Genomic DNA, 72,089 nt, shown 5'->3' on the forward strand with positions numbered 1-72,089 from the left:
TGTCGGATCCGTGCTGCCACTAGTGCACACGTGTCCCTGGACTACCGCTCCGGCCCCATTGACTATAATGGGAGTGGGCCGGAGTTCCGTCGGCAGCACGGCAAACATGCCGAGAGGCAGCCGGAATAAAACTATGACATGTCATAGTTTTATTCTGGCTGCCTCTCGGCTTTTCACCTGTCATGGTCTTACCTTCTTGCTGTTCTCCTTCGTTTGACATGTGCTGGCGGCCATCTTGGTTTCTGGGTTTCTTGTAGCCTTCCACCCTGCGGCTCCTCCTTCCCACTGGGAGGAGCTGGATGCCTAGCTCATATATATAGGAGGTCTGTGGCTTCAGTTCCTTGCTTGGTCCTCCTGTGTTCACATGCTTCTAAGACTGCTGCTGCTTCTGGTTCCTGATCCTGGCTTCGTCTGACTACCCTGCTGGTTCCTGATCCTGGCTTCGTCTGACTACCCTGCTGGTTCCTGATCCTGGCTTCGTCTGACTACCCTTCTGGTTCCTGACCCCTGGCCTCTCAAAGACTCTGCTTCGGTTTCACCATCCGCTTGGACTTTTGCTTTACAGCTTTATTTTCAATAAAGCCTTCTTATTTTCACTTATCTCTTGTTGTACGTCTGGTTCATGGTTCCATGACATTAGGACCAAGCCATGAATTCTGACGGTACAGGGCCATCCTCGCTACCCATGCTGGTTGCCAGACTTGATCAGCAGGATCACCTGTTGGGTCGGTTCGCTGTGGCGTTGCTAACCCTGCTTGAACGCACGGCTCATTTCGCTCCCGTTGCCGATGGGTCGGTTGTCGCTCCTACTGCCGCTCCGGTTGTTGCGCCAGAGTCTACCCCGACACCTGTTGTTGCGCCTGCGGTGTTTCGGGGTATGACCGGTTCTGCCCCTCTTCCACAGCGCTTTGGGGGAGAGCCAACTCAGTGCCGAGGTTTCCTTAACCAGGTGGGCATTTATTTCGAGTTGCTGCCACATGCCTTTCCTACTGAGAGATCAAAGGTGGGCTTCTTGATCTCGCTGCTCTCGGACAAGGCCTTGGCCTGGGCCAGCCCTTTATGGGAGAACAACAATCCGGTGGTTGCCGAGTTTTCCGGTTTTGTTGCTTCTCTTCGGAAGGTATTCGATGTGCCGGCTCGTGCTGCCTCTGCTGCGAAGCTCCTTATGTCCATCAGACAGGGTTCACGATCCGTAGCTGAATACGCCATTGAGTTTCGTACCCTGGCAGCAGAGGTGGGCTGGAATAATGAGGCTCTGGTCGCTGCTTTCTCTCATGGTCTCTCGGATGCCTTGAAGGATGAGGTTGCAGCTAAGGACCTACCAGTGGAGCTCGAGTCTCTTATTTCTTTCCTGATTTTGATTGACACCAGACTCAGGGAGAGACCTTCCTTTAAGGAGAGCCTGCGGAGGTCTTCTAACAGATTGGCGCCTACGTTTGCTGTCCCACCCGTGCCTCCCTCTCCTCCCACGCCTCCTGGGGATGACTTGTCTGGGGGTGAACCCATGCAGCTGGGGTTCGCTCGCCTGTCCGAGGGGGAGAGGGTTATTCCGGAGACGCGAGGGCCGATGCATGTACTGTGGTCTCGGTGGGCATTTTCGGTTGGCATGTCCGAACCGTCCGGGAGAACGTTCGCACCTGAGATCCTGTCGGGGGCAGATCTTGGGTGGAGTCTCCTCGTCCCCGGTTTCCCGTGTTGACAAACCACTGATCACTGTTGTCCTCTCCTGGGTCGGGGGCTCGGTGACGACCCAGGCGTTGGTGGACTCTGGTGCTGGTGGTTTGTTCATTGATAGTGTGTTCGCTGCCGCCAATTCCATTCCTCTGCAGGCTTGAGGTTCTCCACTGGCTCTTGAGGCGATAGACGGCAGACCCCTTCTGCCGCCACACGTGACTCATGAGACCCTTCCAGTAGGGATAGCCATTGGTGCCGTTCACAGAGAGTCGGTCTGCCTCCAGGTTATTTCGTCTCCACACTACTCGGTGGTCTTGGGGTACCCCTGGCTCCAGAAGCATAATCCGACTTTCGATTGGAGATCGGCCGAGATCCTCTCGTGGTCACCGCAGTGTGGGGATAGTTGCATCCATGGGTCTGTCAAGTTGCTGTGTACTTCCTCGGACTCTCTGTTGCCTCCTGAATACGAGGAGTACCGGGATGTATTCGATAAGGTGCGCGCGGTTGCCCTACCTCCGCACCGCCCATACGATTGTGCCATAGAGTTACAACCTGGTGCCGTTCCTCCTCGTGGCAAAGTCTATCCACTGTCGGTAGCGGAGAATGAGGCCATGGAGGAGTACGTGAGGGAGGCGCTTTCACGCGGACACATTCGCAAATCCTCGTCCCCGGCAGGGGCTGGATTTTTCTTTGTGAAAAAGAAGGGCGGTGAGTTGAGGCCTTGCATCGATTACAGGGGTCTCAATCGCATCACGATCAAAAACGCTTACCCGATACCCTTGATTTCCGAGCTGTTCGATCGCCTTAAAGGGGCCACGGTCTTTACCAAACTCGACCTGAGGGCGGCATATAACCTGGTAAGGATCAAGGCGGGCGATGAGTGAAAGACCGCGTTTAACACCAGGACCGGTCATTATGAATCCTTGGTTATGCCCTTTGGGTTGTGCAATGCGCCCGCAGTCTTTCAGGAATTCATCAACGATGTTTTCCGTGACCTGTTGCAGCAGTGTGTGGTGGTCTATTTGGATGACATCTTGGTATATTCTGAATCCATGGAGGCCCACATTCTGGATGTCAGACGAGTGTTGCAACGGTTACGAGAGAACAAGCTGTTCGGTAAGCTTGAGAAATGCGAATTTCACCGATCCCAGGTAACCTTCTTAGGTTACATCATTTCCGCTGAGGGGTTCTCCATGGATCCTGAGAAGGTTTCGGCTGTCTTACAGTGGCCCCAGCCCAGTGGTCTTCGTTCCCTGCAGCGCTTTTTGGGCTTCGCCAATTATTATCGGAAGTTCATCAGGGACTTTTCCATGCTGGCCAAGCCTCTCACGAATCTGACCAGGAAGGGCAGTAATTCCCAGGTCTGGCCGCTCGAGGCCATCCGAGCTTTTGAGGCCCTAAAGTCCGCTTTTGTGTCGGCTCCGATTCTGTCGCATCCCAACCCTGGGTTGCCCTTTGTCCTCAAGGTGGACGCGTCTGAGACGGGAGTAGGCGCCCTTCTGTCTCAGCGTAGAACACCAGAGGGTCCTCTGCTTCCTTGTGGGTTTTACTCCCGGAAACTGTCTTCCGCGGAGTGCAACTATCAGATTGGTGACAGGGAGTTATTGGCCATCGTGCAGGCCCTTAAAGAATGGAGGCACTTGCTCGAGGGTTCGGTGGTTCCGGTTCTCATCCTGACGGACCATAAGAATCTGACCTACCTTTCTGAGGCCAAGAGATTGACACCACGTCAGGCCAGATGGGCTCTGTTCTTGTCACGTTTTAATTACGTGGTCTCCTACCTACCTGGTTCCAAGAACATCAGGGCGGATGCCCTATCACGGCAGTACTCCGAGCTGTCCAGGGAGGAGTCGATTCTGACTTCGGTCATACCTCCGAATCAGATCCTGGCCGCCATTCGCACCAGCCTGACCTCTCCCCTGGGTGAGCAGATTTTGGCGGCTCAATCTGGTGCTCCCTCTGGGAGACCCAACGGCAGATGTTTTGTGCCTGAGGAGTTGCGCACTCGGTTGTTGCGAACCTACCATAACTCCAAGACCGCGGGGCATCCTGGAAAGAATCAGCTGTCCTGGGCTGTTTCACGTCTGTTCTGGTGGCCTTCCCTACGTTCCGACATCGCCGCATATGTAGCGGCATGCTCCGTTTGTGCCCAGAGTAAGTCCCCTCGGCACCTTCCGTTGGGCCTTCTGCAACCCATAGCCACCGGGGAGCGCCCATGGTCACACCTAGGGATGGATTTCATTGTGGACCTCCCTGCATCCCGAGGCCATACGGTCATTCTCATGATTGTGGATCGGTTTTCCAAAATGTGCCACTGTGTTCCTCTCAAGAAGTTACCCTCTGCACAAGAGTTGGCCACGATTTTTGCCAGGGAGGTCTTCCGGTTGCACGGTTTGCCCAAGGAGATTGTGTCGGATCGGGGGAGTCAGTTTGTGTCCAGGTTCTGGCGCGCCTTTTGCTCCCAGTTGGGGATTCATCTCTCCTTCTCCTCGGCCTACCACCCTCAGTCCAATGGGGCCGCAGAACGATCCAATCAGGCCTTGGAGCAATTCCTTCGTTGCTATGTCTCCGATCACCAAGACAATTGGGTTGACCTCCTGCCTTGGGCTGAGTTTGCCAGGAACACGGCGGTGAACTCTTCCTCTGGGACGTCTCCCTTCATGGCCAATTATGGGTTCCAACCTGCCGTGTTACCGGAGGTATTCTCTCCCCAGGATATTCCGGCTGTGGAGGATCACCTTTCCCTCCTACGTGCTTCTTGGGTACAGATCCAGAAGTCCCTTGAGGCCTCTGCGCAGCGCCAGAGACTCCAGGCTGATCGCAGACGAGCGCCTGCTCCTTTCTACCAGGCCGGAGACCGTGTATGGTTGTCCACCCGCAACCTCAACCTTCGAGTGCCCACTCCCAAGCTGGCGCCTCGCTTTGTTGGTCCCTTCCGAGTGCTTCGCAGGGTAAACCCGGTAGCCTATGCCCTTGCGCTTCCTCCTGGCATGCGGATCTCTAACGTGTTTCATGTCTCCCTGTTGAAGCCACTGGTGTGTAATCGTTTCACTTCCTCGGTTCCTCGGCCTCGTCCGGTCCGAGTGGGCAATCGTGAGGAGTATGAGGTGAGCAATATCCTGGACTCACGCCTGGTCCGCGGTCGGGTGCAGTTTTTGGTCCATTGGCGTGGTTATGGTCCAGAGGAGCGTTCCTGGGTTCCCTCCGCAGATGTCCATGCTCCTGCCTTGCTCCGAGCCTTCCACGCACGCTTCCCTCAGAAACCGTTTTTTGCTCCGCGGAGGAGGGGCCCTTGAGGGGGAGGTACTGTCATGGTCTTACCTTCTTGCTGTTCTCCTTCGTTTGACATGTGCTGGCGGCCATCTTGGTTTCTGGGTTTCTTGTAGCCTTCCACCCTGCGGCTCCTCCTTCCCACTGGGAGGAGCTGGATGCCTAGCTCATATATATAGGAGGTCTGTGGCTTCAGTTCCTTGCTTGGTCCTCCTGTGTTCACATGCTTCTAAGACTGCTGCTGCTTCTGGTTCCTGATCCTGGCTTCGTCTGACTACCCTGCTGGTTCCTGATCCTGGCTTCGTCTGACTACCCTGCTGGTTCCTGATCCTGGCTTCGTCTGACTACCCTTCTGGTTCCTGACCCCTGGCCTCTCAAAGACTCTGCTTCGGTTTCACCATCCGCTTGGACTTTTGCTTTACAGCTTTATTTTCAATAAAGCCTTCTTATTTTCACTTATCTCTTGTTGTACGTCTGGTTCATGGTTCCGTGACATCACCTCCGGAACAGCCTGCCGGAGATCCTTGCCGCTAGTGTGAAAGTAGCCTTAGATAGTTCTCAAGAGAATTATATGTGAAGGGAAGCTTCAAAAAAGTTATTTTCATAATGATGGACATGAGTGTGGTAACTCCTAAAATGGGATTCTCTACCCTCTCGCTCTATCTGTACACATAGTTTTTACTGTGTTTGTGTGATCTCTCTTCCTTGCAGATTCTATTCTCTCTCTACACTGATGCTGTCTGTGTGTGCTCATTACTCCTCTCCCTGCAAATGCTGTAGGTTCTATCTTCTTTTTATACACCGAATGGTTGGGGGAGGAGGCTCTGGAGACACTGTAGGCATTTATGGGTGAGTTACGCAGAGTCATAGAGAGTTATCCTGCCAGAGAGTTCCTGCCTATTATAACAATCTGACTCTACCAGTTAATCCTGCTGTGTTCAGTGCCTGACTTTCTACGCCCCACTATGCATGCTCATAAGCCTGTAACTATCCATGCACTGTGCCTGTGATCATCAACTCCCACCCGTACTGTTAAAGATGTGTGAATTTTATTCTATATGTTTTGTATATCTAGGATTGTAATGAGTTAACTTTTTCTTCTCTAAGTGCCTCCCACCCCTCTCTTTGTTTCAAGACTGGAGAAGAGAGGGGGGGCAAAGAGCTGTGCTGTGGGCAATGTCCGGTTTCTCATCTTTCGACAGGTGTCCCAAGGGAGGCATATATAGAGTGTGGAGGAATGCGTAAGCCAATCATATGGCTTGATGATATATACATATTATTCACTGCCTATAGAGAAGCACCTCTTTGAAGTGTCACATATGACGTATGCAGTATTATTGTTAGACTGTCCGCCATTATAAGATGGCGGACACTTAGATGTTTACATTAGTTCACATTCCAAAGTGGTACACACTGCGCAGATGTTAGTATGTTATCTCTGTTTCTCTTATCTCTTTTTCCTTTTTGACCAATGAAACAATGTTTTATGCCTCAGTGAGGACTGCCCTCTTCTGAAGATGTATATACGCTTACCCCATGTAATAACAGTTAGAGATTGCTTTGACCAGCTTCTGTGTCAGTGTCTAGTCTCTCAACCACGCGTGGATATTAACCCCTTGGGGGTACATTGATTTGGAGCACCAGAGTGTATCTCAAATGCTCTAATTTAGGGCTACTTTATCAAAATGGCACCCCAGATGGGACTCTGAGCGAAAGTAGCATCCAACAGCTGACAAGACGGGCCCTGAGCTTGACGAACGGCAGAGGGGAGAGGACTGCAGCCTCTAAGAAAGGTGAGAAAACTTTTTATCTTATCTGCCTTTCTGCTATTTACTTCGTCATGCTCAGATAGCTCAGTCTGCTGTGAGGTGGTACCGATGTAAGTATAGTAGTCGGCTGTAATGCTGAAAGCTTGGAGTCTATAAAACCAATAGTCTGAAATTATAGATCACTCTGGTGTGTATATGTTTTGTGTGTGTCTGTGATTTATGTGAGGAGTGAGTTGATCACAGACGGTAAAACCACAGACAAAGGGAGGGGACAGTAACCTCCTGGTTTGGAAGGGGGCGCTGTAGCACCGAGGTGTGGGACAAAGTAAACTCTGGCTGACCTGGCCAGGGAGACGGTGGAGCCTCATGACCCTTTGATAGGGAAGACTGCGGAGATATTCTCCACCTGACCTGACCCCAGGAAGACGCGGCGGAGCCCGTCTGACCCTCTAGGGGGAAGACGTGCGGTGGAGTCCCAGCTGACTAGTCAGACGTGATAGTCAGATTTGAGCAAACTAGTGGGGAGGGTGAATCCTTTGTCTCCGGAGGAAAAGGTTAAAGGTGCTGATCACTCCTTTGTTTTGTGTGTGTGTCAGTCTGAAATACTGTTGTTGAGATGGGTCAGTCCCACTCACATGAAGAAGGAGAATATACTGCTCCTCAGCTTGTAGCGAGAGAAGAAGGAAGTCAACATGTAAAAAATTTTAAGAAGTTAATGAAGATTGCAGGATGTGATATTAATGGAGAATTGAATGTTGAAATATTGAAACGACTGGTACAGCGATGTCGGGGAAAGCTGAGTGATGAAGGATTATTAGGTGCAGCACAGGCATGGCACCGAGCGGCAAGACGATTTATGGCAACTGGAGGGACAGAAAGATGGGATGAAAAAAAAACAAAGATGTATATGTATACTGTGGGACCAGATGAGCCACCACCCTATCATGGTGCTCACAAACAAAAGCACTCGCAGCCCCTGTTGAAAAGTGCCCTCCCCCAACAGAGACCTGAGGGGTGGGTTTGTAATGTCTGCAGGCAGAAAAACCCAGATGCACATAACACTTGCCTGGCATGTGGAGCCCCCAGGCTTTGTAGCACCTCCTCTCTGATAGCAGTAGCTGCAAACCCCTCAGCTCCCCCCCCTTGTGGCTGCAGATAATAATGTACCGCCTCTCATCTCCTTTGGGGAAACACAGGAGCCAACTCAGCCCATGCCCCCCCTGCCAGCGCCCATATATCCAGTCATAAATGCTGACGGCACCTACTACATACCAGAAAAGGGAATGTCACAAAGAGTGAAACCAGTGGTGCCAATCATGATGGGGGCAGGAGAGGGGGGAGTGAGGAGGACAGGACCTGCAAAATCTAACAGAACGGAAGACCAGAGAACAGACGATGAATACAGGGAGAGTACAGGTGTACCAGAAGGTGCAGCAGATGAGGAACCACCTGAGTTGGATGATATGTCCAGAGTAGAGAAAGAGAAGGAACTGGATCTGATGGTAGCCAAACTGTCTGGACAAATAGACATCCTAACACGACAAGCCCAGACCTCAACAGCCAGGTCCAGTGAGGAGTATAAAACAGGAGGAAGATATGTTACGTTTAGCCCCACCCAAGCCACAAATTTAGTGAACTCACTCCCGGATCCAGAACTGCACCCTATGCCTTTCTACAGAGCAATAGAGCAGATAAGGAAGACGCATTCAGCTGCATGGAGGGACTTGTCTGGGCTGGTACAAATCAAAGCAGGGGACTCCTGGCCCACCATGCAGCGAGAATTGAATCTCCCACCGTATGCATCAGAAGAACACTTAAAGACATATGAGTCAGGGGAGGAGTTTAGTCAGAAGTTGGTGGAATGGGCAAGGGGGAGATTGGCTGATCAAGCTACTCAGATACAAGATATGAAGCAGGACAAAAGTGAATCCATAGAAAAATTTGCTAACAGGATGGAACAGATGTTCCGGGATCTAGGATTCAATCATAATGATACAGTGCAAGTAAGAATGTTATCCAGTGCCTTCGTGGATGGGCTAAAAATACCTATCCAAAAAGCCTTAAAAATTGCCCGCCCTGAGTATCGGACGGTTGACCTGGAAACACTTGTAGTAATAGCAAAAAGCATTGAGGCAGCCCCTTTAACTCATCCTGTCATGGTTAGCAGGGAAGGGCCCAGGGGAGCAGAAGACAGATTTCAGGATCCGGCCTGGAGAGCCAGTATCACCTGCTATGGATGTGGACAACAGGGACATTTCAAACGGAAATGCCCACATCGGCCAAGGGAGGGGCAGAGGAGACCTTACCAATTTCCTTGGGCACCGGCCCAAACTGCCCAGGCAGTTCTACAAATGGGGGCAGCCCCAAATCAACCGTAGGATGGGGGCAAGCCAGATCCACAAGTCGGAGAGGCCATTAATACTATGGCTTTGTGTCCTCCCCAGTGTGGCCCTACACCAACTGTGCAGCTGCAGGTGGGGGGGGGGGGGGGGGGGAATCCACACACCTTTCTTGTGGATACTGGTGCAGCCAGAAGTGTGCTCTGACTTGAAGAGATCTATGACCCGTCCTTTCTTGACAATATTACTGTACAATGTATTGCCATTGATGGAGAGGCAAGAACATCTGTGCTGACTAAACCATTGCCTGTGTCCTCAGGTTTAGTCCTTTCTCCCACGGTCCTGTCACAATTTGTAGTGTCTACTACCTGCCCCATCAACCTCTTGGGGGCAGACCTACTCCAAAAAATGCAAGCAAACATCCAGTTCCATGAAGACGGAACAATTACACTTTCTTCCCTCCTACAACCAGAAGAGACAGTTATGCTTGCTGCCCTACAAATAATACAGGATGAGATATCTGGAACAGCTATCCCATCAGATGTAATGAAGCTGATACCTCCCTATTTATGGTCCTCAGGGCCACAAGATATTGGAAGACTAAAGGTCCAGCCGTTAGTAGTCACGCTCAAGCCAGGTGCCATCCTACCACGCAAACCCCAATGTCCATTGTCAGTGGCACAAATAGATGCGGTGACTAAGCAAATCCTGGCATTCCAAGAAAAGGGAGCAATAATTAAAACAACCTCTCCGTGTAACACGCCCCTTTTCCCAGTTAAAAAGAAGGGGAAAAAAGGACAGCCAGACACTTATCGTATGGTACAAGATCTACAGGCTGTCAATGAAGTTACAATCCTGGAAACGCCAGTGGTATCAAACCCGTTTCACTGTAATTGATTTGGTAAATGCCTTCTTCTCAGTGCCACTTCATCCAGACAGTCAATATCTGTTTGCTTTCACACATGCTGGATGCCAATATACCTGGACGTCATGCCCCAAGGAGCACAGAACAGTCCTTCTCAGTTCAGTAAAGCCATGTCTTCCATACTGGATGAATGGAGAATGGAGCATGATACAGTGACACTCCTGCAATATGTGGATGATTTTCTCTTGTGTGCTGACACTGCACAAACATGCAGAGAAGCTTCTGTTGCACTACTACTCTTCTTGGCTCAACAAGGATGCAAGGTCAGTCTTGCAAAAATCCAGTGGTGTCAGGATAAGGTGGTCTTCCTGGGCCATTGTCTCAGCCCTGGGGCTAAACACCTGACTGAAGATAGAAAGACAGCGGTTATGAAGATGACTGAGCCTACAACACCAAAGCAACTTCAAGCCTTTCTAGGACTCATCTCATACAGTCAACCGTGGATTCTGGATGCTTCAATCCTCATGCAGCCCTTGTATGATTGTGTTCCTACTCAGCCTTTCTACCTCACCTCTGAGGCCAAACAATGCTTTGAACTATTAAAAAAAGCATATCCTCTCCAGCCTTGGGCCTCCCGAACTACAACTGAACCATTCAGACTCTACGTCATGGAACGTCAAGGATATGCCACAGGTGTGCTAACCCAGCTACATGGAGGCCGCAGTCGCCCTCTGGGCGACTACTCGGCCAGACTTGACCCAGTGGCCAGAGGAAGTCCATCATGTATCCGAGCTATTCATGCATGTCACTTGCTATTGGACAAAACGGCTGATGTTGTCCTGGGTCATTCACTTCAAATCCTGGCCCCTCATGACATATCAGCCATCCTTCAGCAGACTCAGCCAAAACACTTGTCTGCAGCTAGACATCTCAGAATGCAGTGTTCTCTCTTACTTCCAGATACGGTCACTATCGGCAGATGCCATGTCCTCAATCCAGCTTCACTCCTTCCTTTCCCTCAAAGGGGGTCTCAAGAAGGGAAGGACGACAACATCGATGCCACATACTCAGATGATGAGTTTTATAACGGGGAAGCCCATGACTGCCTGCAATTAATTGAACAGGAAACTGAGCCCTTATGGAACATCAAAGAAACTCCTATTCTGGACCTGGACTTGACACTGTTTGTGGATGGATCTAGATACGCAGATGAAACAGGAAAATTCCACACAGGATATGCAGTTACCTCAATGGAAACAGTATTACAGCAACAACCCCTTCCACCTGATAAATCAGCACAGGAGGCTGAATTAATAGCTCTGACTGAAGCTTGCAAGATGGCAGGAGGGAAAACTGCAAACATCTATACTGATTCACGTTATGCTTTTGGAGTAGCCCATGACTTTGGACCAATATGGAAAAGCAGGAGGTTTCTGACAGCAGGAGGCACACCAGTGAAGAATGCGGAAGCTGTGCAGGCCCTGATGGAAGCTCTGAGCCTCTCCATACAAGCAGCAATTTTGAAGATCAAAGCCCATTCAAAAGCAGAAACTCCAGAGGCCCAGGGGAATTCTCTAGCAGACAAGGCAGCTAAAGAAGCGGCAGTGAGGGAAATGAAGGATCTCAGCACCATAATGGCTTTCGCTCCGGGTAAAGTGGCCAGGAAAGAAGGTGGAATTCCAAAGGGATTCTTCCTCACTAAGGAGATCTTGGCAGACAGACAACGTGAGGCTACAGATGATGAGTATGAGGTGTGGGCTCGGAAAGATGCTGGCCCAGATGAAGATCGAATATGGAGATTGGGCCACCTCCTGTGCCTACCGAGAAGTTTATATCCAAATGTAGTCTGTTGGGCCCATGGACCCACACATCTAGGGAAGACAGCCATGAACAATCTCATATCCTCCATATGGTTTGCACCCGCCATCTCCACTTACACCTCTCGATATGTGAACAGCTGCATGGTCTGTGCCAAGTGCAATCCAGGGAAGCTGGAGAAGGTTCCCACAAAGTGCCTAGCAAAACCCTTGTACCCTTTACAAAGGATCCAAATCGACCACATCCAAATGCCCCCTGCACAGGGGTTCCATTATGCTTTGGTGGTTGTAGACATGTTCTCTGGATGGCCAGAAGCCTACCCCGTGAAGAACCAGACAGCGAAAACTACTGTGAAGAAGTTGTTGAACGAAGTGGTTTGCCGGTTTGGGGTACCTGAAGTGATCGAGAGTGATCAAGGGACTGCTTTCACTGCGGACATTGCCGAGGAAATATGGACAGCTCTGGGAACGCACTTGGCCTTTCATACACCATACCGACCACAAAGCAGCGGAAAAGTAGAGAGAATGAACGGCACTCTGAAACTAAAGATGCTGAAGATGGCCCAAGAGACTGGCAAACCATGGCCAGAAACCCTTCCAATTGCCCTGGCCAGTGTTCGCCATACTCCCAGGGGAAAAGAGAAACTATCCCCCTTTGAGATCCTATTTGGTAGTGCCCCTAAGCTAGGACAGTATTTTCCAGAACAGCTTGCATTACAGTATGACTGTCTAGCTGATTATGTGATTGCTCTATGTAAACATTTGACTGATCTACATTTTCAAGTTTTTTCTTCAATTCCAGATCCTGAACAGATTCCTGGAAGTCACAAGTTGCAGCCCGGAGACTGGGTCCTGGTAAAGAAACACGTCAGAAAGACACTGGAACCCAGATTTGAGGGGCCTTACCAAGTACTGCTCACCACAGCTACCTCAGTGAAACTAGAGGGAAAAAAGACTTGGATACACGCATCCCACTGTAAAAGAATCACAAATCCTGACCCACCTCCTGAACAATGATGATATCCTTTTTCATTCTATTCATCATATGGGGAGGGGAAGGGGGGGGGTTATGTAAGCTCAGTCAAATGTTTCTACAAAGATGTGTGTCCAAAACCTCAGCTGAAATGTCATTATTGGGAACCACATTCAGACAGAAGTCCTTTGGTCTTTTGGGTCAACTTAACCAAAGAACTTCAAGTATATGACTTTGATTACTGTGATGTTGCTGATTGCAGATGTTATGATTTGATGACAATACAGGAGTATAAACTGTTCCAATACTATATCTGTGTTACTGAAGCAGCCTGGTCTAATGTCATCACTAACACAGGGGAAGATTGGGGATATAGGCCCCAAAAGGCTTTAAAAAGTAAGGTTAACAGGGAAAGAACCTGATACATAGAATGCGTTTATTTGACAGAAATGTGGGGAAAGCTCGGCCCAGTGGTTGTCAGCTATATCCAAATACTATAACTTGCAAGGGTCCCCAAAAATGTTACCCCCTGACCCTAACATTGCAGAACCCACAAAGGACAGATCTGGGCATGTACGTACTCAGAAGATACCCGTCAAATTAAAGAAACTATGCACCTTGGGGGCAGTTCTACCTAAAGGATTTGGCAAGTAGGTTCATCGGCCCCACTCCAACCCCTGGAAACCCCTTACTGCCCCTTGCTCACAGTCCGGAGGGAAGGAAACCCTACACAATGAAAGAAACCTTAGTCACAGAAACTGGCTTTGCAGATCGTAATGTGTGGCTTGATTGGGTGAGATATACTACAGCCCAGGCCAATAGGAGTGCGTGCATAGCTTGTGCTGCAGCCCGGCCCCACCTAGGTACCGTTCCTCTGCATCTCCCTCGAGATCATTTCACCTGTTTCCTTGGCCTATACACCAACTCCACATCTAAAGAGATAGCCTGTGAGCGATGGAAAAACCAGTACCCTCTTCTTAACCACCTCCGGACCGCCTAACGCAGATTCGCGTTCCGGAGGTGGCAGCGCTGCGCAGAGTCACGCATCTACGCGTCATCTCGCGAGACGCGAGATTTCCTCTGAACGCGCGCACACAGGCGCGCGCGCTCACAGGAACGGAAGGTAAGAGAGTGGATCTCCAGCCTGCCAGCGGCGATCGTTCGCTGGCAGGCTGGAGATGTGATTTTTTTAACCCCTAACAGGTATATTAGACGCTGTTTTGATAACAGCGTCTAATATACCTGCTACCTGGTCCTCTGGTGGTCCCCTTTGTTTGGATCGACCACCAGAGGACACAGGTAGCTCAGTAATATGTTGCACCAAGCACCACTACACTACACCCCCCCCTGTCACTTATTAACCCCTTATTCACCCTTGATCACCCTTGATCACCCCATATAGACTCCCTGATCACCCCCCTGTCATTGATTACCCCCCTGTCATTGATCACCCCCCTGTAAAGCTCCATTCAGACGTCCGCATGATTTTTACAGATCCACTGATAGATGGATCGGATCCGCAAAACGCATACGGACGTCTGAATGGAGCCTTACAGGGGCGTGATCAATGACGGTGGTGATCACCCCATCTAGACTCCCTGATCACCCCCCTGTCATTGATCACCCCCCTGTAAGGCTGCATTCAGATGTCCGTATGATTTTTACGGATCCACTGATACATGGATCGGATCCGCAAAACACATACGGACATCTGAATGGAGCCTTACAGGGGAGTGATCAATGACGGAGGTGATCACCCCATATAGACTCCCTGATCACCCCCCTGTCATTGATCACCCCCCTGTAAGGCTGCATTCAGATGTCCGTATGATTTTTACGGATCCACTGATACATGGATCGGATCCGCAAAACACGTACGGACATCTGAATGGAGCCTTACAGGGGAGTGATCAATGACGGAGGTGATCACCTAATATAGACTCCCTGATCACCCCCCTATCATTGATCACCCCCTGTCATTGATCACCCCCCTGTAAGGCTGCATTCAGATGTCCGTATGATTTTTACGGATCCACTGATGCATGGATCGGATCCGCAAAACACATACGGACATCTGAATGGAACCTTATAGGGGGGTGATCAATGACAGGGGGGTGATCACCCCATATAGACTCCCTGATCACCCCCCTGTCATTGATCACCCCCTGTCATTGATCACCCCCCTGTAAGGCTCCATTCAGACATTTTTTTGGCCCAAGTTAGCGGAAATTATAATTTTTTTTCTTACAAAGTCTCATATTCCACTAAATAAAATCTCACATGAAGTCACCATACCCTTCACGGAATCCAAATGCGTAAAAATTTTTGGACATTTATATTCCAGACTTCTTCTCACGCTTTAGGGCCCCTAGAATGCCAGGGCAGTATAAATACCCCACATGTGACCCCATTTCGGAAAGAAGACACCCCAAGGTATTCCGTGAGGGGCATATTGAGTCCATGAAAGATTGAAATTTTTGTCCCAAGTTAGCGGAAAGGGAGACTTTGTAAGAAAAAAAAAATATATAAATTTCCGCTAACTTGTGCCAAAAAAAAAATATTTCTATGAACTCGCCATGCCCCTCATTGAATACCTTGGGGTGTCTTCTTTCCAAAATGGGGTCACATGTGGGGTATTTATACTGCCCTGGCATTCTAGGGGCCCTAAAGCGTGAGAAGAAGTCTGGGATCCAAATGTCTAAAAATGCCCTCATAAAATGAATGTGGGCCCCTTTGCGCATCTAGGCTGCAAAAAAGTGTCACACATGTGGTATCGCCGTACTCAGGAGAAGTTGGGCAATGTGTTTTGGGGTGTCATTTTACATATACCCATGCTGGGTGAGATAAATATCTTGGTCAAATGCCAACTTTGTATAAAAAATGGGAAAAGTTGTCTTTTGACGAGATATTTCTCTCACCCAGCATGAGTATATGTAAAAAGACACCCCAAAACACATTGCCCAACTTCTCCTGAATACGGCGATACCACATGTGTGACACTTTTTTGCAGCCTAGGTGGGCAAAGGGGCCCACATTCCAAAGAGCACCTTTAGGATTTCACAGGTCATTTACCTACTTACCACACATTAGGGCCCCTGGAAAATGCCAGGGCAGTATAACTAACCCACAAGTGACCCCATTTTGGAAAGAAGACACCCTAAGGTATTCCGTGAGGGGCATGGCGAGTTCCTAGAATTTTATATTTTTTGTCACAAGTTAGCGGAAAATGATGATTTTTTATTTATTTTTTTCCCTTACAAAGTCTCATATTCCACTAACTTGTGACAAAAAATAAAAACTTCCATGAACTCACTATGCCCATCACGAAATACCTTGGGGTGTCTTCTTTCCAAAATGGGGTCACTTGTGGGGTAGTTATACTGCCCTGGCATTTTAGGGGCCGAATGCGTGAGAAGTGGTTTGAAATCAAAATCTGTAAAAAATGGCCGGTGAAATCCGAAAGGTGCTCTTTGGAATGTGGGCCCCTTTGCCCACCTAGGCTGCAAAAAAGTGTCACACATCTGGCATCGCTGTACTCAGGAGAAGTTGGGCAATGTGTTTTGGGGTGTCATTTTACATATACCCATGCTGGGTAAGAGAAATATCTTGGCAAAAGACAACTTTTCCCATTTTTTTATACAAAGTTGGCGTTTGACCAAGATATTTATCTCACCCAGCATGGGTATATGTAAAATGACACCCCAAAACACATTGGGCAACTTCTCCTGAGTACGGAGATACCACATGTGTGACACTTTTTTGCAGCCTAGGTGGGCAAAGGGGCCCACATTCCAAAGAGCACCTTTCGGATTTCACCGGTCATTTTTTACACATTTTGATTTCAAACTCCTTACCACACATTTGGGCCCCTAGAATGCCAGGGCAGTATAATTACCCCACAAGTGACCCCATTTTGGAAAGAAGACACCCCAAGGTATTCGCTGATGGGCATAGTGAGCTCATAGAAGTTTTTATTTTTTGTCACAAGTTAGTGGAAAATGAGACTTTGTAAGAAAAAATAAATAAATAAAAAAATCATCATTTTCCACTAACTTATGACAAAAAATAAAAAGTTCTATGAACTCACTATGCCCATCAACGAATACCTTAGGGTGTCTACTTTCCGAAATGGGGTCATTTGTGGGGTGTTTGTACTGTCTGGGCATTGTAGGACCTCAGGAAACATGACAGGTGCTCAGAAAGTCAGAGCTGCTTCAAAAAGCGGAAATTCACATTTTTGTACCATAGTTTGTAAACGCTATAACTTTTACCCAAACCATTTTTTTTTTACCCAAACATTTTTTTTTTATCAAAGACATGTAGAACAATAAATTTAGAGAAAAATTTATATATGGATGTCGTTTTTTTGCAAAATTTTACAACTGAAAGTGAAAAATGTCATTTTTTTGCAAAAAAATCGTTAAATTTCGATTAATAACAAAAAAGTTAAAATGTCAGCAGCAATGAAATACCACCAAATGAAAGCTCTATTAGTGAGAAGAAAAGTATGTAAAATTAATTTGGGTGGTAAGTTGCATGACCGAGCAATAAACGGTGAAAGTAGGGTAGGTCAGAAGTGTAAAAAGTGGCCTGGTCTTTAAGGGTGTTTAAGCTATAGGGGCTGAGGTGGTTAATGAAGGCCCTAAGATAAGTGGTATTACTATATACAAGGGCAACTACACTTGTTTTGAGATAGAGGGTAAGGAAGGAAAGGAGATGGGAAAATTCCCAGAAGGATATTGTGGTGAGATAGTAAATACCACTGGACAGGAGTATAAAATCCATTTGGTGAACCAAACCCAGGCTCTAGGAGATATAATATGGATATGTGCAGACATGAAATTGAGAACAAATATCGAGGTACAATGGCATGGTCAGTGTGCATTAGCCATGGTATTGATGCCCTTCCATATTTTCGATATCCCTGATTGGAAGAAGGTTGTAAGTCATATACAGCAGTCTCCAAGATCCCAGGAGCACATAGGGATGAGGGAAAAATGGGAGACTATTCCAGGTGGTAGTTTGGACATCCATGTATATATACACTGCTCAAAAAAATAAAGGGAACACTTAAACAACACAATGTAACTCCAAGTCAATCACACTTCTGTGAAATCAAACTGTCCACTTAGGAAGCAACACTGAGTGACAATCAATTCCACATGCTGTTGTGCAAATGGGATAGACAACAGGTGGAAATTATAGGCAATGTGCATGTGTCTGCTCAAACGGTCATAAACAGACTCCATGAGGGTGATATGAGGGCCTGACGTCCACAGGTGGGGGTTGTGCTTACAGCCCAACACCGTGCAGGACGTTTGGCATTTGCCAGAGAACACCAAGATTGGCAAATTCGCCACTGGCGCCCTGTGCTCTTCACAGATGAAAGCAGGGTCACACTGAGCACATGTGACAGACGTGACAGAGTCTGGAGACGCCGTGGAGAACGTTCTGCTGCCTGCAACATCCTCCAGCATGACCGGTTTGGCATTGGGTCAGTAATGGTGTGGGGTGGCATTTCTTTGGAGGGCCGCACAGCCCTCCATGTGCTCGCCAGAGGTAGCCTGACTGCCATTAGGTACCGAGATGAGATCCTCAGACCCCTTGTGAGACCATATGCTGGTGCGGTTGGCCCTGGGTTCCTCCTAATGCAAGACAATGCTAGACCTCATGTGGCTGGAGTGTGTCAGCAGTTCCTGCAAGACGAAGGCATTGATGCTATGGACTGGCCCGCCCGTTCCCCAGACCTGAATCCAATTGAGCACATCTGGGACATCATGTCTCGCTCTATCCACCAACGTCACGTTGCACCACAGACTGTCCAGGAGTTGGCAGATGCTTTAGTCCAGGTCTGGGAGGAGATCCCTCAGGAGACCGTCCGCCACCTCATCAGGAGCATGCACAGGCGTTGTAGGGAGGTCATACAGGCACGTGGAGGCCACACACACTACTGAGCCTCATTTTGACTTGTTTTAAGGACATTACATCAAAGTTGGATCAGCCTGTAGTGTGTTTTTCCACTTTAATTTTGAGTGTGACTCCAAATACAGACCTCCATGGGTTGAAAAATTTGATTTCCATTTTTAATTTTCGTGTGATTTTGTTGTCAGCACATTCAACTATGTAAAGAACAAAGTATTTCAGAAGAATATTTAATTAACTCAGATCTAGGATGTGTTATTTTTGTGTTCCCTTTATTTTTTTGAGCAGTGTAGATGCTATTGGAGTCCCGAGGGGGGTCCCTGATGAATTTAAAGCACAGAATTAAGTTGCAGCAGGATTTGAATCTATATTCACAATAATTGTGGTAAACAAAAATGTGGATTGGATAAATTATATCTACTATAACCAGCAACGCTTTGTGAATTACACTCGGGATGCCCTAAAAGGTATAATAGAACAATTGGGTCCCACTAGTACTATGGCATTCCAGAACAGAATGGCTTCGGACATGTTGCTGGCAGAGAAAGGAGGAGTTTGCAAAATGATAGGAGAATCCTGCTGTACTGTCATACCCGATAATATAGGGCCCAATGGGCAGGTCATGAGTGCTTTAAAGGGATTGACCTCCCTATCTGAAGAATTAAAAAGGAATTCGGGAATAGACAATTCATGGGCAGAAGAGCTAGAGAACTGGTTCAAAAATTGGAAGCAGATGTTGTTGCAAATTGGTATCATCATCATCGTTGTTTTGATTTTGCTTGTTCTAATTATCTGCTGTATTATTCCCTGTGTAAAGAAATTGTTCAACAAGGCAGTTGATGAGGCCACACCAGAGATGATGATGGGAGAATTGTATGAAAACTTCGATCCAGAAAATCAGGAGCACTGATGACCTCCAGTCCCCCCATATAATGTCAACGCCGGTTAGGGAAAGATCATCTGACTTCCCCGTGCTCAAATCCAGTGTCACGGGAGGCTGTTCGCTAGGAATGGCTTGTCGTGGAAGCTGGTGAAGAGGAGACGGAGCATTGAGACAGATGTTTAGGTTTAGGGAGAGAATGAAATTCAAGGGGGGACTGTTAAAGATGTGTGAATTTTATTCTATATTTTTTGTATATCTAGGATTGTAATGAGTTAACTTTTTTTTCTCTAAGTGCCTCCCACCCCTCTCTTTGTTTCAAGACTGGAGAAGAGAGGGGGGCAAAGAGCTGTGCTGTGGGCAATGTCCGGTTTCTCATCTTTCTACAGGTGTCCCAAGGGAGGCATAAATAGAGTGTGGAGGAATGCGTAAGCCAATCATATGGCTTGATGATATATACATATTATTCACTGCCTATAGAGAAGCACCTCTTTGAAGTGTCACATATGACGTATGCAGTATTATTGTTAGACTGTCCGCCATTATAAGATGGCGGACACTTAGATGTTTACATTAGTTCACATTCCAAAGTGGTACACACTGTGCAGATGTTAGTATGTTATCTCTGTTTCTCTTATCTCTTTTTCCTTTTTGACCAATGAAACAATGTTTTATGCCTCAGTGAGGACTGCCCTCTTCTGAAGATGTATATACACTTACCCCATGTAATAAAAGTTAGAGATTGCTTTGACCAGCTTCTGTGTTAGTGTCTAGTCTCTCAACCACGCGTGGATATTAACCCCTTGGGGGTACATTGATTCGGAGCACCAGAGTCTATCTCAAATGCTCTAATTTAGGGCTACTTTATCAGTATTTTCCCCTGTAGTTCCATTGAGCATGGGTACTTTAGATTATGGATGACATTTGCCCCTATTTCTACAACGCAAAGCCATCAACTCACTACTTTAGTGCACTTGGAAGGGTTAACTTTAACTATGATTTCTGCTGTTGTTTACACTTATACTGCTTTATATTGTTGAACTGTATTTTATTTGTTAATTGTAATATATCCTGTTCATTTGCACTGTTAGTGCACCACATCTGCACTGCGGAAATGGTTAATGTACATCCAGCTAGATAATATTAGCTAATAATATTTGTGTTCCAACTTCCCTATTTGCCATATGCTGTGTACAACAGGGTATGTCAGTATTACTGTCAATACTCTGACTGTCACTGCTTAGTATACCACACTTGACCCCTCCATGTGAGCCAGCTGCTGTTAAATTTGCCACTTGGCCCCTGCCAAAATGGTGGCAGCAGCAATCAACACTATAGAGAAAATTAGAAAAAAAAAACTCTCCTAGCCTGTGGTGCTCTCTGTCTCCTGCTGCTTCTGCTGCTGTCAGGATTTCGACTACCATCACACACAAACAGGTATAGTGCAACCCTAAACCTGCCCAGACCCACAATCCCTATCTACTTGCATGGTCACCCTAGGCAGTGACCCCACAACTGGATGACAGTCACTATACTGCAATACGTGAAGGGCGACACACAAACAGGGACAAACAAACACCAATAGTCGTCATACGGAAAAAGGGTCAAATACCAGTTGGACAATACAGGACAAATAACGCCAGAGGCAATGTGAAAATAAAAAACATACCCAAGAATCAGAACCAGGAGATCACTATGATACCAAAACACCAGAAGCCAAAACCGTAGTCACAATACCAAATTCAGAGATCCAAAGGCAGGGTACTCTTCAATAATGCAAGGAACCAGTAGGGGGAGCCAGAGGACAATAATATTCACCGGCACCTGCAGATGCAGGTGCCAGCCTTTTATAGCAGAGAAAAGCAGCTCACGCAGGTGTGCCAGTACGCTGGGTGGAGCAGCCGCTTACTCGCCCTGACGTTCAGGAGCCCTGATACACCTCCTCATCGGCCCAAGGCTCCAATGTCAGCGAGGGCTGCCCTGCACGGAGGTGACAGCGGCAGCCAGGGGAACCATAACAGCTACTTTCCTTCATTAAAGACATAAAGGCCCATTATATTTCTGTGTGTATACAGAGGGGTCCAAAAATGTATACACACTTTAACATGAGAAATATCTGTAGAAGCCTACTTTCACACTAGCGTTAAAATCTTTCAGAAGACAGTTCCTGCAGAGAAACAGCCTGCTGTAGTTTATTGAATGCGGCATAGCCAGAAAGGAGCTGAGCACCGCCAGGCCCCACTGATTATAAGTAGACCCAGCGGGGATCCAGCCTGTTTCTGGCATTAGTGTCGGGACTTTGCCAGACAAAAAATGATGCTTGCACTATTGAAGTGTGTATACATACTGTATTTATGTATATTTGACTGCATATAGTGATCGTGTGTAGTTTGCATGTGTGCCTGTGAGTAATAATTAAGTGTACACATACTTGTTGGTAGTTGGTGTTTTGATTACTACTTTAATATGTCCAGCATCCAGCATGAAGTTATTCTGTGGTAATATAAAGCTGAGTATACAGTTTTATTATTCATCAAGAGCATGGGCATATTATTCAGACAGTGGTGAGATTTAATTCACTTGGCCCATGTACAATAAAACTTACAACGTTTCAACCCATCAAGTAGGTCTTTCGCAGATCCACGGTTTACATTTATTAATTGTTTCTCCAATAAATAATAAATACTTTTATGGCAACATGATTGATGAAGATTAAAGGTAAAGAATTCCGGAGCATCTGTACTTAAACTTTATTGTAGTGTTCCCCCATTATTCCTCGTAGATGACAAACTTCCAGAAAATGTGGTTGGGAAATCTACAGTAAGTGAATTTACACTTGCCTGGGATAAACACATGTCTATCCTAAGATTATAAATAAAAAATATATGAGAAGACTAGATGGACCTTGTGATCTTTTTCTGCTGTCAATCTTCTATGTTTCTATAAGAGTATGAATAAGGAGTGACCAACATGGAGACTTTTTGAGATGAAAGTAATTTTAACTTTACAATATTGTAGACATGCACTCTCCACTTGGGATCACTCAGAGAACAATGATTTCAAGTACATACATATTTATTAAAAATATAAAAATATAAAATAATATATACACAAAGCCCAAAATCCAAAGAAAAACCCAGAAAAAAAACAGAAAAGTTGAGGCCGTATTATATGGTAAAGGTACAATGTCTGTCAGTCATAACTATGAACATACCGGAGTATGTTCTGAGGACAGAGTGACGTGATGACGTAGACACAGTACGTCGCGCTCACCGCCCTCCCCAGGGCTCGGCTATTCCGCTATCCGCTATCCCGATCCTCCTGGCGTCTCTGCGGTGGTTCTCGCCCCTATGCTCCTTATGGTCGCGGGGTATGTGCTGCTGTCCTAGCCGCTGACTCCACTGCTTCTGACTGCTGAGTGTGTTCCTACCTTCTGCTGATCCACCTCCTCTCCTCCCCTGTACCGCTGTGACTAACCCTCCTGTGATCGCCTCAACTGACGGGCTGCTGGACGGGCTGTTGGATTTTACTTGGGAGCTCTGCCTAGTCTCCTCCATGTGGATCGGCGGCTCCGCTTTCGTCCGCTGCGTGGGTGGCGAACGTTTGATTCTCAGCTCACCTGGGAGCTCTGTCTCACCTCCTCCGCATACCTGACCTCCTCCTCATGTCTCTAGTTTCTGCCGATCCTCCTCCCCTCTTCGCTTGTGCCGCTGCAACTAACTTTGCCGTGATTGTGAGCTCTGCCTGACCCCCTCCCCATATCTGACCTCCTCCTCGTGTCTCCAGCCTTTCTGATCCTTCTCTTCTCCTCCCCTGTACCGCGGTGACCAACTTTGCTGTGATTGCTTCGACTGACGGCTGTTGGACGGGCTGCTGGATTCCACCTGGGAAATCTGCTTGGCTTCCGCTTCGTGGATCGGCGGCTCCGCTCTCGTCCGCTTCCTGGGTGGCGGGCGAGGTACGGTCTCCGTTATGTTTGGGACCATGATCTCCTATTTTTGATTGCCAGCGCATCTCCCGGTTCTCAAGCCCTGGTCGGCGATACTGCTCTTCACGTGGACTGTCGGGGTGTGTTAAAGCTGGTGAGACTGTTCCTTTTTTTCCCTTTTTGCCTCCTGTCTCTCCCCTATGTCCTCTCCCTTCGATACTAATTACTAACCAAAACTGCTCCAGCATTTCAGAACGTATTCAATCTATATTTTGTAAAGCTTATTGTTACTTACCCTCGCTGTTGAAAGAGAAAAGTGAGGTGGCCATAAAAGCAAAATAAAAGTAAATTATAAATACAAATATAAAAGGAACAAGCTACAAAAGCATAAAGTGAAAAAAGAGAAGAAGGAAGAGAAGGAAAAAAAAAACAAAAAAAAAAACAAGGAGGAGAAGAAGGGGGAGAGGAACATAAAGTAAGGGGGAGAAAAATAGAAAAAAATAAAATAAAATATAAAGAAAAAGAAAAAAAAGGGGCGAAGGAAAAAAGAAAAGAAGGGGGAGAAGGAGAAAAAAAAAAAAAGAAGAAAAAAAGGGAAAAAAGGGAAAAAAAAAAAAAAAAAAAGGAAAAAGGAGAAGACGAAAAAGGAAGGGGAGGAAGGGGAAAAAATAAAAAGGAAAAAAAAAATTAAAAAAAAATAAAAATAAAAAAGGAGAGAAAGGAAGGAGAAGAAAGAAGGGGAAAAAAAAAAAAAAAACAGGATCAGGGCATGGCGCCAAAAGCCAGTAGGCGTTCGGTTGACCTTTCTAGTCAGAAACCGGGCACAAAAACTTTTGAAACAACAAAAATAGACCAGTTCCTGAGGTCTCCAAGGGTTAATACGAGGGGCGGACAAAAGGACTTTGCCTCTAAAAAAAATAGCGACCCTGAGGTGACTGAGATAGAACTACAAAAAGCCTCTAGACAACCTGAAGAAGAAGAGGGTATAATGGGAGAAGTTATGCCCAATGACAATTCCTCTCCGCTAGAAGAAATACTGCTAGCAGTTAAACAAAATGGGGATTTAATACAGGCTGTTACAACCCAACTTGGGTTCATCCAAGTTGATGTGGGACTAATAAGAGACGATTTGTCAAAAATCCGAGACAGAGTTAACAATCTTGAGAGCTCTACGGCCTTGATACAGAACGAATTCCAAAAAACAAACTCTGAAGTCTCCACACTGAAATTAGAGTGTAACCTTCTGAAGAAAAAGATGGCGGACTTTGAGGATAGATCGCGAAGATACAACGTGAGAATAATAGGGATCCCAGAGGGTGCTGAAGAGAAGAATCCCACTCAATTTATACAGAAGTTAATCTTTGAGAATTTTGGGAAGCACTCGTTCTCCTCACTGTTTATGATAGAAAGAGCCCATCGGGTCCCAGGGGGTAAACCAATCCCAGGGAGACAACCTCGGACATTTCTTGTTAAGTTATTGGTCACAGGGGATAAAGATATGTTATTGAGAAGGGCGAGGGAATGCTCACCGGTTGTATATAATGGTAATAAATTGGCTTTTTTTCCGGATTTTTCAAAAGACATACAAGAAAAGAGACGCACATTTATGACGCTAAAAAAGAAGCTAAGAGAAAGGGATATCAAATACTCTCTTATGTTCCCAGCAAAATTGCGGATTATTTTTAATGATAAAATTCTATTTTTTGATACTCCGGATAAAGCCGCGGACTGGCTTGAACGAAATGATCTGTGACTTAATTGCTTCAGGATTTGGTGGGAACAATAACTGCTATAGGGGGTTTATACCCCCAATTGCCCTTTTCTCCGTTTCTTAATAGGGAGGGCCGAGTGTGGGGAGTGTGGGAGGGATGGTCATATGAGAGAAATCTACTACAATACGTGGTGGATTACCTGTACGGGGGGGGGGGGGGGGGGGGTCTGGGGTGGGAGATATGCTGTGGTGCGTCTAAAATATTATCTTTTTATTTTTTTTTATTTATTTTTTCCTTTGTTTGTTGTTTTGTGCCCACCTAACCGCTTTTAATAATGTCGATTAGAATTCTTGCCTGGAATATACGCGGTTTGGGGGATAGAGGAAAAAGACAAGCGGTTTTTGATTTGACACAGGTCAACCTACCAGCAATAGTATGTTTGTTAGAAACCCATCTTACTGAAGAGACCTCCAGGGTGGTCGGCAGGGGATGGGCTGCGCATACGTATCATTCTACTTTTTCCAGCCACTCCAGAGGTGTTACTGTCTTGATACATAGACAGATTGATTTAGTCTGTGAGGCATCCTCTGTCGACCATCAGGGGAGATTTATCTTCCTATATTGTAGGTTAAGAGGGAAGATATGTATTTTGGCTTTTGTCTATATTCCACCGCCATTTTCCTTTTCGGTTCTTAATTCTTTGTTATTATTTATGGATAAATGGCCAGAGTGCCCAACAATGATTATTGGTGATTTCAACTGTGTCATTGATCCTCTACGTGATAGGGTCTCTACGAGTGCCAAGGGAGATAGTCCGGTTCAGGGGTCTCCCCTGGCACGGTTTTGCTCTGAGGCTGGTTTTGAAGATGTGTGGGGACATCTAGGACAGGGGGAAAGGGGTTTTTCATGCTTTAGTAAAGCAGGTAAATCTATGTCTAGAATAGATCTTGCATTGATAAGTAGTAAATATGTGAAACTCGTAAAACGAATGAAATATGAAACAAGGTCAATTTCGGACCATTCACCGTTACGCCTCGAACTCTGCTTAACCCAGGAAAGACACATACAAAAACCCCCTTTTAGATTAAACCCCTATTGGTTATCAGTAATAAAGACACATGAAACAATCCAGAATGAAATTGGCCGATTTTGGAATAACAACTATGGCTCAGCAAAAATTCAAGTGGTATGGGACACCTTTAAGGCGTATATGAGGGGAATGATGGTCAGTAATATTGCGAACCTCAGAAAGGAGTATGGGAAAAAACAGAAAAATCTAGAAGAACTTGCATCACTGGCGACACAATCCTTTTATACGAATAAGATGGAGGAGAATAGAGAAAGTATGCAAATGGCCACACAAGTATACTCTAACTTTTTATTGGACAAAGCCCAACAGAGCCTTTTTTTTAAAGGGCGAAAGTACTTTACGGAGTCAGGGTGACCTGGTAAACTTTTGTCCAGAGTGATCTCAAGTCAACAATCCAAAAAATATATTGATAATGTTAGACTGGTTAATGGTAGGATGGTTAGTGGACAGGGTCCTGTAGAGAAGGCCTTTGTGGACTATTTCTTGGATTTGTATAAAGCTGAATCGAAGATCACAGATGATAAGATGGATGCCTATCTTGATGGCATTGCTTTTCCAACTATTACTGAGGCGCAAAAGAAAGCACTTGAATTGGATGTTTCAATCCAGGAACTTGAGGGAGCTATTAAATTATGTTCGGCCAATTCCACCCCTGGTTCAGATGGACTCCCATACGAATTCTATAGTAAATATGGGGACTTTATTCTCCCCAGACTGCTGGAGGTCTTTTCTGAATCAGTGGAGGACGGGAAGTTACCAGATTCAATGATGGAAGCCGTAATAACATTAATTCCAAAAAAAGGCAAAGATCCCGTAGATCTAGAATCATATAGACCAATCTCACTGCTTAATGCAGATGTAAAGCTTCTTGCGAGGATTTTGGCCACAAGGCTTTCTAGGGTTATTTCCTCCATTGTCCATCCGGATCAGAATGGTTTTATTCAAAACAAGGGCACGCATCATAATCTCCATCGGCTTTTTGCCAATATACAGGCCCCTGGGGGGACCACTCGCTCCATCCTGTCACTGGATGCCTCAAAGGCCTTTGACAGGGTGGAGTGGCGATTCCTCTGGAAGGTTCTGGTAAGGATGGGCTTCGGGGAAAGATTTATAGGCATTCTCAAGTTATTGTATAGATCCCCCAAGGCAAAACTGAGTCTCAATGGGATCCTGACAACTAGTTTTGATTTAAATAGAGGGACGCGTCAGGGCTGCCCACTATCGCCATTGTTATTTGATATTTATATTGAACCTCTTGCGATGGCCATTAGGCAGGATGATCAAGTTAAAGGATTTGGTACGCTTGGAGTGCAAGACCGTATTTCCCTATACGCGGATGATGTTCTTTTTTTTATAGACCATACGGAAACAACTCTCCCCAGAATTATTCAAATGGTCAAATCATTTGGTGAGGTGTCCGGTCTTCTTATAAACTGGTCTAAGACCAGTTTGATGCCAATATACCCCCTACCACAGAAAGAGGTTCTTGTGACACAGTTGGACATCGTTGACTCTTTTCATTATTTGGGTTTGATTATATCACCCCGGGTTGAAAATTTTGTACAACTTAATTTGATCCCCATAATGACAAAGATTAGAGCTAAAATAGGGATCTGGTTGAGACTTCCCCTATCATTGTGGATGACGGACACTGTTATGGGGGGGATCTGTGGATGACGGACACTGTTATGGGGGGGATCTGTGGATGACGGACACTGTTATGGGGGGGATCTGTGGATGACGGACACTGTTATGGGGGGGATCTGTGGATGATGGACACTGTTATGGGGGGAATCTGTGGATGACGGACACTGTTATGGGGGGGATCTGTGGATGACGGACACTGTTATGGGGGGGATCTGTGGATGATGGACACTGTTATGGGGGGATCTGTGGATGACGGACACTGTTATGGGGGGGATCTGTGGATGACGGACACTGTTATGGGGGGATCTGTGGATGACGGACACTGTTATGGGGGGGATCTGTGGATGACGGACACTGTTATGGGGGGATCTGTGGATGACGGACACTGTTATGGGGGGATCTGTGGATGACAGACACTGTTACAGGGGGATCTGTGGCTGGCACTGTTACAGGGGGGGGGGGTGATCTGTGGCTGGCACTGTTACAGGAGGGGATCTGCGGATGGCACTGTTATGGGCTGGGGGGATCTGTGGGTGGCACTGTTATATATGTGCCATCCACAGACCCCCCCAGCCCATAACAGTGCCATCCACAGACCCCCCCCAGCCCATAACAGTGACATCCACAGACCCCCCCAGCCCATAACAGTGACATCCACAGACCCCCCCAGCCCATAACTGTGCCATCCACAGATCGCCCCCCCCCCCCCCCCCCCCCCCCCCGCTGCCGCCAGTATACAAATATAAGATGTTATATTCATTTATTGGTTATTAAACATGCCCCCTCATTCATATTACTACCTTACATCCTAATCGCTTCTGTAGAATTCAGGCAGCCCAAGCCGGGCGGCCGGCGCGTCTCTCACTGACGTCACTTGCCTGCGCCGCCTGCTTCATTCAGGCACATGACAAGAGTTACGCTGCCGCCCGCCTGGCCTGCCTGAATTCTACAGATGCGATTAGGATGTAAGGTAGTAATAGGACTGAGGGGGCAAGTTTAATAACCAATAAATGAATATGACATCTTATATTAGTATACCGGAGCGGCGGGGCGGGGCTATACTACACTGACTGCACCGCCCCGCCGCTATTGCCAGCCCCCAGATCCTCCTCCCAGTCCCTCCCCGAGTCCCCGCTCGCTCCTACATCGCAGCTTGCGATGTAAAATGGCAAGCATTCACCCCATAAGACGCAGGGGCATTTCTCCCCCATTTTGGGGGAAGAAAAAGTGCGTGTTATGGGGCGAAAAATACGGTAAGTCATTTATAGAGATAACACACAATATAGAAAACTTTTCATGGTTTAGATACTTTCAATTGCATTCAGCATTATCTAGTCTGGACGATAAACTGGTGTTGGATATAGATAGCTCATCCTTCTTGAATGACTGGGTAGGGGGGACACCGTCTAGAATGAAGATTTCAAATATATATAAGTTAGTACTTAAGGCACGGTTTAGTGATATACAGTCACCAGGACAAAGAGCGTGGGAGATGGATTGTCCGAACATACAAGTAGAAGGGTGGGAGAATATTTTTGGGAATCTAGGTTTACTATCCCAGAACTTTAGCCATGTTCTAGTACATTTTAATATTTGTCACAGATTATATGTCACCCCTTTATGGATGAATAAATGTGGGCTAAGAGATACCTCTAACTGCCCTAAATGCGACACCTCTGGTGCGGACTATCTTCATATGATCTGGACCTGCCCAGAACTTATAAAATACTGGAATAGCATTAATAACTTTATCACCTACAAATTAAAAATACGAATTCCTTTCGAACCACAAGTGTTTTTGCTTAATGATTTTTCCAAAATAAATAACCATAAGTATCAAAAGATCTTCCTAGGTAGAATACTGATGTTGGCCAGAGTTTTGGTCAGTCGGACCTGGTTTGCTCGATATACTCCAGAGATAAATACATGGATAAACCTAATTAACAAGGTAAAAAATTATGAGAAAATTATGTATAAACAGAGGGAAGCTGAGGAGAAGTGGACTAAGATATCTGGCGGTTGGAGGATTTGATTAGTTTGGATAATTGTTTCTTCTTCCCGTTTTTTTTTTTTACGCATCACAGGTATGGGGAGGGGGGTGGGTATAGGGAATGAGGATAAGGGGAAAGGAAAATGAAAAATTCTTTTTGTACTGTAATTTGTTTTTATATATCAATTAATAAAGATAATTAATTTTAAAAAAAAAGGTAAAGAATTCCGGAGCATCTGTACTTAAACTTTATTGTAGTGTTCCCCCATTATTCCTCGTAGATGACAAACTTCCAGAAAATGTAGTTGGGAAATCTACAGTAAGTGAATTTACACTTGCCTGGGATAAACACATGTCTATCCTAAGATTATAAATAAAAAATATATGAGAAGACTAGATGGACCTTGTGATCTTTTTCTGCTGTCAATCTTCTATGTTTCTATAAGAGTATGAATAAGGAGTGACCAACATGGAGACTTTTTGAGATGAAAGTAATTTTAACTTTACAATATTGTAGACATGCACTCTCCACTTGGGATCACTCAGAGAACAATGATTTCAAGTACATACATATTTATTAAAAATATAAAAATATAAAATAATATATACACAAAGCCCAAAATCCAAAGAAAAACCCAGAAAAAAAACAGAAAAGTTGAGGCCGTATTATATGGTAAAGGTACAATGTCTGTCAGTCATACAGCCACCCCATAACACTGATAAATGTATGGGATATATCCTGATATAGCTTCACAATACTGATATAAATATATATAAGATATATCTTGATATTTTCAATATGATACCTCGATATACTGTATGTCTGACAGGCAAACAGTGCAATTAGTCAATCAAATGGCTATTTATATACAGTACTAGTAATAATTCACTTTAACCACAATGAGAAATGTTACATATATAACCACAATATGAAGCATTGTATATATAACATAACAGTATATATATATATATATATATATATATATATATATATATATATTGTGGGGACTAGCTCTGGTAGACAGGATTAGCGGACACAGTATAGAGGCAACAACAAGTTCTTTGGATACAACAGTTCAGTGCTTTATTCACATTTAAGGGAAGTGACAAAACAAGCAGTCATATTCAAACAAAAATTCACCTTGCGGTGTTGGTAGTAATTCACATCATACGGCAATTCTGCCTCAAAGAGTCCTTGCTGATAGCAGCACCAACCTGTTTTCACGCCAAACAGGTAGCAAGCCTTCATCCAGACACAAGGCTCCCAGATCCCAACACAGAGACATGGCTTCTGAGCCCAGCTGCCTACTTAAGGACAGCCAGGTGCTGCCAAAACCCGGACCTGCATTTAAAATCCGGCCCGGTATTTGACCTCACCTGGCTGTAAATCAGCCCAGCAGCACATGCTGGGAGGAAAATACCTGTTTTCCCAGACCAAACCTCTCACTGTGTCACAATATATATCTATCTCAGTATGTTCCAACAATATATAAAAAGAGTTATATCCAATGTTATTATATATACAGCATTAGTGATTGTCGGTCAATGGATGCTGATCCAATCTGGCTATGATATGGAAAAACGCTTTTTAATCACCATATGTTAGAATCACGTTTGTATTTCAAAGTTCTCCTCAAAATAATCTATATTGGTCCATATAATCAAATCACCGTTGGTAGTAAAGTATAAACCAGTTCAGTATCTTGCATATTGTGGATCTAGTGATGATTCATATAGTATATTTCACATTGGTGGTATGGTGTAGATCAGGCATGCTCAACCTGCGGCCCTCCAGCTGTTGCAAAACTACAACTCCCAGCACGCCCGGACAGCCTACAGCTATCAGCCTACAGCAGGGCATGGTGGGAGTTGTAGATTTACAAAAGCTGGAGGGCCGCAGGTTGAGCATCCCTGGTATGGATAAATCTTCTATAACCAGCGGTAGCAATATATGGCAGACGTTTAATAAAATGATAGATCGTTAAGAAAAATCCATATAGTTTTACTCACAGTTGGTGGTATAGTGCAGTGGTGACCAACCATTTTTAGTCTGAGGGCCGCACTAGACATGGTATAAATTTCACGGGCCAGAACCAGGTAGCTTTGTCAGAAAGAAATGCAAACACTGTGATTGGGCACGTGTGAGCATTACTAAAATACATAATACGTAGGCCTTCAAATCTGTGTTGGAGGCTGCGTTTGGAGCCTCTGTTGCAGATTCTGTCGAAAGACCAGACAAAAAAAAGCCTTGTATGCAGCACTTTTGTATCCTGTAAAAAGACAGGATCCTGAATGGAAACTGAACGGATCCCATCATAGTCGGTGGAGTCTGTTCAGCTTCTTCCGTGTGGGGTGACAGGAGGAGGGGGGAGCAGGGTCACTAGTGGGGTGACAGGAGGAGGGGGGAGCAGGGTCACTAGTGGGGTGACAGGAGGAGGGGGGAGCAGGGTCACTAGTGAGGTAACAGGAGGAGGGGGGAGCAGGGTCACTAGTGTGGTGACAGGAGGAGGGGGGAGCAGGGTCACTAGTGGGGTGACAGGAGGAGGGGGAAGCAGGATCACTAGTGAGGTGACAGGAGGAGGGGGAGCAGGATCACTAGTGGGGTGACAGGAGGAGGGGGGAGCAGGGTCACTAGTGGGGTGACAGGAGGAGGGGGAAGCAGGGTCACTAGTGAGGTAACAGGAGGAGGGGGGAGCAGGGTCACTAGTGGGGTGACAGGAGGAGGGGGAAGCAGGGTCACTAGTGGGGTGACAGGAGGAGGGGGAAGCAGGATCACTAGTGAGGTGACAGGAGGAGGGGGAGCAGGATCACTAGTGGGGTGACAGGAGGAGGGGGAGCAGGGTCACTAGTGAGGTGACAGGAGGAGGGGGGGCAGGGTCACTAGTGGGGTGGTAGGAGGAAGGGGGAGCAGGGTCACTAGTGGGGTGACAGGATGAGGGGGAAGCAGGGTCACTAGTGGAGTGACAGGAAAAGGGGGGATCAGGATCACTAATGGGGTGACAGGAGGAGGGGAAGCAGGGTCACTAGGAGGGTGATAGGAGGAGGGGAAAGCAGGGTCACTAGTGAGGTGACAGGAGGAGGAGGGAGCAGGGTCACTAGTGGGGTGACAGGAGGAGGGGGAAGCAGGGTCACTAGTGAGGTGACAGGAGGAGGGGGGAGCAGGGTCACTAGTGGGGTGACAGGAAGAGGGGAGAGCAGGGTCACTAGTGGGGTGATAGGAGGAGGGGGAAGCAGGGTCACTGGGGACCAGTCACGTGAGTCCACGGCTCCTTACCTCTCCAGCGGCCCTGTCATGTTTCCCAAGGTCCTCGGTCAGTGCGTCCCGCTCTCCTTACAACAGCCACCTCTGGAGCCAGCTACGCCTCCTTCCAGCTCCCACCGGCTTCTCCTGCTGCAGGACCTGTATTGCCCCGGCGTGCACCTATACCAACCAATAACAAAGATCCATGCTGTAAGGAGCTTTGCTATTGGTTATTTCAAGCACAGGCAGCATCGCTGCGCTGCCTGTGCCGTTTACAGCGCTCACTGCGCTGATAAATGTGGGGGAAGAGTCTAAGGCGTATTTGTACGCCTTAGACTTTTTCCAGGGAGTCGCACGGGGCTGCATGACACAGTGGGATTTTCGGGACACTGAGGAGCAGTGATGGTCAGTTCGCAGTGTTCGCCAGCGAACACATGTGGGCTGCCATCTTTAGTAAGGTAGACTCACCCGTCTGGGATGCAGAAGTAAGCCCTTACCTGTGCCTGTGCCGGGAGCTGCTCTGAAATCAAATGCAGTCACCGGGAGCAGGCAGTTCTGAGAACAGCCGCCAGGCCTTCATCGGGTTGTTCTCGGAACTGCCTGCTCCCGGTGACTGCATTTGATTTTAGAACGGCTCCCGGCACAGGCACAGGTAAAGCCTTACTGCAGATGGCATCCCGCATGTGTTCGATGGCGAACGCTGCGAACTGACCATCACTGCTGAGGAGAACTTGGACATCAATCAACTGTACATGGGCGTGGCAAAGGGTGAGAAAAGGGAGCCTCTAGGTGCTGCAGCAACGCCCCACTAGCACCTAGAGTCTCATTAGCATATTATAAAAGTCTTTATTTTGAGGGAATGGCAGCAGGAAATCATACTGTTATGTACTGCTGACATTAGCACATCGTTAACGCCAGTCAGCTACATAACGATTTTTCTCATGACAGAAACCCTTTAAATATGAAATAAAAGAATTTCTGACATGTAATTCAACCAATGTCATATATATAATTGAGTGTCCTTGTAAAAACAACATAGGTAGAACAAAAAGTTCACTTAAAAAGAGAATAGCTGAACATATAGGAAATATAAGAAATGGTTATGAAAAACATTCTGTATCTAAACACTTTAAACAGTTTCACACTAAGGCCCCAATAGGTCTGATTTTTGCTGCTTTTGAAAAGGTGGAAATACATTGGAGAGGAGGAAACGACATCACAAGGATGTAACGATTAGAATCAAGAAGAAATTTTTATTTTGATACACTTACACCTGGGGGACTTAATGCTGAGCTGGAACTTTTTGGGTTCCTGTAGATTTTGAGATGGGTGCCCTTCGCTGACGGGAGATCGGTGTCAGGCTGATCTCTCCTTGGTGATGTGCCCCCATCTACATTTCAGCAATGTATAGATCTCCTGCTGAAGATATGAACTTTATATTTCAGAAATAATTATAACAGAATCACACAGATGGGTTACTTGTTGATACTGTCCATTTCCATTATCATTTTTTCATATTTTTGAATCTGATAATTTTATATATGTAACTTAACTCTATTCTCACAATATCATGAAAATGAAGACAAAGGCATATTGTTGGAAGGATTCTGCAATTATATACAGGGAGTGCAGAATTATTAGGCAAGTTGTATTTTTGAGGATTAATTTTATTATTGAACAACAACCATGTTCTCAATGAACCCAAAAAACTCATTAATATCAAAGCTGAATATTTTTGGAAGTAGTTTTTAGTTTGTTTTTAGTTTTAGCTATTTTAGGGGGATATCTGTGTGTGCAGGTGACTATTACTGTGCATAATTATTAGGCAACTTAACAAAAAACAAATATATACCCATTTCAATTATTTATTTTTACCAGTGAAACCAATAGAACATCTCAACATTCACAAATATACATTTCTGACATTCAAAAACAAAACAAAAACAAATCAGTGACCAATATAGCCACCTTTCTTTGCAAGGACACTCAAAAGCCTGCCATCCATGGATTCTGTCAGTGTTTTGATCTGTTCACCATCAACATTGCGTGCAGCAGCAACCACAGCCTCCCAGACACTGTTCAGAGAGGTGTACTGTTTTCCCTCCTTGTAAATCTCACATTTGATGATGGACCACAGGTTCTCAATGGGGTTCAGATCAGGTGTACAAGGAGGCCATGTCATTAGATTTTCTTCTTTTATACCCTTTCTTGCCAGCCACGCTGTGGAGTACTTGGACGCGTGTGATAGAGCATTGTCCTGCATGAAAATCATGTTTTTCTTGAAGGATGCAGACTTCTTCCTGTACCACTGCTTGAAGAAGGTGTCTTCCAGAAACTGGCAGTAGGACTGGGAGTTGAGCTTGACTCCATCCTCAACCCGAAAAGGCCCCACAAGCTCATCTTTGATGATACCAGCCCAAACCAGTACTCCACCTCCACCTTGCTGGCATCTGAGTCGGACTGGAGCTCTCTGCCCTTTATTAATCCAGCCACGGGCCCATCCATCTGGCCCATCAAGACTCACTCTCATTTCATCAGTCCATAAAACCTTAGAAAAATCAGTCTTGAGATATTTCTTGGCCCAGTCTTGACGTTTCAGCTTGTGTGTCTTGTTCAGTGGTGGTCGTCTTTCAGCCTTTCTTACCTTGGCCATGTCTCTGAGTATTGCACACCTTGTGCTTTTGGGCACTCGAGTGATGTTGCAGCTCTGAAATATGGCCAAACTGGTGGCAAGTGGCATCTTGGCAGCTGCACGCTTGACTTTTCTCAGTTCATGGGCAGTTATTTTGCGCCTTGGTTTTTCCACACGCTTCTTGCGACCCTGTTGACTATTTTGAATGAAACGCTTGATTGTTCGATGATCACGCTTCAGAAGCTTTGCAATTTTAAGAGTGCTGCATCCCTCTGCAAGATATGTCACTATTTTTGACTTTTCTGAGCCTGTCAAGTCCTTCTTTTGACCCATTTTGCCAAAGGAAAGGAAGTTGCCTAATAATTATGCACACCTAATATAGGGTGTTGATGTCATTAGACCACACCCCTTCTCATTACAGAGATGCACATCACCAAATATGCTTAATTGGTAGTAGGCTTTCGAGCCTATACAGCTTGGAGTAAGACAACATGCATAAAGAGGATGATGTGGTCAAAATACTCATTTGCCTAATAATTCTGCACGCAGTGTACAAAAAAACGCATATGTAGAAAAAAAACGCATGGAAAACGCAATAAAATCGCATGCGTGTTTTTAGAGGTATGAGAATATTTATACAAATAAATGAGGAAGAAGATTCCAATTATTGGATATATGAAGAGAATAGAGACAATATATTCCAATATTGAATATATTAAGAAAATAGAAACAATATAATCTCATAGCATCTATTGAGGTTAGAGGATAATCCATTTTGGGTCTTGAGGAAAACCAAAGAAGGGTATAAAAATGGGTTGGATATTGATTAAATATGGCCACTGAAGAAGGAGTGAGGTACACTCCGAAACGCGTCTGGTAAATCAAGATCCAAGACCCATGGAACATTTATCATCCTCTACCAGAATACTACTTGTCTTTTAAAAGAGTTGGAGTGCCATTCACTGCTATGGGGAGCCGGCTTGGTGGTGGCCGGACCAGAGTCCTCCAGCCACCACCTTGCGGGGCTCTGTTCTCGATATAGGTGCGGGTCCCAGCATTGTCTATGATAAGACAACCCCTTTAACGATCTATCATTTTATTAAACGTCTGCCATATATTGCAACCGCTGGTTATAGAAGATTCATCTACACCATACCACCAATGTGAAATATACTATATGAATCATCACTAGATCCACAATATGCAAGATACTGAACTGGTTTATGCTTTACTACCAACGGTGATTTGATTATATGGGCCAATATAGATTCTTTTGAGGAGAACTTTGAAATACAAACGTGATTCTAACATATGGTGATTAAAAAGCTTTTTTCCATATCATAGCCAGATTGGCTCAGCATCCATTGACCCACAATCACTAATGCTGTATATATAATAGCATTGGATATAACTCTTTATATACATTGTCTCGGTGGAACATACTGACATATATATATATATATACACTCACCTAAAGAATTATTAGGAACACCATACTAATATGGTGTTGGACCCCCTTTTGCCTTCAGAACTGCCTTAATTCTACGTGGCATTGATTCAACAAGGTGCTGATAGCATTCTTTAGAAATGTTGGCCCATATTGATAGGATAGCATCTTGCAGTTGATGGAGATTTGAGGGATGCACATCCAGGGCACGAAGCTCCCGTTCCACCACATCCCAAAGATGCTCTATTGGGTTGAAATCTGGTGACTGTGGGGGCCATTTTAGTACAGTGAACTCATTGTCATGTTCAAGAAACCAATTTGAAATTATTCAAGCTTTGTGACATGGTGCATTATCCTGCTGGAAGTAGCCATCAGAGGATGGATACATGTTCTCATTCTGCTTACGCCAAATTCGGACTCTACCATTTGAATGTCTCAACAGAAATCGAGACTCATCAGACCAGGCAACATGTTTCCAGTCTTCAACAGTCCAATTTTGGTGAGATCGTGCAAATTATAGCCCCTTTTTCTATTTGTAGTGGAGATGAGTGGTACCCGGTGAGGTCTTCTGCTGTTGTAGCCCATTCGCCTCAAGGTTGTGCGTGTTGTGGCTTCACAAATGCTTTGCTGCATACCTCGGTTGTAACGAGTGGTTATTTCAGTCAACGTTGCTCTTCTATCAGCTTGAATCAATCGGCCCATTCTCCTCTGACCTCTATCATCCACAAGGCATTTTTGCCCACAGGACTGCCGCATACTGGATGTTTTTCCCTTTTCACACCATTCTTTGTAAACCCTAGAAATGGTTGTGCGTGAAAATCCCAGTAACTGAGCAGATTGTGAAATACTCAGACCGGCCCGTCTGGCACCAACAACCATGCCACGCTCAAAATTGCTTAAATCACCTTTCTTTCCCATTCTGACATTCAGTTTGGAGTTCAGGAGATTGTCTTGACCAGGACCACACCTCTAAATGCATTGAAGCAACTGCCATGTGATTGGTTGACTAGATAATTGCATTAATGAGAAATAGAACAGGTGTTCCTAATAATTCTTTAGGTGAGTGTATATATATATATATATATATATATACAGTGGATATAAAAAGCCTACACACCGCTGTTAAAATGTCAGGTTTCTGTGCTGTAAAACTTTTTCCACTGTTAATGTGACCTATAAACTGTACCACTCAATTGAAAAACAAACTGAAATCTTTTAGGTGGAGGGAAGAAAACAAAAAGAACTAAAATAATGTGGTTGCATAAGTGTGCGCACCTTATAACTGGGGATGTAGCTATTTTCAGCATACACCTGCCATCATTTAAAGTGCCTCTGATTAACCCCAAATAAAGTTCAGCTGCTCTAGTTGATCTTTCCAGAAATTCTCTTAGTCGCATCCCACAGAAAAAGCCATGGTCCACTGAGAGCTTCCAAAGCATCAGAGGGATCTCATTATTAAAAGGTATCCGTCAGGAGAAGGGTACAAAAGAATTTCCAAGGCATTAGATATACCATGGAACACGGTGAAGACAGTCATCATCAAGTGGAGAAAATATGGCACAACAGTGACATTACCAAGAACTGGACGTCCCTCCAAAATTGATAAAAAGACGAGAAGAAAACTGGTCTGGGAGGCTACCAAGAGGCCCACAGCAACATAAAAGGAGCTGCAGGAATATCTGGCAAGTACTGGCTGTGTGGTACATGCGACAACAATCTCCCGTATTCTTAATATGTCTGGGCTATGGGGTAGAGTGGCAAGACGAAAGCCTTTTCTTACGAAAAAAAACATCCAAGCCAGGCTACATTTTGCAAAAACACATCTGAAGTCTCCCAAAAGCATGTGGAAAAAGGTGTTATGTTCTGATGAAACCAAGGTTGAACTCTTTGGCCATAATTCCAAAAGATATGTTTGGCGCAAAAACAACACTGCACATCACCAAAAGAACACCATACCCACAGTGAAGCATGGTGGTGGCAGCATCATGCTTTGGGGCTGTTTTTCTTCAGCTGGAACTGGGGCCTTAGTTAAAGGGATTCTGTCACCAGGTTTCACCCCTGTCAGCTAAACATATGCTGATGTTCAGGGCCTCATCAGGATTCTTAATGTGGGCTTCTAAATGTGATCCGTAGCCTTATTTTGCTAAAAAACAGGTTTTACTAACCTGTCACTCAAAGAAATAAGGTGCCCAAGGGGATGTCAAGGGATGCAAGGTGACGGCCGCACCCACCGCCGTTCGTGCCCAGCGCCGCCTTTCCAGACTTCTGCACCGCCTCCTAATCCTCTGTGCCGCCTCTCACTCTCCCGTTAAACTGCCCAAACCCCTGAGGACGCCAACAGCTTTGGCGAAACATGTCGGGGGCAGCGTGTGATCTATGTGTATTTTAACCAGCTACTGTCGGCATGATAGTCACTATAGAACAGTACTGAGCGATTAGGTGCAAGCAGGGGACTCCTACCCGAGCCTGCTCAGCAGGAGCGCACTGTGAGATTAACAGTGCGGCTACAATACGGCACGAGCGGAGTGCATGATTAATAAAGAGCATACAAGACAAGAATAAGTGGGAGCCCTGCCAATAGCACCATAGCTGGAAATAGCGATATACAATAGTATTGCAGACGGAGCTGATAATTTTAGAGTGTCAGTTATAGGTAGAAAGTTTTTAGAGACAAGTAATAAACGTTACATTTTATACTAAAGATATCAGTAACATATGTAAACCCAGGGACAATTTTGGTCCTAGTGACCTATTGTAAATAATTGTAGTATTGTGTCCCAACATACAGTACAGACCAAAAGTTTGGACACACCTTCTCATTCAAAGAGTTGTCTTTATTTTCATGACTATGAAGGCATCAAAACTATGAATTAACACATGTGGAATTATATACATAACAAACAAGTGTGAAACAACTGAAAATATGTCATATTCTAGGTTCTTCAAAGTAGCCACCTTTTGCTTTGATTACTGCTTTGCACACTCTTGGCATTCTCTTGATGAGCTTCAAGAGGTAGTCCCCTGAAATGGTTTTCACTTCACAGGTGTGCCCTGTCAGGTTTAATAAGTGGGATTACTTGCCTTATAAATGGGGTTGGGACCATCAGTTGCGTTGAGGAGAAGTCAGGTGGATACACAGCTGATAGTCCTACTGAATAGACTTGTATTATGGCAAGAAAAAAGCAGCTAAGTAAAGAAAAACGAGTGGCCATCATTACTTTAAGAAATGAAGGTCAGTCAGTCAGCCGAAAAATTGGGAAAACTTTGAAAGTAAGGGCTATTTGACCATGAAGGAGAGTGATGGGGTGCTGCGCCAGATGACCTGGCCTCCACAGTCACCGGACCTGAACCCAATCGAGATGGTTTGGGGTGAGCTGGACCGCAGAGTGAAGGCAAAAGGGCCTACAAGTGCTAAACATCTCTGGGAACTCCTTCAAGACTGTTGGAAGACCATTTCAGGGGACTACCTCTTGAAGCTCATCAAGAGAATGCCAAGAGTGTGCAAAGCAGTAATCAAAGCAAAAGGTGGCTACTTTGAAGAACATAGAATATGACATATTTTCAGTTGTTTCACACTTGTTTGTTATGTATATAATTCCACATGTGTTAATTCATAGTTTTGATGCCTTCATAGTCATGAAAATAAAGAAAACTCTTTGAATGAGAAGGTGTGTCCAAACTTTTGGTCTGTACTGTATGTTATTGGGTCCGTTGAAAAAAGACAAAGTACGGTTTATAGGTCACATTAAAGGTGGAAAAAGTTATGAAAAGATTTATCTTTGTCTCATTTTTTTACATCACAGAAAGCTGACATTTTAACAGGGGTGTGTAGACTTTTTATATCCACTGTATATATACCCTGTATACTGTTATATATACAATGCTTCATATTGTGGTTATATATAACATTTCCCATTGTGGTTAAAGTGAATTATTACTAGTACTGTATATAAATAGCCATTTGATTGACTAATTGCACTGTTTGCCTGTCAGACATACAGTATATCGAGGTATCATACTGAAAATATCAAGATATATCTTATATATATTTATATTAGTATTGTGAAGCTATATCAGGATATATCCCATACATTTATCAGTGTTATGGGGTGGCTGTATGACTGACAGACATTGTACCTTTACCATATAATACGGCCTCAAATTTTTTCAGTTTTTTTTTCTGGGTTTTTCATTGGGTTTTGGGCTTTGTGTATACAGTATATTATTTTATATTTTTATATTTTTAATAAATATGTATGTACTTGAAATCATTTTTCTCTGAGTGATCCCAAGTGAAGAGTGCATGTCTACAATATTGTATGTCTAACAAAGTGATAGGGTGAATCATATAGACAGAGCACCTCTTTTCAGATTGAACGAGGTGGTGAGCAAACTTATATAAACATACATTTTAACTATGGAGCTACAGCTGAAGTACACAGGCCTACATTGATTTGTGTAATCCTGTGGACTGTAACTGTCACCTGCTATGATCACAGTTAAAATAAATCAGAAGTTCTACAAGTCTCCATGTAGCCCAGGCCTAATTGACAATTGAGTGTTACCACTCCCTTTTTCAGTAAGCTGTTTCACTACATAGTGTGTTATATTGTCAGTGATGGGACACTGTCAGTATGTAGGGGTACAAGAAAATGGTAACAGCCAGTGGCGTACCTACCATATAGGCAGACCACGCAGCTGCTATGGGGCCCGTGGGAAAGAGGGGCCCGAAGTGGAGGAGAGGCCCCGCCCCCTAATTGCTCCTGTTTATCTTTCTAAAGCTAAAGGACCTTTGATGATGTCATCAGAGGTCCTGTAAGGGAACTGCACAGTGTAAAGTGTAGTTCCCAGGTTAGAACAGTGCATCTGCCAGGACCTGTGATGACATCATCTTCAACATCACAGGTCCTGCAGAATCTAGCAAAGGAACTACACCAAAAATGGTGTAGTTCCTAGGTTTCAAAGGTATATCTGCCAGGACCTGTGATGACATCATCACAGGTCCTTCAACCCCTAACAGCAAGTATTAGTTCACAAGCAGCTCTGCATTGATCCATACAGACTGGAAAGGAGTGGTAAGAGGAGGTCCTCCACTTTTCATCATTTATGCCCTGTTTTTACTCATTGCTCACTCATGTATAATACTTCAGACAGTTACAGTGACCACTACCTCATGTACCTCATACACACAGTGACCATAATGTATAACTGACCACATATGTCTGTAAACACTGCATCCACAGTATTATACCTTCTATGTCTCACATCAATACACTGCTCTGTGTGTATATATACACACACACATACATACACACACAGCATATATTACACAGTATTATACATGCAATATGTACAGATATATAGTATATACCGTAGTGCACTGATATGTGAGGTACAAGGTATAATAGATGCAGTCTGTACAGATATATAGTATATACAGCAGTGTACTAATATGTGAGGTATGAGGTATAATAGATGCAGTGTGTACAGATATATAGTATATACAGCGGTGTACTGATATGTGAGGTACGAGGTGTCAATACACTGCTGTATTTACTATATACCTGTACACACTGCATCTATTATACCTCGTACCTCACATATTACACTACTGTACACACTGCATATATTATACCCCGTACCTCACATATCAGTACACTGCTGTATATACTATATACCTGTACACACTGCATATATTATACCCTGTACCTCACATATCAGAACACTAGGGAATATACTATATACCTGTACACACTGCATCTATTATACCTCTTTTGTGTGCCAGGGCTGTTTTGTAATCCCAATCTGGCCCTGATGGCATAAATTATAAAACGCAGCAGCAAGAATAGTTCATGGAACAAAAGGAGGGGCTATAAAAGGGGAATGGGGGCCCAATTTAGATTCCTGCTATGGGGCCCAGTGATTTTTATGTACGCCCCTGGTAACAGCCAGTATTTTTCGTCCTATAAAATGCACTTTTTTTCCTGCCAAAGTGTGGAGAAAATGTAAATGCGTCTTATGGGGCAAATACTAATGAGCTAATATCAAAAGACCCGAGGAGGCCCTAGATAATTCAAAATAGAAGGGGTTACTAGCCAGAGGCTATATAAGTCCTGTTTGTGGCCTAGTGATTAAAAGTTAATCTTTATTAATATGGTTATATTTGCTCTTAGAATGTGGTTAAAATGGACAGGCACTCTTACTTAGGAATAAGGTGGTGAGAGTATTTAGTATACCATTGTGCAGATTGTGCAAATTGGAGCCTTTGGTTTTGTTCCTCTTTGTTCTGTGTTGAATATTATTTTCTTGTAGGAAGCTATTGTTATGGATGTTATGTTGGTGCACCACTTCCTGTTTCCCGTTTGTGGCAGTTGCTCCTGTCTTTATGTTATGTTACCAACATGGCTCCTGTGCAGTAATCCCGTGTGCTGTGTTTATTTACATCACATGAAACATGGTGTCAGAAGTACAGTCCTGATCAAAAGTTTAAGACCACTTGAAAAATGGCAAAAAATCATATTTTACAATGTTGGATCTTAACAGGGTTCCAAGTAGATAAGAATAAAGAGTTCTATGTGTAAAATCACAGACTAAGCAGCAGTCCTGAGAATAGGAGTCGGTCCTTCCTCCTTATAACATGCAATCAACAAAATAAAAGTCCAGGTCCGTGCTTCTAAGGAGATAGAGTTGGAAACGCCTTGTAGAAGGAAAGCACAGTTAGTTCATATCCCATGCTGAAACTTCCCCACAAGAACACGCCACACTGCCGACCGAAACTTCACAGGGCAAAGGTAACCTTTCAAAAGATCAGCAACATAGTGCAGTACCCGTGAATATGTTAAAGAATAAAGGCTTTATTATACTCACAAAAAGCACTGCTAGTAATCAGCATTTAAAAACCATTTGAAATGTCGCTGCCCGACCCGGGTTTCGCCCAAAGGCTTTGTCAGGGGCTCTACGTAACTATGTGCCGGTGTCTATTTATACATCCAGGTGAATGCTTCCATGTCAGGTATTAACCCTAACACATCCGGCAAGCCTTCTTATCAGTCCTCAATATCGGCAGTGATCCCATATTTTTAAAAAATCTTTTACATAAAGAGCAATCAATTATAAATACATATATATAAAAGAAACATATACAGTACAGACCAAAAGTTTGGACACACCTTCTCATTCAAAGAGTTTTCTTTATTTTCATGACTATGAAAACTGTAGATTCACACTGAAGGCATCAAAACTATGAATTAACACATGTGGAATTATATACATAACAAACAAGTGTGAAACAACTGAAAATATGTCATATTCTAGGTTCTTCAAAGTAGCCACCTTTTGCTTTGATTACTGCTTTGCACACTCTTGGCATTCTCTTGATGAGCTTCAAGAGGTAGTCCCCTGAAATGGTTTTCACTTCACAGGTGTGCCCTGTCAGGTTTAATAAGTGGGATTTCTTGCCTTATAAATGGGGTTGGGACCATCAGTTGCGTTGAGGAGAAGTCAGGTGGATACACAGCTGATAGTCCTACTGAATAGACTGCTAGAATTTGTATTATGGCAAGAAAAAAGCAGCTAAGTAAAGAAAAACGAGTGGCCATCATTACTTTAAGAAATGAAGGTCAGTCAGTCAGCTGAAAAATTGGGAAAACTTTGAAAGCAAGGGCTATTTGACCATGAAGGAGAGTGATGGGGTGCTGCGCCAGATGACCTGGCCTCCACAGTCACCTGACCTGAACCCAATCGAGATGGTTTGGGGTGAGCTGGACCGCAGAGTGAAGGCAAAAGAGCCAACAAGTGCTAAGCATCTCTGGGAACTCCTTCAAGACTGTTGGAAGACCATTTCAGGGGACTACCTCTTGAAGCTCATCAAGAGAATGCCAAGAGTGTGCAAAGCATTAATCAAAGCAAAAGGTGGCTACTTTGAAGAACCTAGAATATTACATATTTTCAGTTGTTTCACACTTGTTTGTTATGTATATAATTCCACATGTGTTAATTCATAGTTTTGATGCCTTCATAGTCATGAAAATAAAGAAAACTCTTTGAATGAGAAGGTGTGTCCAAACTTTTGGTCTGTATTGTATATAAAAACTATATGTAAAATTTCATAAATTACATTCATAATAATGCATCATTTCTATAAATAACACAAAAATATAAAATCACATGTCCATAATGGAAATAGAGTATCCTAATAAAGCAGAAAACAAAAGACAGATCTTCTAATCAATATTCACAAGCATAGGAGAAAATACCAGGATATCTTGTATATAGATAAAATTACCTCATATATTCTAATAGAACCGCAGGAAAATAACCTAATATATTCTAATAAAATGCAGAACCAAAGAGAAAAAAACTACATCGCTGCCCTAATATTCCATTCTATATTAAGCCCCTTAGGTTGGAGACAATCAATATCAAAAATCCATTGGGCCTCTTTTTTATTTATGTTTTCTGCTTTATTAGGATACTCTATTTGCATTATGGACATGTGATTTTATATTTTTGTGTTATTTATAGAAATGATGCATTATTATGAATGTAATTTATGAAATTTTACATATAGTTTTTATATATATGTTTCTTTTATATATATGTATCAGTGCCTTCTGATTCTCAGGAAGCTCCCAATAAAGCACAGCGCTGACCTTCTCAGGGTCCATGCGAAAACCAGAAGCGGAGAGAAGAAAACCAAGAAATTGAATCTCCGGAACTGCAAACACACATTTTTCCAGTTTAGCGTACAATTTATTATCCCGCAGAATCAGCAAGACGTGACGTAGGTGGTCTCGATGAGTCTTGAAATCAGGAGAAAAAATCTAAATGTCATCTAGATACTCCAGTACAAATTTCCCCATTAAATGATAAAAAATACTGTTTACAAAATGTTTGAAGACGGCGGGAGCATTCATCAAACCAAAGGGCTTAACCAAATTCTCGAAATGACCCTCAGGGGTATTGAAGGCCGTCTTCCATTCGTCCCCTTCCCTGACCCTGACTAGGTTGTATGCCCCTTTTAAATCCAACTTAGAAAAAACCTTAGCCCCAACAATCTGGTTAAACAGGTCCGGGATCAGAGGAAGCGGATATGGGTCACGAATCGTGATACGGTTCAGCTCCCTGAAATCCAGACAAGGTCTTAACCCCTTAAGGACACAGCCTTTTTACACCTTAGGACCAGGCCATTTTTTGAAAATCTGACCAGAGTCCCTTTAAGTGCTGATAACTTTAAAACGCTTTGACTTATCCAGGCCGTTCTGAGATTGTTTTTTTCGTCACATATTGTACTTCATGACACTGGTAAAATGGAGTCAAAAAAATAATTTTTTTTGCACCAAAAAATACCTAATTTAACAAAAATTTGGAAAAATTTGCAAATTTCAAAGTTTCAGTTTCTCTACTTCTGTAATACATAGTAATACCCCCAAAAATTGTGATGACTTTACATTCCCCATATGTCTACTTCATGTTTGAATTGTTTTGGGAATGATATTTTATTTTTTGGGGATGTTATAAGGCTTAGAAGTTTAGAAGCAAATCTTGAAATTTTTCATAAATTTACAAAAACTCAATTTTTAGGGACCAGTTCAGGTCTCAAGTCACTTTGCGAGGCTTACATTATAGAAACCACCCAAAAATGACGCCATCTAAGAAACTACACCCCTCAAGGTATTTAAAACTGATTTTGCATACGTTGTTAACCCTTTAGGTGTTGCACAAGAGTTATTGGCAAATGGGGAGGAAATTTGAGAATTTCATTTTTTTGTCAAATTTTTCATTTTAACCCATTTTTTCCACTAACAAACCAAGGGTTAACAGCCAAACAAGACTGTATCTTTATTGCCCTGACTCTGCCGTTTACAGAAACACCCAATATGTGGCCGTAAACTACTGTACGGCCACACAGCGGGGCGTAGAGGGAAAGGTGCGCCGTATGGTTTTTGGAAGGCTGATTTTTATGGACTGGTTTATATACACCATGTCCCATTTGAAGCCCCCTGATGCACCCCTAGAGGATAAACTCCCTAAAAGTGACCCCATCTAAGAAACTACACCCCTCAAGGTATTCAAAACTGATTTTACATACGTCGTTAACCCTTTAGGTGCTGCACAAGAGTTATTGGCAAATGGCGATGAAATTTGAGAATTTCATTTTTTTGCCTAATTTTCCATTTTAACCCATTTTTTCCACTAACAAAGCAAGGGTTAACAGCCAAACAAGACTGTATCTTTATTGCCCTGACTCTGCTGTTTACAGAAACACCCCATATGTGGCCGTAAACTACTGTACGGCCACACAGCAGGGCGTAGAGTGAAAGGTGCGCCGTTTGGTTTTTGGAGGGCTGATTTTGCTGGACTGTTTTTTTGGCACCATGTCCCATTTGAAGCCCCCTGATGCACCCCTAGATTATAAACTCCATAAAAGTGACCCCATCTAAGAAACTACACCCCTCAAGGTATTCAAAACTGATTTTACAAACTTTGTTAACCCTTTAGGTGTTGCACAAGATTTAATGGAAAATAGAGATACAATTTCAAAATTTCACTTTTTTGGCAGATTTTCCATTTTAATATTTTTTTTCCAGTTACAAAGCAAGGGTTAACAGCCAAACAAAACTCATTATTTATGGCCCTAATTCTGTAGTTTACAGAAACACCCTATATGTGGCCGTAAACTACTGTACGGGCACACGGCAGGGCGCAGAAGGAAAGGAATGCCATACGGGTTTTGGAAGGCAGGTTTTGCTGGACTGTTTTTTTTGACACCATGTCCCATTTGAAGCCCCCCTGATGCACCCCTAGAGTAGAAACTCCAAAAAAGTGACCCCATTTTAGAAACTACGGGATAGGGTGGCAGTTTTGTTGGTACTAGTTTAGGGTACATATGATTTTTGGTTGCTCTATATTACACTTTTTGTGCGGCAAGGTAACAATAAATAGCTTTTTTGGCACCGTTTTTTTTTTTGTTATTTACAACATTCATCTGACAGGTTAGATCATGTGGTAATTTTATAGAGCAGGTTGTCACGGACGCGGCGATACCTAATATGTATACGATTTTTTTTATTTATGTAAGTTTTACACAATGATTTCATTTTTAAAACCAAAAAAATGTTTTAGTTTCTCCATAGTTTTTTCAGTTTTTGGGCGATTATCTTGATTAGGGTCTCATTTTTTGCGGGATGAGATGACGGTTTGATTGGCATCTATTTTGGGGTGCATATGACTTTTTGATTGCTTGCTATTACACTTTTTGTGACGTAAGATGACAAAAAATGGCTTTTTTTACACAGTTTTTATTTTTATTTTTTTACGGTGGTCATCTGAGGGGTTAGATCATGTGATATTTTTATAGAGCCGGGCAATACGGACGTGGCGATACCTAATATGTATACTTTTTTTTTATTTATGTAAGTTTTACACAATGATTTCATTTTTGAAACAAAAAAAATCATGTTTTAGTGTCTCCATAGTCTAAGAGCCATAGTTTTTTCAGTTTTTGGGCGATTATGTTGGGTAGGGTATGATTTTTGCGGGATGAGATGACGGTTTGATTGTTACAATTTTGGCGTACATGCGACTTTTTTGATCACTTTTATTACCTTTTTTGGGAAGTAAGGTGGGCAAAATTTCAATTTCATCATAGTTTTTTATTTTTTATTTTTATGGTGTTCACCGTTCGGGTAAAGTAACATGACCGTTTTATAGATCAGGTTGTTACGGACGCGGCGATACCAAACATGTGTAGGGAATTTTATTTTTTTCATTTTTTATCAGTGATAAATGTGTTTTTTGATTTTTACTTTTTTTTCACTTTTATTCACTTTTTTTTGACCCAGACCCACTTGGTTCTTGAAGATCCAGTGGGTCTGATGTCTGTATAATACAGTACAGAACAATATATATTGTACTGCACTGTATTTTACTTACACTGAACAGATCTATGCCTTTCAGCACAGATCTGTTCAGCACCATGGACAGCAGGATGCCTGAGAGGCGTCCTGTTGCCATGGGAACCTTCCCTGTCTGCTCAGAACTTCGCAGACGGGGAAGGGTAAGGAGGGGATCTCTCGGGGGGCTGTCTGGGGGCTCTCTCCCTCTCCATCGGGGGGCTGCAAAGGCACAGCAGCCCCCCGATGGGAGAGGGAGGGAGCTCCCTGCGCTGTTAACCTTTTCCATACAGCGGTCCGTACGGACCGCTGTATGGAAAGGGTTAACGGCTGACATCGCATCGCAGATGTCAGCCGTTTATACCAGGGTGCCAGCAATGTGCTGGCACCCTGGTATACCCACTGAACACCAATGAATTTTCAAGGGGAGGCGGGCGGGGGATCGCGATCCCGCCTGCCGCACCGCCCGCCTCCCGCACCGCCCGCAACCCTCCCCCTGCACCTCCCGCCACCATAAAAATCATTCGGGGGTGCAGGGGGGGGGGGGTGAATAAAACTTTTGTTAGGCATATAAAGTTTCTGATCCCCGCGGTCAGGGACCGCGGGGACCAGAAACTGCAGAAATCGCAGCAAACCGCAGGTCTGAATTGACCTGCGGTTTGCCGCGATCGCCGACATGGGGGGGTCACGGGACCCCCCCGCGCATTTAGCCTAGGTGCCTGCTCAATGATTTGAGCAGGCACCGGGTTCCGATCACTGCCAGCCGCACGGCAGTGATCGAAAATACACAGGGCGTACATGTACGCCCTGTGTCCTTAAGTACCAGGGCACAAGGGCGTACCTGTACGCCCTATGTCCTTAAGAGGTTAAAGAACCATCTTTTTTCTTAACAAAAAAAAAAACAGCGGCAACAGGTGACTTCGAAGGTCGGATGTGTCCCTTTCTCAGGCTCTCAGAGATATAAGTACGCATAGCGACTCTTTCAGGTTGGGAGAGATTGTATAAACGTGATTTTGGCAGTTTGGCGCCTGGGATGAGATTAATAGGGCAGTCGTACTCCCGGTGCGGGGGCAACTCCTGGACACTACTCTCGGAAAACACATCCGAAAATTCAGAGAGAATAGATGGCAGTCTTGGTAGAAACCTCTGAAAGAGACGCCGTGAGGCTATTCTCTCTGCAAACCTCACTCCAACCATTTATCTGCCTTGCTTGCCAATCAATGGTGGGGTTATGTTTAGTGAGCCAGGGTAGCCCAAACACTAGAGGAGTAGGTAATCCGCTTAAGACGAAACATGACATATCCTCAACATGAGCGTCACCCACAGTCAAACGGATATTGTGAACTATGCCCTTTAACGATCTTTGAGAAAGTGGAGCGGAATCGATAGCAAAAACAGGTATATCCTTTTCCAAAGTGCATACCTGGAAACCATGCGTTATTGCAAATTGATTATCAATGAGATTGACAGCTGCTCCACTATCTACAAAAATCTCACAAACAATGTTCTTGCTTTCTAGCGCCACCCTGGCAGGTAGGAGAAAACGGGAACTACAAGTAAACGGCAAACCTTCAATTTCCGCATCAACCTTGCCAATAGTAGCAAATGGAAAGTTTTTAGAGGGTTTTTTTCTTTTTGTTTTTCTTTTATTACCCTCAGAAAACTTCATGAATCTCCTAGAGGGGCAAACATTAGCCAAATGATTTATACCCCCACAACAGAAACAAACCCTCCTTTGAGAGCTGAATCCTCTACTATCAGAGGCAAGCAAACCCAGCTGCATGGCCTCCTCCTCAGAGGGGATTGAGAGAGACTGAGACCCCTGCGCACTGAATGAGACAGCCCCACTGTCCTTGGACTGAGTATGACAGGAAGGAGTAGTCTCCTCTCTCTCTCTAAGATGCCTGTCAATTCGAACAGCTAGAGACATGGCAGATTCTAACGAGGCTGGTCTCTCATGAAAAGCAAATGCATCTTTCAATCTTTCTGAGAGACCATGGCAAAATTGACTTCGGAGTGCAGCATCATTCCAACCGGTATCAGCTGCCCATCTCCGAAATTTTGGACAATATATCTCTGCGGACTGTTTACCCTGGCATAAAAGACGCAGTTTAGATTCAGCCAGAGCAATACGATCTGGGTCATCATATATCTGCCCCAGGGCTCCAAAAAATTCATCCACCCACCGGCAGCGAAAAGGCCCAAGACTGAGCGTTATTCCTGAGCAGCAAGATGATGATCCCCACCCTCTGCTCCTCATCACCAGAGGAATGGGGAAGTAGGTGAAAATGGAGTTTGCAAGCCTCTCTAAAGCGAACAAAATTCTCACTACCCCCGGAGAACATATCCGGAAGCGAGATCTTAGGCTCGGAACAAACTCCATGTACGCCAGCAGAAACAGTCACCTGAAACTGAGACACAGTTTTACGGAGATCTGCTACCTCCAGCGAAAGACCTTGCATGCGGTCAATCAAGGCTGAAACCGGATCCATGCTAAACCCTTTCATGACCAAAGGTCATTGATGCCCCAGTGTCCAGGTCAAAATTTACAAATCTGACATGCGTCACTTTAAGTGGTAATAGCTTTGGAACACTTTTACTTATCCACGCCATTCTGAGATTGTTTTCTCGTGACACATTGTACTTCATGACAGTCATAAATTTGAGTCAATATATTTCACCTTTATTTATGAAAAAATCCCAAATTTACCAAAAATAAATAAAAATTAGCAATTTTCTAAATTTCAATTTCTCTGCTTCTAAAACAGAAAGTGATACCTCATAAAATATTTATTACATAACATTCCCCATATGTCTACTTTATGTTGGCATCATTTTGGAAATGTTATTTTATTTTTTTAGGACGTTACAAGGCTTAGAAGTTTAGAAGCAATTCTTAAAATTTTTAAGAAAATTTCCAAAACCCACTTTTTAAGGACTAGTTCAGGTCTGAAGTCACTTTGTGGGGCCTATATAGTAGATACCCCCATAAATGACCCCATTGTAGAAACTAGACCCCTCAAGTTACTTAAAACCAATTTTACAAACGTTATTAACCCTTTAGGTGTTCCACAAGAATTAAAGGAAAATGGAGAGGAAATTTCTAAATTTCACTTTTTTAGCAGATTTTCTATTTTATTACATTTTTTTCTTTAACACATTAAGAATTAACAGCCAAACAAAACTCAATATTTATTACTCTAATTCTGCGGTTTACAGAAACACCCAACATGTGGTCGTAAACTGATGTAAGGGCGCACGGCAGGGCGCAGAAGGAAAGGAACACCGTATGGTTTTTGGAAGGCAGATTTTGCTGGATTGGTTTTCTGAACGCCATATGTTTTTTATTTTTCTACCGATCGTCTTGTGCAGGGGCTCATTTTTTGAAGAAAGAGTTGAGGTTTTTATTGGTACCATTTTTGGGTACATAGGATTTTTTGATCATTCATTATTACACTTTATGGGACAAGGTGGCCAAAAAATTGGCTGTTTTGGAACCTTTTTTTTTTTTTTTTTTTTTTACAGCGTTCATCTGAGGGGTTAGGTCATGTGACAGTTTTATAGAGCAGATCGTTACGGACGTGGCAATACCTAATATGTATACTTTTTCTTATTTATTTAAGTTTTACACAATAATAGCATTTCTGAAACCAAAAAAATGATGTTTTAGTGTCTCTATAGTCTGAGAGCCATAGCTTTTTTATTTTTTGGGCGATTGTCTTAAATATGGGCTTTTTTTGCGGGATGAGGTAACGGTTTGATTGGTACTATTTTGGGGTATATACGCCTTTTTTGATCGCTTGCTGTTGCACTTTTTGTGATGTAAGGTGACAAAAATGGCTTATTTTTTTACACCGTTTTTATTTTTTATGGTGTTTATTGGACGGGGTTGATGATGTGATATATTTATAGAGATGGTCGCTACGGACGCGGTGACACCTAATATGTGTGGTTTTTGTTAGTTTTTTTATAGGAAAAGGATTTTTTTTTTACATTTTTATTTATTTATTTTTACTTTTATTATTTTCAATTTTTTTTTTATCAGTTCCCTCTTGGATCTTGAAGATCCAGTGGGGCTGATGGTTGTACTATACTTTGCAATGCTTTTGCATTGCAAAGTATAATACAATTAGATGCCTGTAGGTGGCAGCACCGGACGCCTATGCCATGGCAACCGGACGCCTTTGCAAAGCGTCCGGTTGCCATGGCAACCATCGGGCGCTGCGATCGCAGCAGCCCTGATGGTTGAGAGAGAGGGAGCCCCCTCCCTCTATTAACCCCATGGATGCCGCTACTGCGGCATCTATGCGGTTACAGCAGTGTCAGCATAGAGCTGACACACGCTGCTGATGGCGGCGGCTCAGGAATGGAGACGCCGCCATCACTCACAGAAGGGGGACCGCATCGGGGGCAGCATTTTACTTATAACAGATCGGGGCAGGAGGGGGCGGACGCATCGGGGGCAGGGGGCAGCATTTTACTTATTACAGATGGCGGCAGGAGGGGGCGGACGCATCGGGGGCAGGGCGCAGCATTTTATTTATTACAGATCGGGGCAGGAGGGGGCGGACCGCATCGGGGGCAGGGTAAGAAGAAGGACAAGAAGGGGGCACAGATCGGGGGCTTCAGGACACATTACCGATTTCAGGCTGTGATCTGCAGAGCGCAGATCAGAGCCTGAAACCGGCATTTTAACACTGCCGCGATCCGATTGGTTAGTCTGCACAGACTAACCAATCGGATCGATTGCCGGCAAGGGGCCACTCTGATTGGCCCCTTGCTGGCATTACTAGACTGTATGCTGTCCGTGACAGCAGCAGGGCTCGGGCAGAAGCTTTAATCCAAGCGCTTTGCAGCGCTTGGATTAAAGAGCTGGCTTGACGTCTATACACGTGATAGCTGCACGGGGTATGTGCAGCTATCACGTATATATACAGATTGCGGTCGTGAAGAGGATAAGACGGTTATGGCGGTTTATAATGTCACGGATGGTGTTGCAGAAAGCTGGAACTTATAAATAAACATCCGACTGGCTTGATCACAAACTAAGGAGCATATGGGTGAGCCCTATAAAACCCCTAGAGCTCTCCCTGACTGCTATGCCCATGCAAAGGTCTTTATGGTAGACGATTGCATGCCCACGTACCTTATACTGTGTGACACCTAAAAACCCTATAATAGTGAGGGGACACGACCACCGGCTCCCTGCACTTAATACGTACGGAGTCAGGGTCACCTAGAATCAAGCCAGCAAGGAAACACAAATAAAGGAAAAGGACTTATCTGAGGAATCAGCAGTAGCAGCCTCCAGCAGTGAACAACTCATCCAGGAAGAAGTATAAACCGCAAAGTGAGGCAGTATGGGAGGGAATATAAAGGGAGACAATTTGTGTAAATAGGTGACAGCTGGGAGAAGGAAAGGAGATGACAAAGTGAAACCAAAACAAAGAACCTCATGCAAGAGGTAGAGAAGAACGTCTAACAGACCTTCTCACAGAACTTGCGGTGACAAGTAGTCCCTCCGACTCCGGCCTCGTGACCCTTGCGCCCAGGCATCACAGCGTTCCCCAATGCTCCGGCTAGCACCTAGCCCCGTGGTCCCTCAGCCAGCCCAGCTGAGACCACTAATACAGAGCCTCCAGAAGGACCCTGTTGCACAATGAATCTCTTTCCCCTAGACTGACACCCTGGGAGGTGCTTTATGCCAGCCCGAGCACCTCCAGCTGGTCTCACCTGTGGTGGAATAGGGGTGTGGACCGCACTATCCACCCCTTCCTTGCCTCTCACCTCTGTGAGATCTGTCACTATCTGACACAGATGTTAAACTTACCGGCCTATATTTTACGAGCTCTGTTTTTGGACCCTTTTTGAATATTGGCACAACATTTGTTATTCGCCAATCTTGTGGAACACTCCCTGTCAGTATAGAGCCCTTAAATATCAGAAATAAGGGTCTGGCTATGACATTACTTAATTCTCTTTGGATATGGGGGTGTATGCCATCTGGTCCTGGCGATTTGTCAATTTTAATCTTTTAAGACGCCGCTGTACTTCTTCCTGGGTCAGACAGCACTTTTAATGGGGAATTAACTTTTACATTCTGCATTTCATCTGACAGTTTATTTTCTTCAGTGAATACAGTGGAGAAACAAATATTTAATAGCTTTGCTTTCTCCTCATCGCTCTCTGCCACTCCCCCCTCATTACTCTGTAGAGGGCCGACACCTTCAGATTTATACTTTTTATCATTTATATAATTAAAAAACATTTTAGGGTTAGTTTTGCTCTCTTTGGCAATTAATCTCTCGGTCTCTAGTTTGGCTGCTTTTATTTGTTTTTTACATATTCTATTTTTTTCCTTATAGTTTTTCAGTGCTTCCTCGCTACACTCCTGTTTTAGTGATTTAAATGCTTTCTTTTTGTCATTTATTGCTTTCTTTACAGTTCTATTTATCCACATGGCCCTTTAGTAAATTATAGATAAGGGTTATTAGATGGGCACAAAGTGAAAGTAAAAAGTAGGATTCACACAGTTAGATAAAGAGTTAACACTACTTTGTAACAAAACGGCTTAAAGGGAACCTGTTATCAACTTTATGCTGCCCATACTAACGGCAGAATAAAGTAGAGACAGGTGAGATGATTTCAGCGGTCTGTCATTTATAAGTTAAAAATAAGTAGTTGCCGAGAACCAACATCACAATCATTGCAGACTGGGCCTGGAAAAGAGTCACGGCCACCTGAGAAGAGTCATGGTTATTCATGAATTCTTGCTCTCCCTGTCCACCTGCTGATGATTGACAGTCATCTACCTAGTTTTATTTATTTTGTTTATTTATTTATTTAATGCACTTATATAGCGCTACTATATTCCGCTCCCTAATGGCTTCCCTGATCCAGCGACTAATGAAAACCTTAGACGCTTTACGGCCTTTAGATTTACCGGCAAACAGGATGAAGAGATTCTCATCAAGCCTAAACTCCCTGGACCTATCCACATAGGTCTGGAGGCATCTCGAAATGTCCAGAGGATGTCTGACAGGAACATCGGAGGAGGCGGAAGAAAATAAGACTGGTAAAGAAATTACCTGATTGATATTCTGAAAGGATAACACCTTAGGTCTGAAGTAGGGTAAGAATTTTAGGAGAACCCGGTCCTGCAAAAAGGTTATATATGGATGCAGAGCCGAAAACGCTTGTAACTCCGAAACCCTCTTAGCTGAAGTCACAGCTAGCAGAAAGACTGTCTTTAAGGTGACAAATTTGAACCCGACCTCCTCCAATGGCTCAAAGGGGGGAGATGCTAACCCATTGAGCACTACTGAAAGATCCCACTGAGGAATGGGTCTCAGTATTGTAGGCCTCAATCTCTCAGCTCCTTTAAGGAAGCGTTTGATGAGCGGGTCCCGAGAATATGGCCTGTTTAAACAGGCCGAGATGGCAAAAACTTGTACCTTCAAAGTGGCCGGAGGAAGGCCCTTGTCTAGTCCATCCTGAAGGAACTGTAATATGGCGGAAAGGGGCGGATCTGCAGACGCCACCTGGTTAGAATCACCTGGTTAGAATAAGGTGAAGATTCTCATCACTCTGGAGTAGGCCTTCTTAGTGGATTCCGCTCTTGAATGTGATAACGTTCTCAGGACCGCCTCAGAGAGCCCTTCTACTCTGGGAAGGGACTGATCAACCTCCAGGCTGTCAGGTTGAATCTGTGCAGATCTGGGCAGAGATGTGTGTCCCACGACACCAGGGTCTGCTCCGGGGGGAGTCTCCAGTATTGTCCCCGACTCATCTGAATGAGCTGGGTGTAAACCAGGATCTCTTGGGCCAGAACGGAATGATGGCTATTACCGAGGCCTGATCCTGACGAATCTTCATCAATACCCTCGGTATCATGGAAAAGGGAGGGAAGATGTAAGCCAGCCTGAACCTCCACGGTATCGACAGAGCATCTATCGCCAGGGGGTTGTCCTCCCTGTATAGAGAGCAGAACCTTTGTACCTTGGCGTTGAACCTGGTTGCCATGAGATCCACCTCCGGTAATCCCCATATCAGGAATATCTGCTTGAAGATCTCCGGACGCAGAGACCACTCCATGGTCAGTAATCCGCGGCTTAAACGATCTGCAATCATTGAGGGACCCCGAATGTGAGTGGCAGATAGATGGGATAGGTTCAACTCTGCCCACCGTAGAATTACCCCGATCTCTGCAAAAAGGGGTAGGGATCTCGTGCCTCCCTGTTTGTTTATGTAAAGAACAGCAGTCATATTGTCTGACTGTACTTTCACCGCTTTGCCCTGGATTTGAGAAGCGAAGTGAAGGAGGGCTAGCCGGATAGCTCGCATCTCTGGGAGATTGGAGGAGAGACGCTGCTCCATGAGAGATGAGCGCCCCAGCCTACTAGGGACGCGTCTGTAGTCAATATGAGCCAAACTGGTTGAGTCATAGACTTCCCTGCAGGGAGATGGAACCACCATCTCAGGGAATTTCGAGTTTGGGAGGATAGAGAGTATAGGGAATCTAGCCCCATAGGGCTGCCGTCCCACTTGTTCAAAACTTCTGTTTGAAGAGGGCGAAGGTCCTATAATGCCCAAGGGACTGCATCTGCAGCCGCTGACATGAGCCCCAACATCTTCATGAGAGTCCGAATGGATACTCGTCGTGGTACCGATAAGAACCTTGCCAGGTCTTGTACCCGGGACTTCCTTTCCGATGTCAACTGAAGAGACATCTCCACAGAGTCGATTATGAAACCTAGATATTGTATTGAAGTCGAAGGGCTCACATTCGATTTCTGCCAGTTGATGATCCACCCTAGGCGGAGCAGAAAGGAAATTGCCAAATGAAGATGGTGGGTGAGAACTGGAACGGTGGCCGCCAAAAGGAGCCAGTCGTCCAGGTAAGGGACAATGGTCAGTCCTTGAAGTCTCAGAGCTGCCACCACCGCTACCACCACCTTGGTGAAGATAAGGGGGGCGCATGAGATTCCAAAGGGGAGAGCGGCAAACTGGAAATGCCTGAGAACCCCGGAAATCTGGACCGCGATCCTGAGATATTTCCGAGACGCGGGATGGATCGGAATATGGAGATAAGCATCCTTGAGATCCAGTGTGGCCATCACATCTCCGAGTTTGAGAATGTGGCTGACTGACCTTATGGTTTCCATACGAAACATTGGTCTCTTTATGAATCGATTGAGATGTCTTAAATCGATTATTATCCGGAGATCGCCTGTCTTTTTGGGAACCAGAAATACTGGTGAATAGATCCCTAGGCCCTGCTCCCCTGCCGCAACCTCCTCTAGAGCCCCCTTTGAAATATAGTCCTGGATGTAGGATTCTAAAATCCTTTGTTTGGCAGGCTGAAAGCCCCGATTGATGAGGAATCTTTCTTGGGGGAGAGAGGCGAAATCTATCAGGTACCCGGAGGAGATGATGCTTAGAACCCAGGGGTCTGCAATCTCCTGGCACCAAATCTCTTTGAAATGGGCAAGGCGTCCTCCCACGGGGATCTGGGGAGAGGGTACGGGGAAAACCAGAGGCGTAACGGCGGGGATAGCAGGGGGAAACCAAGAGCCTCTGAGAGGCCCGCAGTCAGGAGGGATTGGCCTCCTTAGTTGGTCTGCGGGGGCGCCTCGAAAGTCTTCGCTGCCCCCCCCAGTTTCTACGGGAAGTAGCCTGTTGGCCCTGTATGGCGGCTCGATGCTGACTGGGGTGTCCTCGTAAGGGCTGCTGAGGAAGATTCTTGTCCTTCTTGTCAGAGAGGCCCTCCATGATCTTATCCAGCTCGGACCCAAAAAGCCGATCGGGCTCGAACGGAAGCCCACATAAATTATACTTTGAGGCATTATCTGCCTTCCATGGTTTTAGCCATAAGGGTCTACGGGCCGCAGAGACTAGGCCCATGGTCTTGGCCGCTAGCTTTAGCTGCACCTGCGAAGTATCGCATAAAAAGTCCATGGCCAGATTCACCGTTTTGAAAGCGGCCAGGATATCATCACGGGACACACTCTGGTCCACGTCGGTCTGAATTTGGTTTAACTTACTCCTCAGGAAGGACGACACCTCAGATGCTGCTATAGCAGTAGAAGCTGAAGCTGCAGCGGCTGAATAGCCTCTTCTTAAAGTGCACTCCGCCCTCCTATCAAGAGGTCTTGGTAACTACGGGCGAGTCTAGAGTACCCCTCGGTCAGGAGGGGAACATAGAGACAAAAGAAGGGGTATGGGGGGCGCACAATAGGGTAGTAGGCTCAATACAAACTTAATTGTTAAACAACAGCGGGTCTCTCGCTTGGTGTGGTGACCTCCATAGGAGTCTGGGAGGGTCCCGGCAACCTCTAATTTAAAAACTTGACCACCCCCTTGATAGAATCATCCACATAGCATATTTAGCCCACTGATACATCTCCTGCATCGTGGGTTCAGCAGTAGTACGGGAACGGCAGCTGTCACATCTTGAGTATTGGCAGTCGTCATCTAAGGGGGTATCACAGTTGAAGCAGGCCAAATGTTTGCGTTTGGCGGTGGCCTTCCGCTGGTCAGCGTATCGTGGACTACTGTTAACCTGATGAAGGGGACACTTTGGGCCCCGAAACGCGTTGTTCTACACTTTTTATGCAATTAAAGAAGATTCACCTATAAGAGACGGATTGGATCCTGTGTGTTTGCGCCTGATCAGAAACCTTTTTCTCTCCTATCAAGAGGGTCTTGCAGACTCGACCCATCATCTGCAGGCACCAGAGTGCGTCTAGACAACTTGGCTATGGCCATGTCAACCCTGGGAATGAAGCCCCATGATTCCATTAAGGGTTTCGCCATCGGAAACATCATTTTAAATTTGCGAGTCAGGACTGGTCCTTTCTGCGGCTTCTTCCATTCAGTACGCATGACTGAACGGAGGGTCTCATCCGCTTTGAAGACACGCTGTGCCCGACCAGCGGGATTGGAGGACTCCCTAACGTCAACATCCTGGTTGTCACGAGGGTATCAAGAGCCACGTCTGACTCCGTTATACCCGGGGTCAGGAGGTCGCAGCGGGTGGCTGCGCGCTCTATATCTAAAGATCACGTTGTTTCTTAGTGATTGTTTTCTGTGTTTGTCTTGCTATCCTTTTTGTCTCAATCAGGGATCCGTAGCTTCTCCTCCTCAGCTGTTTCTTGACTGCCACTCCCAACCTCCTTATATTCTCCCCTCACACTTCTCTAGTTGCCAGTTATAGAGCTTCCTGCCTGGACATCTATACTGACCCACTGGAGTTGTGAATCCTGGTTGTCGTTCCAGAGTGCTACCCTCCGGATCCCTGTTGGGCTTCTTGTTGTCTCCTGTTGTCGCCCACCTGGGATTATATGTTGAGTTTGTATTGTCTGTCCTTCCCTTGGTGTTTTCCTTTAGAGCTAGTGGTGCGGACTAGTGTTCCCACCGCCCTGTTCACTATCTAGGGCTCAGCTTAGGGAAAGCCAGGGCTTTAGGCACGTGATCGGCGTACGGGTGAGGAACCCGTCTAGGGACGTAGGGGCAGCCAGGTGCCAGCCGCTAGGTGAGTCAGGGGTCACCACCTTCCCTCTCACTTGGGCAGGGCCTTCCTTGTTCCCTCCCTCTGCGTCACGTATGTGATAGTCACGCTGACCGTGATATTATAACTGGCCTTTACTTTTTGTTTTTTGTTTTTTCTCTCTACTTAGAATCCAATATGGATCCTATTGCTGCCTTGGCAAAACAGCTTCAAGGCCTGTCTTTGGAGGTGGCAGGATTGAAGTCGTCTGTCCTCCAACAACAGCAGCAAATGCAGCTGACCGCACCCCCAGCGGTTGCTATGGGTAACCAGGTAGTTACAGAACCCAAGGTTGTTCTTCCTGACAGATTTTCTGGGGGAAGGGACAAATTTGCGACGTTCCGTGAGGCCTGCAAATTATACTTTAAGTTGCGCCCTTACTCCTCAGGTAATGAAGAACAGCGGATAGGGATTGTCATTTCCCTGCTTCAGGGGGACCCACAATCCTGGGCGTTCTCGTTACCCCCTGGTTCCCAGGCTCTCCGGTCAGTGGAGGGATTTTTTGGGGCTTTGGGTCTCATATATGATGACCCTGACCGAGTCGCCCTGGCTGAGTCGAAGTTACGGAGACTCCTACAGGGAGATCGGTCAGCAGAGGAATATTGCTCAGAGTTCCGTAGGTGGGCTACGGATACTCAGTGGAACGACCCGGCTCTCAGGAGTCAGTTCTGCTCTGGGTTATCTGAAAGGGTTAAGGATGCACTGGCGCTGTATGAGACCCCCCTTTCCCTTGATGCTGTTATGTCCCTCTCTATCAGAATAGATAGGCGTCTTAGGGAGAGATCGAAAATTCCTGAGCAATTGGTTACCTCTCCCAAACAACAATTAGTCTGTACTGACTTAGATGAGCCTATGCAGCTAGGCGGAACTTCTCGTCAGGTCCGTCCTCCTGAGGTTCGCCGCAGGGGGGGGGCTTGTTTTTTCTGTGGGGGGAAGGGTCATTTCATTAATGTCTGTCCCTCTTTTCTCAAAAACAAAAGACCGTCGGAAAACTACTAACCCCAGGCTGTGCGGAGGATGTCAGCCGGGGGGTATACGTTTCCTCCATACGAACATCTCAATTTGTGTTACCAGCGGTTATTGTTTTTGGTGTTAAGACGGAGTCTATTTCTTTTTTTCTAGACAGTGGAGCAGGGGTAAATTTGATAGATGCCCATTTTGCCCGCACTATGGGTTTGTCTCTCTGCACGCTGCAGAGACCTATTCCCGTATTCGCTATAGATTCGGCTCCTCTGTCTCAGAGAAACCTCACCCACATTGTTCATAATTTACACCTTCGGGTAGGGGACCACCATAATGAGTGTCTTTCATGTTACGTTCTGGAGGGCCTTCCCTCTCCTGTGGTATTGGGTCTCCCCTGGTTGGTAGCGCACAATCCAGTGGTGGATTGGCAGGCCAGGGAGATATTGCAGTGGAGTGAGCATTGCAGAGAGAATTGCTTAAATAACAATTGCTTAATCGCCTCCATAGCTTCCCTACCTACATTTATTTTGGACTTTGAGGACGTTTTTTCTGAAAAGGGTTGTCAGAAGCTACCACCTCATCGTCCTTATGATTGCCCGGTTAACCTGATTCCCGGTGCAAAATTACCCAAGTCCAGGTTGTATAATCTTTCGGGTCCCGAGAGACAAGCCATGAAAGATTATATCTCCGAGAGTCTGGCTAAGGGACACATCAGACCCTCTTCTTCACCCGTGGCTGCAGGGTTTTTCTTTGTTAAAAAGAAAGATGGGGGCCTGCGTCCTTGCCTAGATTTCCGTGAGCTAAACCAGATAACCATCCGAGACCCATACCCTCTTCCTCTCATTCCTGACCTTTTTAATCAGATTGCGGGTGCTAGGTGGTTCTCCAAACTTGATCTTAGGGGGGCCTACAATCTGATTCGTATCAGGGAAGGGGATGAGTGGAAGACAGCTTTTAACACCCCTGAGGGGCATTATGAAAATCTAGTTATGCCTTTCGGTCTGACCAATGCCCCCGCTGTCTTCCAACATTTCGTTAATGATATTTTTAGTCATCTCATCGGCAGGTTTGTAGTCATATACCTAGATGATATCTTAATTTATTCGGCTGATCTGAAAACACATGAGGTGCATGTCAGGCAAGTACTGCAGGTCCTACGGACGAATAAATTATATGCGAAAATTGAAAAATGTGTCTTCGCCGTTCAGGAAATACAGTTCCTGGGATATCTATTATCTGCTTCAGGTTTCCGTATGGATCCTGGGAAGGTCCAGGCAATTTTAGATTGGGATCTTCCTGAGAACCTTAAAGCCCTACAACGGTTTTTGGGTTTCGCAAATTTCTATAGAAAGTTCATTAAAAATTATTCAGTGATCGTTAAACCCCTTACCGACATGACTAGGAAGGGGACTGATTTTTCCAAATGGTCTGACGCCGCTAAAAATGCATTTTCCTCTCTAAAAGAGAGGTTTACCTCGGCACCTGTTCTAATTCAACCTGATGTCTCCCAGCCTTTTATTGCTGAGGTAGATGCGTCAGAGGTGGGAGTGGGGGCTGTATTGTCTCAGGGTCCGTCTCCTGGCAAATGGCGCCCTTGCGCTTTCTTTTCCAAAAAATTATCTTCTGCAGAGAAGAACTATGATGTTGGAAATAGGGAACTGTTGGCGATTAAACTGGCGCTTGAAGAGTGGCGTCACTTCTTAGAGGGAGCAATCCACCCCGTCACGGTGATTACGGATCACAAAAACCTTCTGTACCTAGAATCGGCTAAGCGTCTCACCCCTAGACAAGCTAGGTGGTCGCTATTCTTTACCAGATTTAACTTTGTAATCACCTATCGTCCTGGGGCAAAAAATATCAAGGCAGACGCGTTATCTCGTAGTTTCCCTGGAGGGGGTAATGTTAGTGATCCGGTACCTATTTTACAAAGAGGAGTGGTTGTCTCTGCTGTACACTCTGTTCTAGAGGGAAAGGTGTTAGAGGCCCAGGGGGACGCCCCGGCCTCTTGCCCCTCAGAGAAATTGTTTGTACCGTTAAACCTGCGTCTTGAATTATTAAAAGAACATCATAATTCGGCACTTGCTGGGCACCCGGGTAGTAAAGCAACCTTGGAGCTATTATCTCGTCGTTTTTGGTGGCCAAGGTTGCGTCAGGATGTAATGGATTTCGTGTCTACTTGCTCTACTTGTGCACGCGCGAAAGTCTCTCTCACACGTCCAGCAGGGTCTTTATTGCCACTTTTTATCCCCAATAGGCCATGGACACATCTGTCAATGGATTTCATCACTGACTTACCGTTGTCTGCGGGTAAAACAGTTATTTTGGTAGTAGTAGACAGGTTTAGCAAAATGGTACACTTTATTGCGCTACCCGCACTTCCTAATGCTAAAATTCTTGCTCAGGTGTTTATCAGTGAAATCGTGAAGCTTCACGGGGTCCCTTCCGATGTGGTTTCGGATCGGGGAACACAGTTTATTTCTAAGTTTTGGAAAGCTTTTTGTTCCCGTTTGGGGGTACACTTGTCCTTTTCCTCAGCTTTCCATCCTCAGTCAAATGGACAGACTGAGCATACCAACCAAAACCTAGAAACATATTTAAGGTGTTTTGTGTCTGAAAACCAAGAGTTGTGGTCATCATATTTACCGTTAGCTGAGTTTGCCATAAATAATCATTATCAGGAGTCCACTGGCAAGTCACCATTCCTTGGTGCATACGGTTTTCATCCCCAATTTTGTACTTTCAAAGAGGGGGGGTCTTCTGGGGTTCCCGAAGAGGAAAGGTTTTCTTCATCTCTTTCATCGGTATGGCAGAAGGTGCAAGTTAACTTGAAAAAGATGAGTGGTAAATATAAATGCATGGCCGATAAGAAACGGTCGCCAGGTCCGGACCTAGGAGTGAATGACTGACTATGTGTGGTTGTCTACTAGGAATATTAAGTTGAAGGTTCCCTCTTGGAAACTGGGCCCTAGGTTCATTGGTCCTTATAAAATAGTAGCCGTTATTAACCCTGTGGCTTTTCGCCTGGAGCTACCTCAGACTTTTAAGATCCATAACGTCTTCCATAAATCGTTACTCAAGAAGTATGTTCCACCTCTAGAACCATCACCACTGCCACCTCCTCCTGTTATTGTGGATGGTAATCTGGAGTTTCAAATAGCCAGAATTGTTGATTCTCGTCGGGTCCGCCGCTCTCTTCAGTATCTGGTGCATTGGAGGGGTTACGGTCCCGAGGAAAGAATGTGGGTTCCAGCGTCAGAGGTAAACGCCAACAGGTTAATTCAGGCTTTCCATACCTCTCATCCGGAGAGACCTGGTCCTGAGTGTCCGGAGGCCCCTCGTGAAAGGGGGGGTACTGTCACGAGGGTATCAAGAGCCACGTCTGACTCCGTTATACCCGGGGTCAGGAGGTCGCAGCGGGTGGCTGCGCGCTCTATATCTAAAGATCACGTTGTTTCTTAGTGATTGTTTTCTGTGTTTGCCTTGCTATCCTTTTTGTCTCAATCAGGGATCCGTAGCTTCTCCTCCTCAGCTGTTTCTTGTCTGCCACTCCCAACCTCCTTATATTCTCCCCTCACACTTCTCTAGTTGCCAGTTATAGAGCTTCCTGCCTGGACATCTATACTGACCCACTGGAGTTGTGAATCCTGGTTGTCGTTCCAGAGTGCTACCCTCCGGATCCCTGTTGGGCTTCTTGTTGTCTCCTGTTGTCGCCCACCTGGGATTATATGTTGAGTTTGTATTGTCTGTCCTTCCCTTGGTGTTTTCCTTTAGAGCTAGTGGTGCGGACTAGTGTTCCCACCGCCCTGTTCACTATCTAGGGCTCAGCTTAGGGAAAGCCAGGGCTTTAGGCACGTGATCGGCGTACGGGTGAGGAACCCGTCTAGGGACGTCAGGGCAGCCAGGTGCCAGCCGCTAGGTGAGTCAGGGGTCACCACCTTCCCTCTCACTTGGGCAGGGCCTTCCTTGTTCCCTCCCTCTGGGTCACGTATGTGATAGTCACGCCGACCGTGATACTGGTCCCCCGACCGGATGGACTTTAGAAGCTTTTGAGTTTTTTCTGGCGGAAAAAAACATGAGGTTAACTCTTCCTCATCCGAGGAAGATGAGCCCACTGAAACAACAGCGGGTCTCTCGCTTGGTGTGGTGACCTCCATAGGAGTCTGGGAGGGTCCCGGCAACCTCTCATTTAAAAGCTTGACCACCCCCTTGATAGATTCATCCACATAGCATATTTAGCCCACTGATACATCTCCTGCATCGTGGGTTCAGCAGTGGTACGGGAACGGCAGCTGTCACATCTTGAGTATTGGCAGTCGTCATCTAAGGGGGTATCACAGTTGAAGCAGGCCAAATGTTTGCGTTTGGCGGTGGCCTTCCGCTGGTCAGCGTCTCGTGGAGAAGACATGACTGCGAAAAAGGAAGAGGAGGATTAAACCCCTATTAAGCAATAAGAAGACAAAAAATAAAAATAAAATTTTTGAGAATAAGCCCACCAACAGAAACAAAGTTTCAGTCTCAATATCACCAGAAATGATAGAGAAAATCTCTCTCAGCACAATAGGACTCTGGAGGCTTGCTAAAAAAGCTGCACAACCAGAGACTGAGTGAGGGTAACTGAGGGCCTATAAGGAGGTGTGAGGGACCGCCCAAAGGCAGAGCCCTTGCAGCTAATTAATCAAACTTGATGTTGCTGCCCACTACACTCCTACTTTCTGTCACTCTTCCCTTTCCTCCCTTTTTTTTTTTTTTTAACTTGGGGAAGATATTCCCCCCAGAGATCAGGGAATTAATCATTCCATGCAGGAAAAAGAAAAAACGAACAGAATGTACCCTCAAACGGGTCATTGACTTCCCCCCTCCCCTGTAGGGATGCGAGCGCTGCAGCGACAGCTGCCGGCGAGGGAGCCGCAGAGCAGTGACGTCACTGGTGACGTCATCCAGGGAGACCGCGGCGCGCGGCTCGGAAGCGGCGCCGTCAGCACACAGCCCCGAACAGCATGAGGAGGACAGAAAACCCTGAGGAAAGATCAAGGTTAGAGGGGGAGGAAGGGACATAAGAAAGAGAAAGGCAAATAGCCCTAAAGATAGAAAATATAAGGGGAAGAAAAATGTCATATCCCCTCCTATGCTCCCACCAAGGAAAAAAAGGAGGGGGGAGCTGCACGCCAGTCCACCTGTCCAAAGGACAGAAAAAAACACAGTGGTTGGGGGGTAGTTCCCTCCTTTTGAGGGAGTGGGAACTCTTGTTATTGGTTCTTGGGCTCATTAAAAATTCCGCCGGTCCTACCAGTCCACAGGGGGCAGTTAACCCCATCTGTGCTGCTGGTAGGACGTAAGGGAATCTGAAGTTCTCTTCTAGAGGCTTAAAGAAACTTAGGGCATAACCTTTCTCTATAATGTCTAGCACCCAAGGTTCTAAAATTGTTCTTAGCTAAAGTAGGGTTAGAAACTAGTTAAATGATCTCAGACAAACCATCAGAAATCATGTTTGCCACCCTGCTTACCTCCACGAGTGTTTCTTGAGGAACCTTTTTTTAAAGGAAATAGGACCTCTGCCTTTGTCCTGAAATAATTTCTGTCTGAACCTTTCTGGAGACTTGTCTCTACAAAACTGGTTACTCCTGTAAGCTTGGATAAAGAACTTACCCTTAGTATCAATTAACTGCTCCAAAGGTTATCAACTTCAGAGCTAAAGAGCCTTCCAAGCTCAGACTCCAGGTTATATGGGCTATATTTTGAGGAATTTTCTCTCTACCTGCTACGGACAGTGACATGGCTTTAAAGGATAATTTAACATGTTGAAAGTAAGAATCCACTGTACGATTAAAATATATAAAGGTGGAAAACATTTCATCCCAAATGAAAGGATATGAATGTCACTGTCAATTACATGTTGCCATTTCTTAAGCCTTTTAGATACCTTACATGAAGCAACAGCACATTGAGCAGAGTTCGCAGAACAGCCCTTTTTAGGGACACAATCAATGCACCTCTCCATGGGATGACATATAATAGGGTAAATTACAAATTCTGCATTGCAGTTAAAAAAAATTTTTTTTGATCATTTATATCATCTACCTGTATTCAAAGATCTAAACGTATCAGACTTTTAGACATGATTGCAGGTTTTACATTTACTATGGCCAGATTTGTGTGATCCTCACATTGAGAGCCATATTTTATATGAAGTTTAAACTTATCAAATACTCTGACCCAATTTTATTTTTTATTTTTTAATTTAACATCTTTATTACTATACAAAACAAGTACACAAAAAGAAATTCATTCTTATTATAAATTATCACAATTTTTTCCCCTTGACACCATTACACCCCCTCCCCCCCCCCCCACCCCACCCTGCGATGCGTCCACGCCCCCCCTCAAAAAGGAATAGGGAGAAGGGGAGAGAGAAAAAAATAATATAATATAATAAATAAAAAATAAATAAAAATTACATTTTATACCACATGCAGTCATATCAGAACTACCAGCCGTCCCATATCTTAACCCATTTCTCTATTCCACCTCTCTGCTTATAGAGAATCCGTTCATAATTTTTAACCTTGTTGACCAGGTTTATCCAATTATTTACCTCTGGGGCATGGTGTGCAAACCAGCTCCGACTGATCAGGAGCCTGGCCAATAATAGTGTTCTACCTAATAGGATCTTTTGAGATTTGTGACTACTTAATATCGAAAGATCGTTCAGTAGAAACAATTGTGGCTCAAGAGGAATCCGTATTTTTAACTTATGGGTGAGGAGATTATTAATACCATTCCAATATGATCCGAGTTCTGGGCATGCCCAGACCATATGCAAATAATCCGCACCAACAGTATCACAACGAGGACACTTGGAGGTAGCTCTTATTCCACACTTGTTTAACCAGATGGGGGTAACATATAGTCTATGATAAATATTAAACTGTATTAAAACGTGAGTAAAATTGTGAGAAAGTACATCTGGGTTAGTAAAAATACTCCCCCACCCTACCATTTGTATGTTTGGGCAATCCATCTCCCAGGCCCTTTATCCTGGTGATCGTGTCTCAGAAAATCGTGACTTAATTAGTAATTTATATATATTTGAAATCTTCATTCTTAATGGTGTCTTCCCGAACCTCTCATTTAACAGAGAAGAATTGTCTATTTCTTAACAGTGATTTATCATCCAGACTAAAAAGTGCCGACCGAAGCTGAAAATACCTGAACCAAGATAAATTCTCTACACTGTGTGATAGTTCCACAAACGACTTAATTTCTCTATTCTTAACAACCTGTGCCATATAAATAATCCCATTCTTTTGCCAGAATTGATCCATTGCTATACCATCTAAAATCTGTAAGTGAATATTGTGCCAGAGAGGCATGAATATAAGTGATCCCTTTACCCCCCAACCATCCTCTAGTAATAGCCCACATTTTCGATAGTCATTTTGTAGTCCCTTTATAACCCCGATCCCTGTTAGGGAGAGAGGAAATGGGAAGGGAAAGGAGGGGGAAAAAAAGGGGAAAAAAAGGGAGAAGAGAGGGAAGTAAGGAAAAAGAGGAACGCAAAATGGCCCCAAAAGCTAGTAGGCGTTCCGCAGACCTCTCTGGCCAGAAACCGGCCACTAAATCCTTCGAAGGAACAAAAATAGACCAATTCCTAAGGTCCCCAAGGGTTATTACCAGAGGTGGTCAAAAGGACATTAGTTCCAAAAGAACTGACAATTTTGAGGTGATGGAAGCAGAATCACAAAAAGTTTCTGGGTACCCTCAAGGGGAAGGGGGAATAGAGGGAGAAGATATGTTCAACGTCAACTCTACCTCGCTAAAAGAAATACTATTGTCAGTAAAACAGAATGGGGATTTAATACAAGGCATTACAACCCAACTTGGGTCAATTCAAGCCGATGTGGGACTGATTAGAGACGATTTGTCAAAAATCCGAGATAGAGTGACAATGTGGAGAGTTCTATAGCTATAATATACAGAATGATTCCCAAAAAATAAACAGCGAGGTGTCCACCCTGAAAATAGATCTCAATCTTCTTAAAAGAAGGTGTGGAAGATAAGAACCCTACCCAATTTATACAGACGATGATCCTGGAGAATTTTGGGAGGGATCTTTTTTCACCTTTGTTTATGGTAGAAAGAGCCCATCGGGTCCCAGGTGGGAAACCAATCCCTGGGAGACACCACAAACATTCCTTGCTAAGATGCTGGTTTCAAGGGACAGAGATACGGTACTAAGAGGGGCGAGGGAATGTTCCCCCGTTCTATATGATGGGAACAGATTGGCCTTCTTTCCTGATTTTTCAAAGGATATCCAGGAAAAGAGATGCTCGTTTATGACTGTTAAAAAGAGGTTAAGAGAAAGGGATATTAAATACTCACTTATTTTCCCAGCAAAACTTCGGATTATTTTTAAGGATACAACCTTTTTCTTTGACACTCCGGATAAAGCCGCGGATTGGCTTGAACGAAATAATATGTGACCTAACTGTTGTAGGGTTGGCTGGGAATAACAGTTGTTAGAGGGTGTTTATATTTTCCACTTTCTTTGTTTAGTTAGCGGGGAGGTGCCGAGCAGGAGGGGAGTGTGGAAGGGATGGTCATAGGCGAGAGATCTGCTGCAATATGTGGTGGATTACTTATATGGGGGGGTTGGGATTGGATTGGGATGCGTCTTCTTTCCCTTTTTTTTTTATTTTTATTGATTGTTGTTCATAATGTCTATTAGAATTCTTACCTGGAATGTTAGGGGCTTAGAGGACAGAAGAAAGAGACAAGCGGTTTTTGATTTGATGCGTATACACCTCCCAGCAATTGTATGCTTGATAGAAACACACCTTACTGGGGAGACCTCCAGGGTGGTCACCAGGGGATGGGCTGCGCATACCTACCACTCGACCTTCTCTAGTCACTCTAGGGGAGTAACTGTTTTCATTCATAGAACTATAGATCCTCTGTTGACCACCAGGGAAGATTTCTCTTCCTATACTGCAAGCTGGGGGGGAAGATATGCATTTTGGCCTTTGTTTATATCCCACCTCCATTTTCTTTCTCAGTGCTTAACTCTCTGTTAAAATTTATAGACAAATGGCCGGAAGGCCCCACATTGATTACTGATGACTGTAATTGTGTTATTAACCCGGCAGTAGATAGGGTCTCTATGGGTGTCGAGGGAGATGCCTCTGTTCAGGGGTCCCCCCTGGCATGTTTTTGTTCTGAGGCTGGGTTTGAGGATGTTTGGGCAAGGGGGAAGGGTCTTCTCGTGTATTAGTAAATTAGGTAGATCTATGTCCAGAATAGACCATGCTCTGATCAATAAAAAATATGTGCGATATGTAAAACGAATGAAGTTTGAGACTAGGTCACTCTCGGACCATCTACCGTTACTCGTTGAACTTTGCCTGGCCCAGGATAAACAAATAGGTAGGCCTCTTTTTAGATTGAATCCTTATTGGCTATCACTAATAAAGAACCATGAAATAATACATAAGGAAATTAATCAATTCTGGGTTACTAATTATAGGTCAACTAAAATCCAAATAGTATGAGATACCTTTAAGGCCTATATGAGGGGAATAATTGTCAGTCACATTGCAAACCTGAGAAAGGAGTATGGGAAAAATGAGAAAAACTTAAAAGAACAAGCCTCTTCAGCTACACAACTTTTTTTTTATATAAATAAGACCGAGGAAAGTAGGGAAACTATGCAGAAGACTACACAGGCATACTCCAACTTCTTGCTGGAGAAGGCACAACAGAGTCTATTCTTTAAGGGGCAAAAATATTTTACTGAACCAGAGCGACCAGGAAAACTCCTATCTAGGGTGATCTCGAGCCAGGAATCTAAAAAAAATATAGATAATATACGATTGGCTAATGGGAGGATGGTTAGGGGACAAAACTCCATAGAGAAGGTCTTACTTGAGTACTTTTCAGATCTCTACAAAGCCGGCAGGATCACGGATGAAATGATGGACTCCTATCTTGATGGTATTGTCTTTCCTACTATTACTCCGGCTCAAAAGAAGGTACTCGAGTCCGATCTCTCTATTCAGGAGCTCGAAGGGGCAATTAAACTATGCTCGGGGAACTCCACCCCCGCTTCAGATGGACTCCCATATGAATTTTATGGTAAATATAAGGAGGTTGTTTTTCCTAAATTGCTGGAGGTCCTTGCTTAATCGGTGGAGGAGGGGAACCTGCCGGGTTAAATGATGGAAGCGGTAATAATACTAATTCCAAAAAAAGGTAAGGACCCCATAGATTTGGGATCCTATAGACCGATTTCATTGCTGAACGCGGATGTAAAGATCCTGGCGAGGATCTTGGCCACAAGACTTTCTGCGGTTATCTCTTCTGTTGTCCATCCGGACCAGAACGGCTTTATTCCAAATAAAGGTACCCATCATAATCTTCATCGGCTCTTTGCCAACATACAGGTTCCTGGGGGGTCTGCTCGCTCCATCCTGTCTTTAGATGCCTCTAAGGCCT

This window comes from Bufo bufo, chromosome 2 (genome assembly GCF_905171765.1).
Source record: "Bufo bufo chromosome 2, aBufBuf1.1, whole genome shotgun sequence".
NCBI lineage: Eukaryota > Metazoa > Chordata > Amphibia > Anura > Bufonidae > Bufo > Bufo bufo.